The sequence below is a fragment of the Oncorhynchus masou genome, chromosome 9 (assembly GCF_036934945.1).
Source record: "Oncorhynchus masou masou isolate Uvic2021 chromosome 9, UVic_Omas_1.1, whole genome shotgun sequence".
Taxonomy (NCBI): domain Eukaryota; kingdom Metazoa; phylum Chordata; class Actinopteri; order Salmoniformes; family Salmonidae; genus Oncorhynchus; species Oncorhynchus masou.
Window position 1 is genome coordinate 78,209,858 of NC_088220.1, and position 72,089 is coordinate 78,281,946.

Sequence of the window (72,089 nt, forward strand, 5' to 3'; positions counted from 1 at the left end):
CAGGACACTATTCTGGTGGTCAACACACACGCTACTCTCCTGAACAAAACTATCCTGTCTGTAGGAAAGCTAGCAGAGGTCATGAACCATGACTATGCCCATGTCCAATTGGTTCGATTGTTACTGGAGGATTTTCTCCGTGAAGTTAGCTCTTCTATGGACCACTTAGCCATTAGCCATATCTCGTGCCCCTCTCAATGGTGCACAACATATTGACCTCAGCTACTTCAACCTGGATAAGGCCATTACAGTCACATTTGGCCTATAGTTTGGGGTCGGCCATTCCAATACACATTGATGTTGATCGTAATAAAGGGAGATTTCTACTGACGCTGCCGGTTGTTGAACTGGAGAATATCTATGGATTGAAAACAGTTCTCAATGTAGGATTTTGGCGCGACAGTGCCCACCTAAAGATTGCCACGCCCCCAGTTGTAGCTTACCAGGAAAACAACCCAGATTTCTATCTCAGTCCTAACCTGTTAATGTGTACTCTAACCAAAGATGTCCACTACCTCTGTACTAGCAAACCATTTGTCAGGGTTAACACTGAGCGTCTTTGTGGTATTAAATCAATATTCTGATATTCTTTGATTTCATTTGGGAATAGAAACTCAATAAAACTAATTTTCCCATGGTGCCCCAGGTTAATGAGTTAATAATTGCTTGATTCAGTTAATCACACAATTAGAAGCCTTTAATCATTCGATGAGCAACAGTTGTCACATTAACTAATACAACGCCACGACACCCGTGTGTTGTCTTAAGGGTCAAAAATGACCCACCACTATGACTAAAAGCAGAGAAAACCCCCTAAATGATATTTTCTCAACTTGAAATTTGTTGACTTTTCCTAGAGTGACCTCAACATTAGAAAAAGGGAAACATCACCTTCGTTCATATTTCCATGAAAACTGTACACCACCAGGGTTCAAAGATATTCTTAGGGTCATTTCTGACCCGGCAATTATTTTGAAAATTACACACCACAAAAACCACAAAGACAAACACACAATGAGAAATTGAGATTGTGTGCTACTGATTGAACTCAGACAAAACTAAAACTGTATTGTGCACGTGCAGCATCTCCCCTCCACAACCCCACACATGACTCAAGTTCACAGAAAAAATTAAATCAATTTCAGAGAAAATAAACATTTCTTGATAGCACTGTTTGCTAATGAGGAATGCAGTCAGAGGCTATAAAGGTGCTCCAGATGACAGTCCACCCAGTTCTCTCTCTGCTGAAGCCATGAATGCACGTTTCAGTGACGAACGGGTCGTAGATCTAATTTTTTCAGATGTCCAGGAGGAACAAGAAAACAATGATTTAGAAGAGGAGGAGGTATCTGAAGAATAATATGGGGGAAGAATACAATGCAGAGCACGTGCATCATCTTCAGATGAAGAAATCCCCCAAGCTGAAAGAGAGACATTTTTGTCAAAGAACAGCAAAATAACATGGTTCTTGTCACCATATGACAGCCAGGGTAGGATGGCAGCACAAAAGGTCATGACCCCAGGGAACACAAGACATGCAGTTGCACATGTCCAGGACATCGCCTCAACATTCTACATGTTCATCACACCAGCCATCGAAAAAAGCATCCTGGAGATGACAAATTTGGAGGGTTTCCGTAAATACGGAGACAACTGGAAAAGGATGGATGAGATTGACCTGTATGCTTACATAGGGCTGCTAATCTTAGAGGGTGTGTTTAGGTCCAGAGGCGAGGCTACATGTAGTCTCTGGGATGCAGAGAGTGTGTTTAGGTCCAGAGGCGATGCTACATGTAGTCTCTGGGATGCAGAGAGTGTGTTTAGGTCCAGAGGCGATGCTACATGTAGTCTCTAGGATGCAGAGAGTGTGTTTAGGTCCAGAGGCGATGCTACATGTAGTCTCTGGGATGCAGAGAGTGTGTTTAGGTCCAGAGGCGATGCTACATGTAGTCCCTGGGATGCAGAGAGTCTTTTTAGGTCCCGATGCGAGGCTACATGTGGTCTCTGGGATGCAGAGAGTGTGTATAGGTCCCGAGGCGAGGCTACATGTAGTCTCTGGGATGCAGAGAGTGTGTATAGGTCCAGAGGCGAGGCTACATGTAGTCTCTGGGATGCAGAGAGTGTGTTTAGGTCCAGAGGCGATGCTACATGTAGTCTCTGGGATGCAGAGAGTGGAAAGGAGATGTTCTGTGCCATGATGCCACTGAAAGTCTTTCACAATTTCTCAAGAATGCTACGATTTGATAACCGTGAATCAAGACCTGCAAAACGTGTGAGAGAAACTGTCGGCCACAAGAGAGGTCTGGGAGAAGTGGGTGGAGGGTCTGGCTTGCCCAGTATGGCATCAAGATATGGGTGGCCTGTGATGCACAATCCAGCTACGCTTGGAAGATGCAAGTCTACACAGGGAAGCTGACCAGCGGAGGCCCGGAGAAGAACCAGGGGATGTGGGTTGTGCTTGATGTGACCGATGGACTGAGGGGGCACAATGTCACGTGTGACAATTTCTTCACCTCTTATGAACTCAGTCAGCAGCTTCTCAAGAGGAATGTGCCAACCATGGTGATGTTAGAAAGTTAGAAAGAACAAGCCTGAGCTCCCCACTGCACTCCATGCAAAACAAGGGGGAGAGAGGCCTTCTCATCAAAGTCTCTTCATCCCCACCACCACTCTAGTTTCTTACCTCCCAAAGAGGAACAAGACTGTGGTCCTCCTGAGCACACTGCAGAAAACAGGTGAGATCAGTGATTATGAGAACAGGAAGCCAGCCATCATCCTGGACTACAACCACAACAAAGGTGATTGGAACTTACAGCTGCAGGAGGATGACTGCCCGCTGGCCGTTGGTCGTCTTCCAAAACATCATTGATGTGTCCTCATACAATGCCTTCGTGACATGGAACAAGATCAACCCTACCTGGATGCCTGATAAGTGGAACAAGAGGAGGGTGTTGCTGGAGCAGCTGGGAAAGGCACTTGTAACTCCACACATTCAAAGAAGGGAGCGCCTCCCCCACACAGCAGCCTCTGCAGCGCTTGTGAAAGCTGTTCAGTGGGGCTGAATCTTGTCCTGATCCACCGGAGGCTGCAGCTGGGGCAGGAAAGAGGAGATGCCAATTCTGCCCCCCAAACAAAGGCTGTAAAACAAATACTATGTTCTGCACATGTGAGAAATACATCTGCAAAGTCCATGCACACACACACTTACCTACTGTCCTACATGTGCTAATTAGAGTTGATTGATTTATGTTCTTTACGTTTTTGTTTTGTATCTATTATCTTATTTTCATATTTATTTGTTGTTTATACACCTTGTGGGTGGGGGATATGGTTAAAACATTTGAGAAGACTAGTATTTTCTTGAATTTCTCATTGTACAATATATACGGATATATCACTATGTTGCCAAAAAGTTCGAGACTGTTATTGTTTCCCTTCAATAAAATTAATTCAAAACTACTTTCTGCACATTTTTTGATACTCTCTTAGGCTATACAAGTGCTATCTCTTACTAAAAAATGTATGTTTACACCTATGCAGTACCTTTAGCAATAATAAATAACAATAATAAACCTACTTTAGTAAAGAGTGGTGTCCACTGATTAAACACAGTCTTTCTGCATTGTGAAGAGGGAAAACACAGATATTCACAACGTTTGTGATGAATGACAGGTTGTTTCTTCGTGTAAAATAGATTTGGAGTTTCAAAGTCAATGAAGCTATTTTATTTTAGGGGTTTAGTGAATGCGGGTCATTTTCCACCCTTCGGACAAGGGGAGTATACAGAATGTTAAGAGTACACAAGGATTAAATCTACTTTCAAATCTATGGCAAGACTTGAGAATGGCTGTCTAGCAATGGTCAAGAAACAATTTGACAGAGCTTTAAGAATTGTGAAAAGAATGGGCGAATGTTGCACAATCCAATGTTGAACAAACGCACAGCTGTAATTGCTGTCAAATGTATTGACTCAGGGGTGTGAATAGTTATGTAAATAAGATATTGCTGTATTTAATTTGCAATTAATTTGCAAACATTTCTAAAAACATTTTTATTGCTTTGTCATTATGGGGTATTGTGTATAGATGGGGTAGAAAATGTGGAATAAGTTAAGGGGTATGAAAAGTTTCTGAAGGCACTGTACTTTGTTGCTACACTGGTTTAATGTATCTGATGCATATTTCAGCCTCTGAAATATACGTTTTAGTTGTCAACTGGTCCCTGACAAGTGAAATGCAACTTGCTGAATAGCACACCGGGAAATATGTTATAGAGAACATATGTATTTTAACTGGTTGTTTGATCAGCTCAGCCATTTGTATTGCAAGTTCACATAACATAATTTTTTAATACATTTTACATTGCTCAAACTCACTTCCAACGGTCAGGGATAACGTTTGGGTTTAGAAGACATGTCGAGATAAGCCAGGGATTTTTAAATGATCTTACAGGGAGTCCAGAACAAGAGTTAGAAAAGGCAAATGGGAAGACCAAAAGGTGCAGGTTGGTGTTTATTGTCATGAACCTTTCCCTGGAGGCAGAACTGAGCGGTTTAAACTAGATTATCCTTAACTGTTGTTGTCAATATTAAAACAGAGAACCTAATGAGTGTAAACGTTATAGTCAAAAGAGATCATTAGTCCCTGATATGATAAAATAAGATGGTGATAATTAGGTCCTCATCTATTAACATTGGCTTTAATGAGTTGTTAATATATAAATATGTACTTGTTTTCTCACTCTAATTAAACCCAAATGACGATTGCATTCTTTATCACAACTCTTTATAATGGTGTATTTGTCTAATTGTCCTTCAGTTCACACAAAGACTGCCTCCAAAACGTTGTTAAAAGCAGAGGTACAGTGGGTGTTCAGTACTATTGATGTTGGTACAGTGGGTGTTCAGTATTATGGGTGTTGGTACAGTGGGTGTTCAGTACTATTGATGTTGGTACAGTGGGTGTTCAGTACTATTGATGTTGGTACAGTGGGTGTTCAGTATTATGGGTGTTGGTACAGTGTGTGAGAGGTATAAAATGAACAGGAAGGCTGTTTAGTTTGAGATGGTCTTGCCTTAGTCACTTCATTATGTATCATCAGATAACTTAGGGATTTTGATTGATTGTCCATTTCAGTAATCTGTATTTCTCTTCCAGACACACAGTGTCCCCTCAAATGGGTTTTTCTGTGCTTTACAATGGAACGGGATCATCAGATGATGGATTCTACATCACAGCCTTCCACACACTGGGCAATAAGAACTACCTCATCCTAGCTCTCTCTATAATATACATCATCACTCTAATGGTTAACTTCGTTCTGTTAGCAGTCTTCATTATGAACCCAAGCCTTCAAAATCCAAAATATGTTGCAGTATGCAATTTAGCTGTGGTGGACATCTCTTTGAACAGTGTTATCATCCCCCAGATGGTGCCTGTATTTGTGTTCAATCTGAACTACGTCTCCTTTGGGACGTGTTTTTCTCAGATGTTCTTCATGCATTTATTTGGTGATATGGAGTCCTTCTCCCTGGCTCTCCTAGCGTACGACCGTGTGATAGCCATTTGTTTCCCTCTGCGTTACCTCACCATCAACACCAACCTGAGGATGCTGCTCATCCTGCTAGGGATCTGGACCCTGGCCTTCCTCTTGGAGGTCTACCCTGTCGCCCTGGCCTCTAGCCTGCCTTACTGTGCCTCTAGGGTGGTGCAGAGCTGCTGCTGTGAGCACGGCCCTGTATACAGACTGGCCTGCTCTGACATCTCTTTCAACAGGAAACTAGCAACAGCTAAAACTCTGGCTGTCCTGTTAGGCCCCCTGTCCTTCATCATCTTCACCTATGCTGTGGTGGTGGTTGCGGTGCTGAAGTTTGCCTCGACTACCCAGCGGTGGAAAGCCTTCCACACCTGTCTCACTCACCTGCTGCTGGTACTGGTGTACTACCTCCCTGTCATTCTGGCCTACGTCCTAGGTAAACACAGGGATGACTGTTGACTTCAGAATCAAATCAAATATAACCATCACATTCACAGTTTCCCACAGGTATGAAAGGTTCAGCGAAATGTTTATGTGCTCTTCGCCACAACTTGTATACCTGCTGTAAACTGTATTCTCCCTAAGTGTAGGTCAGGAATAAAGGAGGACTCTGACTAATTTGCCCCCAAGTGTGTGTTTATTGTACTGTATAAGTTGTCATTCAAAAGAGCACTAGCACATTGCATTTTAGTAGATGCTAAGTGCCTTACTCAAGGGCACATTGACAGATTTTTCACATAGTCAGCTTTGGATTCAAACCAGCAACCTTTCCGTTACTGGTCCAAACCTCTTAACCACTAGGCTACCTGCCGCACATCTGAGTTGTCTGGTTGCTAGGCTTTGACAAGTGGGAGCGTACATCATGTCTCAGTGCAGAAGTTCCTTCTTATCTTAGCTGAATATCCTTATTAACTGTTAATACTATCAATCAACATGTCAAAGTCACTGGATGTGTGTCTGTTTGTCCCTTCCCTCCTAGGTAACCTGCGCTTGGTGCAGTCCCCAGACCTCCTGACTGCCATCCTCACTGTGACTGTCACCCTGCCACCCATGCTCAATCCTATCATCTACAGCCTAAAGACAGAGGAGCTGCGGGAGAAAATCAGCAAACTGTTTGTAAAGACAAAAGTTACTTCTCACAAATGAGACTTTGCGTGGAGTTGTTGATCATATTTTCAAATATGCAGCAAAAACTCAAGAACTGTAGATATAAGAAGAGTTTCCAAGTAAGGTGATATTCCCCTTGCATTTTGTATCTATTTCATTTCAGCAGTTTTCTGTTATTACTGTTTTATGAACACTCTAATTATTTAGATAATTGCAATAAAACAATGTTGGACTATTCTTCTGTTGAACACTTAATATTTGCATATAATAGATTTAACATATTTTATTGTGATAAATTAATTCAATTCAATTCAAACTTCTAATTTCAAATTATTTTTTTAATGCTTTTCAGATACAAGTTTTTATGCCACAGCTGTAATCATGGAGTGTTTATATATTATAATAACATTAATTACTGGACGAATTCATTTTGCATCCACCATAAAGAATGTGTTCTTAACTGACTTGCCTAGTTAAAGACTACAAAATATATATATATATATATATATATATATATATATATATATATATATATATATATATATATATATATATATATATATATATATATTAACAGAAAGGCACAGCATATCCAGGTAAAATCATTATGAATACAGACAGTACAGGGCATGATGAGTGAGGACAGGTATTTGTCACATATAGTGATCATCACATACAATTATGGCATGGGGGTAAAGTTTTGCAAAGTATCTAGATATACAGTATTTACGTTGAAAGAGTTCAACTCTAATCAAATAACATACATTCATTAGTTCCACTAGATAGCACTAAAACATATTCACTGGCAGAGACACACTGTAGGGCTCTGTTCAAAGGTAAAATGAGTAACACTAAGACATTTCATGAATAAGGATTAATAAGTTAATAAGTTACCTTTAATAAATACATATTTGTAAATATTTGTAAGCATTAATAAGCATGTATAAGCTTTATAATCACTACAATTTTTTTTTTAAATGTGAACAATTATTTATTTGTTTTTAATATATTCAGTATAAGGTAACATATAAACAGTTCATACAATCAGTATGCAGTGGGAGAAATGAGGAACAAAAGTATTGATTTATTGTTAATATATTCAGTATAAGCTAACGTACAAGCAGTTCATACAATCAGTATGCAGTGGGAGAAACGAGGAACAAAAGTATTGATTTATTTGGACTATATTCAGTATAAGGTAACATACAAGCAGTATGCAGTGGGAGAAACGAGGAACAAAAATATTGATTTATTTTTAATATATTCAGTATAAGGTAACATACAAGCAGTATTCAGTGGGAGAAACGAGGTACAAAAGTATTGATTTATTTTGACTATATTCAGTATAAGGTAACATACAAGCAGTATGCAGTGGGAGAAACGAGGAATAAAAGTATAAATGTATTTTTAATATATTCAGTATAAGGTAACATACAAGCAGTATTCAGTGGGAGAAACGAGGAATACAAGTATTGATATATTGTTAATATATTCAGTATAAGGTAACATATAAACAGTTCATACAATCAGTATTCAGTGGGAGAAACGAGGAACAAAAGTATTGATTTATTTTGACTATATTCAGTATAAGGTAACATACAAGCAGTATGCAGTGGGAGAAACGAGGAATAAAAGTATAAATGTATTTTTAATATATTCAGTATAAGGTAACATATAAACAGTTCATACAAGCAGTATTCAGTGGGAGAAACGAGGTACAAAAGTATTGATTTATTTTGACTATATTCAGTATAAGGTAACATACAAGCAGTATGCAGTGGGAGAAACGAGGAATAAAAGTATAAATGTATTTTTAATATATTCAGTATAAGGTAACATATAAACAGTTCATACAATCAGTATTCAGTGGGAGAAACGAGGAACAAAAGTATTGATTTATTTGGACTATATTCAGTATAAGGTAACATACAAGCAGTATGCAGTGGGAGAAACGAGGAATAAAAGAGAGATAAAACAAGGAATAAATCAATTAAAGGATATACACGAAAAAGAAAAATACATAGTGTTACAGTTCTTGTATTCTGTGGTGAATATACATAACTATTAAGGAGCAGTGTAGTTACGGGTTTGGGACACAGCATAAGAACAGAACATAACGGAAATGTCTTACTTTGAATTTTACCTAAAAACGTGTTTCCAACAAGAGCATTTGTAATGTTGAACAAGAGCATTTGTAATGTTGATCATTATCTACAAGCTGTAGTTTAAGTCTACTGTCAGGAGTGAAATAAGTCCAGCTGATGGGAATGGTTTCTAGATGAAGAACAAATGTTGTTCCATACCATGAGCCAGTCCCATTTGAGCACAAGGTTCTCTTGGTCTCATTCTCATTTCTTTGTGAAAGGTAAGGTACTGTAGGGTGTTGGCATTTTGTGAAGATCATTTCTCATGAATTAAGGATACAAGTCGAGCTATTCTGTTAGAGGAGATGAACTTTGCAGGTTGGAGCCTGGGAAGGAATCCCATGGTACACCATACATTTTCAGAGCTGTACGTAGTTTAAGCTGAACAAAGATTATGAACCAGTGATATAATAGGAGTCCTTGAAATCTATTTAGAAGCATTTGTAACATTTACCATAATCTAAATATTTCTAATAGATTATTCATGAAATGTATTATAAAGTGTACCGTGAAATGTACAAGAATTCAAAAGTCAAGAAACAGTCTTAGCGAAACATACAGTACAATATCATACATCCAAAACATACATTGTCATACATTCAAAACATACAATATCATGCATACCAAACACACATTATACATCCAAAAACATGCATTATCATATATTATTGTTCATCCCAAACATACATGATCATACATCCAAAACATACATGATCAAACATTATCATACAGTACCAGACACAAGTTTGGAAACACACACCCACTCCAAGGTTTTTCCTTATTTTGACTATTTTCTACATTGTAGAATAATAGTGAAGACATCAAAACTATGATATAACACATATGGAATCATGTAGTAACCATAAGAGTGTTAAACAAATCAAAATATATGTTTTATTTGAGATTCTTCAAAGCAGCTCCCCTTTGCCTTGATGACAGCTTTGCACAGTCTTGGCATTCTCTCAACCAGATCACATAGAATGCTTTTCCAAACATCTTGAAGGTCCTTCACTCTGCAGTCCAACTCATCACAAACCATCTCAATTGGGTTGAGGTCGGGTGATGGAGAATCAATGTCAATGAGTAACACTCATTTTATATTGATAACTAATATACAACTATGTGAGTGTGAAACCCGGCACAAAAATTGGTGCTGCAGTCAGCTTTTGCAACATTATAATTACAACATTTTCTGATAAAAAGTGACATTTGACTTCAGGTAACCAAATTACAACCAGATTAAGATGTCTTTGTCATGACCACCACAATGTATTGAAGTCTGAAGTATGTCCAGCATGTCATGTGGGGGTTAGAATCATGACCATTAAGTTGTTCGCAGGTCAGAAAAAACAGTCGTGCTTTGTTTTTAAATGTGTCTCAATAGACATCATGCTGAAAACTACACGCATCAACACATCCCAAAATAAACCATTAGACTGACTAATGCTGCCAATGGTGTCCTGATATTTCAATTACACATGAGATAATGGAGTATTAACTGACTATTGACTCCTTGAATCAGTCCAGGGGCAGGGACTAGGCCTAGACAGGGAGGATTTACATCTTAGCCAGTCATTCAGGATGGTGTGTCTGCTAAATGACTTTACAGATGCAATGTGATGTATAAAAACAAAAACAAACTGGTCATTTACTGTAAGACAAATAACACCATTCCTCTGTAGCTCAGTCGGAGCAGCATAGAACGCTGCAACGCCTGGATAGTGGGTTCAATCCTTTCTGCAACGGCTTTCATGCGGTGAAGGAGAGTCGGACCAAAATGCAGCGTGTAGATTGCGATCCATGTTTAATCAAAAAAACGTAACACAAATCTAAATACAAACACTACAAAACAAAGAACGTAACGAAAACCGAAACAGCCTATAGTAGTGTAAACTAACACAGATACAGGAACAAGGACAATCACCCACGAAACACACAAAGAATATGGCTGCCTAAATATGGTTCCCAATCAGAGACAACGATAATCACCTGACTCTGATTGAGAACCACCTCAGGCAGCCATAGACTAACGCTAGACATCCCACAAAACCCCAAGACAAAAACACACCACAATAACCCATGTCACACCCTGGCCTGACCGAATAAATGAAGAATAAACATAATATATTGCGACCAGGGCGTGACACTTTCACTAACCGTACTGAACGTATACATACATGACTGAAAGTCGCTTTAGATAAAACTGTTTGCTAAATGGCATATGATATTGCAATGTAATTGTTTTTCTCAGGAAAAATCAAAAACATCGATGTGTATAGTCTCGGTTGAATAAACTAAATCTTATGTGCAATTTATTTATTCTTTATGAAGTACACTACAAAATGGCTAGCACCGTAGCACTGCTCAGGTGTTCCAGAGCTAATTGAGCTACTGTAGGTTGATGACGTGTTGACGATTTAGAAGGAAAGCTGAAGAGACACTTGACCCAATAACATTCATCAGAGTTAGGCCACCTGACAGAAGACTGACGCAAACATGAAAGCAGGTTTTATATCAGATTTGTATTGATTTATACCTCATGTCTGCTATTGCCAATAGAGAACACAGTAAATAACGAAATGAAAACGTAGGCTAGCATGCATCTGATTTACACATTTACTCATACAGTAAGCTACACAACAAAGAGACCTTTTTTTATTCAGTGGGCTTAACTTTGTTAAACATCTTCAACATTTAGTTTGGTTCTTATAACAGTATACAAAGGGATTTACAAGAGAGGGTCCGAGAATAGCCCTGATCATCAAGCCATGACGCTCTTCCAAGGTCAGCACCACACCCACCCTGGTCAAGACTACACGTACAAATAAAGGAACGTGATGGCACACTACCACTATCAGGTGACTGAAGTAAGTGCTGTACATCTTCCTCTTGTTGTTCTTGGAGGACATTATAACCATAGCAAATATGATCCATACGTAGGACAGGCAAATAAAACAGAATGTGCCAAACAGGAGAAAGAAGGTGACAATGATTATTATATTGAAATAGGAGCCGGGATTGACACAAGTGGCTCTCCCTAAAGCAGCATAATCACAGAAGGTGTATTTGAGGGTTGAGTGGAAGTAAGAGAGAGGAATAACAGCCACAAAGGCAAAGGCAACCCCCAACAGAGCATCTGGACAGGGGAAACAAAACAACATTAATACTGACATGGGATCAAACTGAGGAACAGACAGATATAGAGAGGAAAATCAACAAAGTCAAGGAGTCCAGGTGAGTCCAATGAAGCGCTGATGCGCTTAATGATGGTGACAGCAAGGCAGACCAGAGACGGGTTGCGGGAGCAGTCATGACAATGGATGTGGGTACGTAGACCCGCAAGCCACTGTGGCCCCTTATTGAGGGGTTTACAGTTTTTGTGGCCCCCACCCCATCAAAGTTACCCATCCCTGGTATAGAATGAGCATTATGAGCATTTACATGACACTTGAAAATTCTATGGCAGCTATGATAGCGCCTCATTAACATGACATATACTGTATGCTGTTAATATTGAAACAATGCTACGTAAATTAATGTCTAGAACAATATTCAGAATTCTAACAGTTGGCCACATTAAGTGGTAATGCCCGAGAAACTAATATTTGGAGGGTATATTGGCACGGGTGTTGTTAGGCCCGAGACGAAGTATATCAATATATCCTCCAATCACCGGCTTCGATGCCTTTATCACTTAAATACCACACCCCCTCCGGCCTTATTGCTTACTCATAAACCTGCTAGTTCAAGCCCTGAACTTTGATTGGCTGAAAGGCGTAATATATCAGACGGTAAATACTATGGGTATCACAAAAAAATAACTTTACTGGTCTAATTATGTGGGAACCCATTGATAATATCAAATAAAATAAAATGTATTTGTCACATACACATGGTTAGCAGATGTTAATGCGAGTGTAGCGAAATGCTTGTGCTTCTAGTTCCGACAATGCAGTAATAACCAACAAGTAATCTAGCTAACAATTCCAAAACTACTACCTTATACACACAAGTGTTAATGGGATAAGGCATATGTACATAAAGATATATGAATGAGTGATGGTACAGAGCGGCATAGGCAAGATGCAGTAGATGGTATCGAGTACAGTATATACATATGAGATGAGTATGTAAACAAAGTGGCATAGTTTAAAGTGGCTAGTGATACATGTATTACATAAAGATGCAGTAGATGATATAGAGTACAGTATATACGTATACATATGAGATAAATAATGTAGGGTATGTAAACATTATATTAAGTAGCATTGTTTAAAGTGGCTAGTGATATATTTTACATCAATTCCCATCAATTCCTATTATTAAAGTGGCTGGAGTTGAGTCAGTGTGTTGGCAGCAGCCACTCAATGTTAGTGGTGGCTGTTTAACAGTCTGATGGCCTTGAGATAGAAGCTGTTTTTCAGTCTCTCGGTCCCAGCTTTGATGCACCTGTACTGACCTCGCCTTCTGGATGATAGTGGGGTGAACAGGCAGTGGCTCGGGTGGTTGTTGTCCTTGATGATCTTTATGGCCTTCCTGTGACTTCGGGTAGTGTAGGTGTCCTGGAGGGCAGGTAGTTTGCCCCCGGTGATGCGTTGTGCAGACCTCACTACCCTCTGGAGAGCCATACGGTTGTGGGCGGAGCAGTTTCCGTACCAGGCGGTGATACAGCCCGACAGGATGCTCTCGATTGTGCATCTGTAGAGGTTTGTGAGTGCTTTTGGTGACAAGCCGAATTTCTTAAGCCTCCTGAGGTTGAAGAGGCGCTGCTGCGCCTTCTTCACGATGCTGTCTGTGTGGGTGGACCAATTCAGTTTGTCTGTGATGTGTACGCTGAGGAACTTAAAACTTACAACCCTCTCCACTACTGTTCCATCGATGTGGATAGGGGGGTGTTCCCTCTGCTGTTTCCTGAAGTCCACAATCATCTCCTTAGTTTTGTTGACGTTGAGTGTGATGTTATTTTCCTGACACCACACTTGATGATTGAGTTGGATGTGTGCGTGGCCACGCAGTCGTGGGTGAACTGGGAGTACAGGAGAGGGCTCAGAACACACCCTTGTGGGGCCCCAGTGTTGAGGATCAGCAGGGTGGAGATGTTGTTACTTACCCTCACCACCTGGGGGCGGCCCGTCAGGAAGTCCAGTACCCAGTTGAACAGGGCGGGGTCGAGACCCAGGGTCTCGAGCTTGATGACGAGTTTGGAGGGTACTATGGTGTTAAATGCTGAGCTGTAGTTGATGAACAGCATTCTCACATAGGTATTCCTCTTGTCCAGATGGGTTAGGGTAGTGTGCAGTGTGGTTGAGATTGCATCGTCTGTGGACCTATTTGGGCGGTAAGCAAATTGGAGTGGGTCTAGGGTGTCAGGTAGGGTGGAGGTGATATGGTCCTTGACTAGTCTCTCAAAGCACTTCATGATGACGGAAGTGAATGCTCCGGGGCGGTAGTCGTTTAGCTCAGTTACCTTAGCTTTCTTGGGAACCGGAACAATGGTGGCCCTCTTGAAGCATGTGGAAACAGCAGACTGGGATAATGATTGATTGAATATGTCCGTAAACACACCAGCCAGCTGGTCTGCGCATGCTCTGAGGGCGCGGCTGGGGATGCCGTCTGGGCCTGCAGCCTTGCGAGGGTTAACACGTTTAAATGTTTTACTCACCTCGGCTGCAGTGAAGGAGAGTCCGCATGTTTTGGTTGCGGGCCGTGTCAGTGGCACTGTATTGTCCTCAAAGCGGGCAAAAAAGTTATTTAGTCTGCCTATCAATAAGGCACCTCGGGGGTTTGGGGTATATAGCCAATATACCACGGCTGAGGGCTGTATCCAGGCACTCTGCATTGCATCATGTGTAAGAACAGCCCTTAGCCGTGGTATATTGGCCATATACCACACCTGCTCAGGCCTTATTGCTTAATTGTATTGCTCGGCATGTAGCTGAATGGAGTGACCAGATGCAGTCCTTCTGGAGGCAGGCAGTTGAGCCAGTCAGTACTCTGTCACTCATTGTCCCATTTCATGACTTTTGCGTGGACACTAGGTTGATCATGTGAAATAAAATATACCTGTATGCCATTTATCCATTAATAAGCAACTTGTTGTCACGTGCGCATTTATGTCACATTTGGTTGGTCACGGGAATCGATCCCACTGCCCTAGCGTTACGAACGCCATGACCTACCAACGGAGGTACAAAGGACCACATTGTGGATAACCTGTCATCTTACCTACAACTCTGAGATGTCGGTCTACCACTCATACGATGCTAATGCTTTCATGATCGTCAGGTACCTATGATGCCTACTGGTTGAAAAGTAGTCATTTAAGTTTCTAATTCCCATAAAACTTCCTCCAAACTAAAATACATTTCAAGCGAAAATACTGAATATACAACACAAGTAGCTATTGTGTATTAGGGTACATGTGTTGTGCCATGTCCTTGCAAGACAGAGAAGTTTGTTTGTACTGTATATGATCCTCAGAGGCAACCCCTGTCTTCCAACAACATACAACAAATTAAGTCTTTAAGGATTGCTGTCCAATTAGTGTCTCTCTCATACACTATGTCCCCTTGTGTGTGATTAGTGAGGAGTGTGTGTGTGTGTGTGTGTGTGTGTGTGTGTGTGTGTGTGTGTGTGTGTGTGTGTGTGTGTGTGTGTGTGTGTGTGTGTGTGTGTGTGTGTGTGTGTGTGTGTGTGTGTGTGTGTGTGTGTGTGTGTTCCTGTTTTGCTGTTCTGATTTCACTATGTATGTGCAAACAATGGTCTTTGACCTTCTCTCAACAAACTATATTCATACTGTATACATACTATATCATAATAACTAAGCAATTGTGTGTCTACATTTTGTGCCTTTTTGTTTAGCTGAAGTGTATTTCTTCTCAAGGTGGATCTTTATTACAATCACACCATAGACTTTGAACCACTTTTACCAGGCCCAAGCAGGGATTCCCAAATACAAAATGATTTGGGCAAACAAAACATTATACATTATACTGTATACTATAAAGTCAAAATAATAATTACATTCTCTTTTTAATAGAATTTCCTCCTTTCCTTATTTGACCATTATCTGACTTTTCATGTTGAAAGATAAGGTAACCAAGTCATGGTGTTAGTCTTTTTCTACAGTAGCCCATTATAGTTGCTGCTATTATGGTTATGAATGGGCTATGTACGCTGCCTGTGAAAGCTCATACACACTCTCTTGTCTTGGTCTGTTTACATTTCGGAACATCACATCTCAGAACAGTCGCTGGGGATGTAAACGACTGTATCAATTTATTAATACTGAAACCCCTCGTCGTTTAACAGGCTGCTGCTTCCTTTTCTTCCTAGGGGATTTATAATGGTTTACTAATATCATTAGACAAGCTGGGCTTAGGGATTGCATAATATATTTTCCCATTGACCCTTAGCAATCCCCTGGCACTGCATTGTCTGTGAAAGGGTGACTACACTAATGAATGACCTCAACTTGTCCAAACCTACTCACAGAGTATGAACGGTTGAGAGAGAAAGGAGATCAAGGGAATGCAATATTAAAAAGGTTGCAGCCAAAGACATAATCAATTAACAACCTAAATTAATGACACCCTTGATAAAGATCAGCAAAACGTACTTTGTGTACTCAGCCTTTTACTATAATGTTTCATGACATTGAAGAACACATTGGGAGGTTTCCTTTCCTCCTTACAGAATCTTTCCGGATCCTTGACATCCTTTGAAAAGGCGGGCCGAACAGGCCCCCATTAACATCGACGGGACTGTAGTGGAGCAGGTCGAGAGTTTCAGGTTCCTTGGTGTCCACACCACCAACAAACTATCATGGTCCAAACATACCAAGACAGTCGTGAAGAGGGCACATCAATATTTTTTCCCTCTCGGGAGACTGAATTTTTTTTGCAAATTGTCCCCAGATCCTCAAAAGGTTCTACAGCTGCACCATTGAGAGCATCCTGAACCGCCTGGTATGGCAACTACTCGGGATCTGACCATAAGGCACTACAGAGGGTACTGCGTACGGCCCAGTACATCGCGGGGGCCAAGCTTCCTGACATCCAGGACCTATATAGTAGGCAGTGTCAGAAGAAGGCCCAAAGAATTGTCGAAGACTCCAGTCACCCAAGTCATAGACTGTTCTCTCTGCTACCTTATGGTAAGCAGTACCGGAGCGCCAAGTCTAGGACCAAAAGGCTCCTTAGCAGCTTCTATCACCAAGCCATAAAACTGCTGAACAATGAATCCATGGCCACCCAGACTATTTACATTGAAATGCCTCCCACTCAATTTGTTTTAGCACTGCTGCTACGCTCTGTCTATTATTTATGCATAGTCACTTTACCCATACCTACATGTACAAATGACCTTGACTAACCTGTACCCACGCATATGACTCGGTACCGGTACCCCCTGTATATAGCCTCGTTATTGTTATTTTATTGTGTTACTTTTTATTATTTTTTTACTTTAGATTATTTTGTAAATATTTTCTTAATTCTTTCTTGAACTGCATTATTGGTTAAGGGCTTGTAAGTAAGCATTTCATGGTAAGGTCTACACCTGTGTAGTCGGCGCATGTGACAAATACAATTTCATTTAATCTACGGTGATGGAGTGCCTTCTTTAATTCAAACCACAGGTTTCAAGAGACTGAGATATTGCAAAATGTTGATTTGTGGTACAATTAACTATTAATTTCTGGATTTTGATATGTGCTTGGGGTTATTGTCTTGCTGGAAGATCCCCCTGAGGCCAAGTTTCAGCTTCCTGGCAGAGGCCAAAGAGCTCTATTTTCATCTAATATGACCATAGCACTCGGTTCCAATCCAAGTGGCAATATTGTAACTCATTGACATTTGTTGTTTGCTGTCAGTAAAGGCTTTTTGAATCCTTCCGAAGAGCCTATTGGCATGGAGGTGGCTTCTAATTGAAGATTTGGAGACTCGGTGACCCGACGATGCAACCAAATTCTGTTATTCTCCAACTGTGGCACTTGGACTCTTCTGTGCCTCCCGGTCGATCTTCCTCACTGTGCGTGAGGACATGATACACTTGGGTCCTTTTCCAGGCAAGTTTACCGCTGTTCCAGTGGTCTTAAACTTCTTAATTGTTGCCCTAATAGTGTTAAGCGGTATATTTTGCTTTTCAGGTGTTGTTTTTGTATCCTTTGCCTGATTTATGAAAGTCAACAACCATTTGTCTCTTTTTGTTTGTGAGTTTGTTGCTTTTCCCAGTGGTGATGGATGACAGATGGATTTTACATGCTTTATCTCGTTTTTATACCCCAGTGAAACAGCAATCCCTGAAATGCCAAAATACAGTTACTTCAAACTGAGATTTACAGTAGAACAGACTGTTTGATTTGATTTAAAAGAATGGTTAGGGTTGCCAGTCATTTTGACACCAATCAGATTTGTTTTATTACTTGTTAAAGAAACAACTGTGTTAGTATAAAATAATACATGTTTGCATACAATGTAGCTTAGTATTTGTATTATTTATTTTACAGATAATTTTTTGCTCATATTTAACAAGGGTGCCAATCATTTTGGTGGTGACTGTATAAAGTGGAGGAGGAAGGAATGTCCCCTCAGGACTAGGTCCTATCTTGAGATCTGCGCATGGAATTCACCATTGTCATCAATGCAATACTTACAGTATGAGAGAGATTGGGTTATCAAATTAGGGATTTGGCCCTCAATGATGGAAGTTTACCTATGAAAGGACACAGGGTCTAATTCAAGCAATTACAGACCAATGAAAACTACAGGGCTGGTCACTCAAAATGTCAGTCTTTATGTGCCTTATAGGCCTTTGAGCCAATCAGCATGTATGCATGTTTTCGTGTGCAGTTTTTACACCTATTTTTGGATACCAATAGGCAGTAGTTGTCTAATTAGAATCATGACGTGTCATGACATGACGTATATATATATATATATATATATATATATATATATATATATATATATATGTATATATATTTGTGATAAAAAAGGGATTTGGGCACATGTTATAAAACTGTACTATGAGTTTATATATGAAATTATTATCATATACAGGTCAGTGGTCACAGGACTAATATATGCAAATAACAGGGTTGGGTGTGTAGCGTATAGCTGGATGTAGGTTATGGTTGGTGACTTGGGGAATACGGGCCTAAGTGGGTAAAAGGGCTGAGATAGGCAATAACAGGGATGAAGTGTATTGGCAAAGGAACTGGGGTCTATGAGTAACCAATAGGGTATTTAGGTCTAGGATATGGGTGAATTGGTACAGTGTCTTGCGAAAGTATTCGGCCCCCTTGAACACAGCTCATCACAATGAACACACCATCCCCACTGTCAAACATGGTGGTGGCAGCATCATGGTTTGGGCCTGCTTTTATTCAGCAGGGACAGGGAAGATGGTTAAAATTGATGGGAAGATGGATGGAGCCAAATACAGGACCGTTCTGGAAGAAAACCTGATGGAGTCTGCAAAAGACCTGAGACTGGGACGGAGATTTGTCTTCCAACAAGACAATGATCCAAAACATAAAGCAAAATCTACAATGGAATGGTTCAAAAATAAACATATCCAGGTGTTAGAATGGCCAAGTCAAAGTCCAGACCAGAATCCAATCGAGAATCTGTGGAAAGAACTGAAAACTGCTGTTCACAAATGCTCTCCATCCAACCTCACTGAGCTCGAGCTGTTTTGCAAGGAGGAATGGGAAAAAATTTCAGTCTCTCGATGTGCAAAACTGATAGAGACATACCCCAAGTGACTTACAGCTGTAATCGCAGCAAAAGGTGGCGCTACAAAGTATTAACTTAAGGGGGCTGAATAATTTTGCACGCCCAATTTTTCAGTTTTTGATTTGTTAAAAAAGTTTGAAATATCCAATAAATGTCGTTCCACTTCATGATTGTGTCCCACTTGTTGTTGATTCTTCACAAAAAAATACAGTTTTATATCTTTATGTTTGAAGCCTGAAATGTGGCAAAAGGTCGCAAAGTTCAAGGGGGCCGAATACTTTCGCAAGGCACTGTATGTGTACGTAACTACCTTGCTTTTTAAATGAATAAGTATGATGAAATAAAAATGTGTCTTTGAATAGTCTGTGTTTGTGTAGATATTTTGCATCAATCCATCATGATTTAAATAATAAACTCAGCAAAAAAGAAACATTCTTTCACAATCAACTGCGTTTATTTTCAGCAAACTTAACATGTATGAATATTTGTATGAACATAAGATTCAACAACTGAGACATAAACTAAAGAAGTTCCACAGACATGTGACTAACAGAAATTGAATAATGTGTCCCTGAATAAAGAGGGGGTCAAAATCAAAAGTAACAGTCAGTACCTGGTGGGGCCACCAGCTGCATTAAGTACTGCAGTGCATCTCCTCATTATGGACTGCACCAGATTTGCCAGTTCTTGCTGTCAGATGTTACCCCAATCTTCCACCAAGACACCTGCAAGTTCCCGATCCAACAGGTCCCAGGGGTGCTCAATGGGATTGAAATCCGGGATCTTCGCTGGCCATGGCAGAACACTGACACTCCTGTCTTGCAGGAAATCAGGCACAGAACGAGCTGTATGGCTAGTGACATTGTCATGCTGGAGGGTCATGTCAGGATGAGCCTGCAGGAAGGATAACACAAGAGGGAGGACGATGTCTTCCCTGTAACGCACAGCGTTGAGATTGCCTGCAATGACAGTCCGATGATGCTGTGACACACCGCCCCAGACCATGACGGACCCTCCACCCTACAATGAAGATCTGTTGAGTTATTTGGATTTTTACAAATTATCTTCGAAAGACAGGGTCCTGAAAAAGTTTATTTTTTGCTGAGTTTACATGACAAAGAAAAAGAGAAAAACACTCAGAAACACCTTGAGGGAAATGACCTTAGGGAGTAAGGTCAGGTGCAGAATTATGTCACGGGGTGTCAACAGTTGTTATAAATTGGACACGGCAAGTGTCCGTGTCAGACATCAGACTTGGGTAAGCCCTGATTTACTACTATGCAGATCTGGAGTGACGTGGCATGTCTTGATAACTCACTTCATGCATCTTCTTAATGTGTTTTCTGAATTTATGAATGAGATGGAATATGTTCTCTAATCTTTAGATGAAAGGCTTATTGAAGGGCTTGTTGTGAGATGCAGCTTTTGTATTGACATGCCACAAATTGGGCGATGCAGTCGAAAGTATTGAAAAAATAATTATGCAAAACTCATTACTTTTGTAATATTCTTTACAAGGCCTAATATCTTGATAGTCATATGTAGTGGGAAATGTAATGTGATCAATAATTGTATATCACTTTTAATATCAATAAGATGCTAATTAAAGATCGGACCCTTTTTTTAAAAATTTCCTCCAAAACTGCCTGTGGCTCAGGACCTGAAGCAAGGATACACATTTTCTTGATAGCATTTGAAAGGAAACACTTTGAAGTTTGTGAAGATGGGGATTTAATAATGAATGAATCCTTTATTTCCGCAGGTTGTCTAAGAGACCATCATCATGTCAGCTGGGAATCACAGCTTTGTGACAGAGTTTGTCATCGTTGGGTTCCCTGGACTTCAGCCAGAGTTCTACGGTCTTGCCTCAACTGTATTATTCTTGGTGTATGTTTGCACTGCAGTAGGAAATGTTGTTATTCTTGTATTGTTCGCAACAGACCGGGATCTCCACAAACCCATGTATTTTGTTATTTTACATCTGGTTGTTTCTGATATTCTCTTTAGCACCACCACATTACCAAAGATCATTGCCAGGTATTGGTTTCAAGCAGGGGCCATTTCATTCACAGGTTGCTTTGTCCAGATGTACTTAGTGCACTATTTTGGAACTGTAAATTCATACATTCTATTTATAATGGCTTTAGACCGATATGTTTCAATCTGTTTTCCGCTCAGATATCCAATGATTATCAAAAACTCCACTATTCATATTCTCAGTACCACTGCTTGGATTGTTGCGAAAGCCGGCCCATTGATGATGGTAATTAGGGCCTATCCTCTTCCTTACTGTGACTCAAACAAAATCATGCAGTGTTACTGTGATCATATCGCTATAACAACGCTTGCATGCACTGATAGGTTTCCTTATAGTTTTCCTGCTTTTATTGTTGCCATGCTGGCATTACTGGGACCTCTTGTCTTTATTATATTCTCATATTGCTCTATTATTGTGGCAGTTGTTCAGATTGCGAGCCCCCAAGGCCGCCTCAAAACCCTTTCTACCTGCAGTGGTCAGCTGATCATCATTGCCCTGTATTATCTCCCCAGGTGTTTTATTTATCTGGCCAGTAATATCGGCATTAGATTCAGCACTGATTTACGTATTGTTGTTATCATGTTGTATAGCCTGCTCCCTCCCATGATCAATCCACTGATATACTGTTTCAAAACCAAATATATAAAACAGAGCTTGATGAAAAGATTCAAAAAATCAACTGATCCACAGAAGGAGAGTGTCCCTGTTGTATCTTGATTTATGGGACACAACTACTCAAATTGTTTTGCAATTGTTTGAATTCATCCAATTCCTTATGGTGTACATATGCTTAATTATTGAGTATTCTTTATAAAAACAAAATGTAGTAAAACAAAAATGTATTTCTCTATTTTTACCACATGTATTTTTATTTAGCATTGTTGACTCAACACTGAATTGCTTAGTATAAGTGTTCATTTGAAAGTTGGTTAACACATCAGGTAACATCACTAAACAATGCCAATACAATTTATAACGCTAGAATCTGCTGTTGGTAGATGTTTTGGGACATATAAATGAATAATACATTCTAAACACGTCTCCATTAATGTGGATGCTACCATGGTTACGGATAGTCCTGAGTGAGTCGTGACGAGTGAAAGCGTTACAGATGGACAAGTATCATACCCCACCAAAAATACTAACCTCCCCTGTTAAAGGGCACAAAACAAGCAGAAACACAACCAAAACAAACAACAAATGCATCCAACAAGTTTGTAGATTCACACGCTCGATGTAATCATTGCATGCTAGGAATGAATATGAGAACAAATACTAAAACTTTTGACGACTTGAATAAACATATTTGTGAATTTGTCCCAATACTTTTGGTCCCCTCGAATGGGGAGACAATGTACAACAAGTGCTTTCATTTCTAAATGGTTCCCCCCATATGGATGAAAATACCCTCAAGTTAAAGTTGACAGTCTGCACTTTAACCTCATAGTCATTGTATTGTTTCAAATACAAAAGTGCTGGAGTTAAGAGCCAAAGCAACAACAAAATTGTCACTCTCCGAATAAATTTGGGGCTCACTGTAAAGTGGATTAAACAACATGAGCTGGAGAACACCCAGAAAAATATGTTTGTGTGGAAGTGCCGACTAATGGTGAATAAACTATAAACTATCAAAATAAAGAAAGTCGCACACTCCATGTATAAACTCCCAGCAATTGAATGGGTATTTAGCAACGTTGCAGCATCACTGTGCCTTCCTCAGGGTGTTGAATACTTTTGGCGCTCACTGTAACGTATACATTCCTCATGCGTGTCACGTTCTGACCATTGTTCTGTTATTTTATTATTTGTTTTAGTATGGTCAGGGCGTGAGTTGGGGTGGGCAGTCTATGTTTGTTTTTCTATGTTGGTTTTTGTGTTCGGCCTAGTATGGTTCTCAATCAGAGGCAGATGTCGCTAGTTGTCTCTGATTGAGAATCATACTTAGGTAGCCTGGGTTTCACTTTTGGTTGGTGGGTGTTTGTTTCCGTGTGAGTCTTTAGGCCAAACGGTACTGTTTCGGTTTTCGTTTTGGTCACATTGTTTATTGTTTTGTAATTCAGTGTTCAGTTCGTTTTGAATAAATCATCATGAACACTTACCACGCTGCGCTTTGGTCCGATCCTTCTTCCACCTCTGAATGCGGTTACAATGAGCTTAGTTCAGCTGTTTGACCCATTTAGAACACAAAATAAGATTGTTTACAAACGTTGGAGTAAAACAATGTAAATGTAAGCAAACACTGTAAGCCTTAAAACATAGTTACAACTAAAATGTTGAACGCATTAAAAAAGTCACAACTCGGCTGAATTAAACAGGATATGTGGCAACAATTGTATAAATACCAGCAGACAATTTGTTTGTTTGATATGGTGGGATCTTTTTGTTGGTAAAATGAACTAGGTAACACATTGCAGTGGAAACGCCTTTTTGTACAAATAGTGATATAATAATATCGAAGTAAACTTGGAGTCACATGATGATATGTTGTGTGGTCCTCCCACTATGACTCGGGAAACCATGCCATTTATTAGACTACAGATTAAATAATTTGTGATGAACTTCACAGGGTGGTGAAAGTGCACCTGATGATCTTGATGTTCCATTCCAATAAATATCAAGGGTCGTTTTCTTGTGACATCATGATGGATGGTTGGCTGCCATTGGACACATAAAAACAATGACGCTCATAACCATGATAATCGAATGTAGGTAGCCTATACACGCTGTATCTGCAGGCTTTTGGCTACAGCACACATGCCAAGACTAGAGTGGACACATTTGCTATAGTATATAACGCAACAGCTTCTGTGACAAAACCATCAGAAGAGTTGAAAATGCGAAGGAAACTCATTTAACTTGTGTTTTTCATTGGGAGCATGGGAATTTAACCACAAACCTTATTTTATATGCACTACTTCATCACGCACAGACTTGTATCCACAATAAGTGAGTTTGATGGAAACATCTCTGGTGGATATCTCTCTCATATTGGATTGAAACCTAGTATTCCTTGCATCCATGGCTATGTCTATGAATTTGAAAGTGGTTACATTTCTACAGGCCTATCCCTCAGCTTTTTACCAAAACAGAGGCGGTGTGGTCTCTTTGATATTGTTTCTACAAAGGATTCTAGCTATAAGGTAATTTCTAATAAGGATACTAGAATAGCACAACATCAACATTACTCTTTATTGTTGTTGCAGTGCCGTAATGTGCCATAATTGTATCTGAAGCGAAGGTTGTATGTACACTATGATTGAATTCCGGCCTTGCAAGTAAAACATGCACACAACATTAGGCCAATTCCATTTCTCCCTCTAGCTCCTTGCCTAAGTGTGCACTTGTTCACTCCCTCATGGACCGTCAAAGAAAGGACAAGTTTGGGTAATATGGTAGAGGATCTCCTTTCGTAGAGACATAAGGGACTGTAACATACTCTCTTTTATGGAAGCATGGCTCTCTCCAGATATATTGTCCCCATCCATATAGCCAGCGGGGTTCTCCATTCTGTGCGATAACAGGAAGAAATAACTCTCCGGGAAAAACCGATGTGGATGGGTATGTCCCATGATTAACAACTCACTGTGTGGTTGTGGTAACGTACAGAAACTCAAATAATTTTGTTCTCTAGAATATCTTAGCAAATATCGACTGCATTACCTCCAGAGAGAATTTTCTTGATTATTGTCACTGCGGTGTATATTCCCCCCCAAGACGACACCACAACAGTACTAAAGGAACGACACCGGACTTGGTGCAAAAACATCTCCTGTGCTAAAGCCTGAGAGAACACGCTTGACTATTGCTCCTCTCCCTTTGGGGACAGCTACAAGAACCTAATTTCGGGAAATCAGATCATGCCTCCATCATGCACCTCTCCACCTATAGGCAGAAACTTAATCAGGAAACTCCTGTGGTAAGGAGTGTTCAACATTGGTGTGACCAATCGGAATTTTTCTTCAAGACTGTTTTGATCACGCAGACAGGGAAATGTTCTGGGTCGCCTCTATGAAGAGTATCGACGTGTACACTAACTCAGTGACTGGGCTGATTAGGAAGTGCAAAGAAGATGTTTATTGATTAGATTAGATCTTATCCAAACCAAAAACAGTGGATAGATGGCAGATTTCACACAAAACTAAAAGGGCAAACCACCGCATTTAATGACAGCCAGGCCATGGCAAGGTCATGAACTTGTACAAACAGACCAGCTTTGACCTCCGTGAGGCAATAGAAGAGACAAAACAACAAGTGGACTCGCAATTCAATGGCTCAATCAAGAGACGCATGTGGCAGGGACTCCAGACAATCCCGGTTTATAAAGGGACAAACTAAACACCTTCGCCGCTCATGGAAAACAACATCCAGCCACTGACGTGGGCCCCCGTCACTCATGAGGACTGTGTCCTCCCAATCTCTGTGGCCAATGTGAGTAAGTCATTCAAGCGTGTTAACCTTCACAAGGTGTCATGGTTCCACCTGTCACCAGAGGGCGGCAGAGACAGTCCTAGAGACGATAATGACACTCAGGTGTGTCCAATTTAATCATTATGATTTTCCTGTTAAGAGAGGTGTGTTTTCTGTTGTTCTTTGCAGAAGCTTGAACTGTTTACTGTGTGTTCGTTTCCTGAGTGAGTTTTCGAGGGTACTGTGATCCTGCAGCTAATGTGTCTCAGTAAAGTATTATGTTTATCCTTAAACACTGATTCCTCATCTGGTCTCTTCTCTGCACCTGGGTCCATCCTCAGCACGTCACAGAAAACTTCTGCCTCAACATGGACCCATCAGAGATCAGCCAGATTCAGAATGCTATAACCCAAGAAGGAGCACTGCAGGGGCGGCAGCAAGAACAACTTCCCAAATATTAGAGACCTTCCGGGCACTTACCGATTCCCTCCAACCACGGCCAAACCCTAACTCAGGAGGAGCCAATGCCCAAGTCTCATCGCCCAGTGCAACAGGCATCGCCTTAGTTCCTCCAGGGAACCTGAAACGGTAACCCAAGATCCCAGCCCTCGAACGTTGTGGTAGCCACACAGGAGGGGGCAAGGGGTTCCTAACTCAGTGTTCTCTGGTGCAACGGCGGTGTTGGAACAGCGTCATGCAACTCTATATTATCCTTCACTGCCGAGCTGCGAAGTCTTCAACCACCACCTTCAACCACCCAGTCTCCACCGAGAAGCAGCTAGCCGACTGTTCTACCTCCCCCAAGAGGATAGACCAGTGGCTGACTTCACTATTGAGTTCCGAACCCTCGCCGCCAAAGGTGGGTGGAAAACTGAGGCACTGGTCATCGCTTTCCACCTAACTCCAAGGATGAACTGGCCGCTCGGGACCTGAGAGAGGACCTCGAGTCCCTGATAACGCTGGCCATCAGGATGACAACCGCATCCAAAACGTGTGAGACAGCGCCTTTTTGACACCACTCCCGTATTCCAGTTTCCGGAGCACCCCAAGCCCCCTGAGCCCAACTTTGAGGAGCCTAGGCAGCTGGAACACACACGTCTGTGCCCACAGGAACGTGACAGGTGCATGCGTGGCGGCTGCTGCCTCTACTGCGCCGGTCTCGGCCATCTCCGTTCTACATGCCCAGAGTTGACAGGAAATGCAGGGGCTCACCAGGACCCTGACCAGCTGTGCTGTTACACCCCAGCTACCCAGTCACCGTCTGACACTACCCGCAAACCTCCATTGGGACAACCATCAGCACCACATTTAAACCTTCGTGGACTCCAGGGCCGCGGTTAATTTCATTGACCAAGACTTCACCAGAGAATTAAAAATCCCCTGTGTGAAATGTCCCATCCCTCTGCAGATTCAAGCTCTCGATGCACGCACCATCGGCTCTGGCCAGGTGGAATATCAGACCCAGCCCATTCTACTACAGGTTGGGGTGAACCACTCAGAGACCCTTAGTTTTCTTTTGATCACTGCTCCCGAGAACCACCACGCAGGAGGTGTCTCAAGTCCTGAGACGCCTCCTGCAGAGTCAACTATATGTCAAGAAGCGTACCACATATCCCAAGTGTGAGTTCCGCGTATCATAAGTTTCCTTCCTGAATCACATTATTTCTACCGCAGGCGTCCAGGTGGACCCTGTAAAGGTTGAGGTGGTCGCCGACTGGCCCCGTCCCACGTTACAGATGTTTTATACACAACTTTGGTGCGGTGGCAGCACCTCTCATGGTACTAATGTGAATGTGAATATCTCTCCAAGCAGTTCACGCCAGCAGAACGCAACTATGGTATAGGCAACCAAGAACTCTTGGCAGTTAAGTGGTACCTTGAGGGGTGGAGACAGTGTTTGGAGGGGGCACCTCATCCTTTCGTGATCTGGACGGACCATAAGAACTTGGTCTCCATTCGAGAAGCCAAGAGCTTAAACGCTTGCCATGCGAGGTGTGCTCTATTTTTTAACAGGTTCGTCTTCACACTAGCCTATCGCCCGGGATCCAAGAATCAGAAATCAGACGCCCTGTCCCGCCAACACGATGTCTCTAACGAGGAGAGGGTTCTCTGATCCCATCATCCTCAGCTCCCGCATTGTGGCCCCTGTGATATGGAGTATTGAGGCCATGGTTCGACAAGCCCCGACCTGAGAACCTGACCCCAGCGGGAGACCCACTAATAGACTTTATGTTCTGCGATCAGCCTGTTCCCAAGTACTACAATGTGGACACTCCTCTAAATTGTCTGGGCACCCAGAGGTTAATCAGACACTGGAATTCCTGAGGAGGAAATTCTGGTGGCCCAATATGTTTGAGGATGTGAGATCCTTTGTTGCGGCCAGTTCCACCTGTGCCCAAAGCACATCCTCACAACAACGACTGTCTGGGTTGCTCCAACCTCTGCCTATCCCCAGCCGAACCTGGTCCCACCTGTCTGTAGACTTTAATTATTGTTCTCCTGTCTTATATGATGTCCTGTGTGATAAGTATACCTCTCTCTCTCTCTCTCTCTCTCTCTCTCTCTCTCTCTCTCTCTCTCTCTCTCTCTCTCTCTCTCTCTCTCTCTCTCCCCCTTCTCAGAGGACCTTGAGCCCTAGGGCCATGTGTCAGGACTACCTGGCCTGACAACGTATGGTTGTCCCTGTCCCCAGTCCACCTGATTGGATCAGCAGCATAGTTTCCTCTCTAGATTTCTTCCTAGGTTCCTGTCTTTCTATGTAGTTTTTCCTAGCCACCGTGCTTCTACACCTGCATAGCTTGCTCTTTGGGGTGTTATGTTCCCCAGCAAGAAAACCCAAAATGTTGGTCAAAAAGCAGGGGAAATTAACAAATGGGGTGGGGTTTTAGGAAGGGTTATGCAGGACACTCATGGGGGTGTCCACTGGACCCTAAAAGACAACCCACTACATTTTCCCACTAAGAACTAAGAGGCAAACAAAAGAAAAACCCAACTTAGGAAGGAAGCAAAACAAAGTCAGATAAAGGATTGTTTGTCTATACCCACCATTCACATAAACATATATTCATTTTCCCGACTCTGGTCCGGAAGCTAGGTTCCTGCAATTCTATCCATTTTGTCATGGGATTTTGTACTGTGTATTTAAATACTGTATTCTCGACATAACACATTCCAATACTTCTAGTACTGGACATTGCATTTCAGTTTCACTGTTTATACACACCCCATATTCTGTTATATGCTGGATTCTTGACATAGCTCACTCAAATATATGCACTGCTGTACATATCATTCTTAGTATATCTACTGCAGCACAGATCATTCTTAGTAAACTCAGCAAAAAAAGAAACGTCCTCTCACTGTCAACCGCGTTTATTTTCAGCAACCGAGACATAACAACTTATAACAACTTACAACTTAACATGTGTAAATAGTTGTATGAACATAACAAAATTCAGCAACCGAGACATAAACTGAACAAGTTCCACAGACATGTGACTAACAAAAATGTAATAATGTGTCCTTGAACAAATGGGGGGAGGTAATCAAAGTAGCAGTCAGTATCTGGTGTGGCCACCAGCTGCATTAATTACTGCAGCGCATCTCCTCCTCATGGACTGCACCAGATTTGCCAGTTCTTGCTGTCAGATGTTAACCCACTCTTCCACCAAGGCACCTGCAAGTTCCCGGACATTTCTGGGGGGAATGGCCCTATCCCTCACCTTCCAATCCAACAGGTCCCAGATGTGCTCAATGGGTTTGAGATCCGGGCTATTCACTGGCCATGGCAGAACACGGGCATTCCTGTCTTGCAGTAAATCATGCACAGAACGAGCAGTATGACTGGTGGCATTGTCATGCTGGAGGGTCATGTCAGGATGAGCCTGCAAGAAGGGTACCACATGAGGGAGGAGGTTGTCTTCCCAGTAACGCACAGCGTTGAGATTCCCTGCAATGACAACAAGCTCAGTCCGATGATGCTGTGACACACCGCCCCATACCATGACGGACCCTCCACCTCCAAATCGATCCCGCTCCAGAGTACAGGCCTCAGTTTATCGTTGAAGATCTTCCTTCGACGATAAACTCGAATCCGACCATCACCCCTGGTGAGACAAAACCACGACGTGTCAGTGAAGAGCACTTTTTGCCAGTCCTGTCTGGTCCAGCGACTGTGGGTTTGTGGCCATTGGAGACGTTGTTGCCGGTGATGTCTGGTGAGGACCTGCTTTACAAAAGGCCAACAAGCCCTCAGTCCAGCCTCTCTCAGCCTGTTGCGGACAGTCTGAGCACTGATGGAGGGATTGTGCATTCCTGGTGTAACTCAGGCAGTTGTTGTTGCCATCCTGTACCTGTCCCGCAGGTGTGATGTTCGGATGTACCGATCCTGTGCAGGTGTTGTTACACGTGTTCTGCCGCTGCGAGGACGATCAGCTGTCCCTCCTGTCTCCCTGTAGCGCTGTCTTAGGTGTCTCACAGTACGGATATTGCAATGTATTTCCCTGGCCACATCTGCAGTCCTTATGCCTCCTTGCAGCATGCCTAAGGCACGTTCATGCAGATGAGCAGAGACCCTTGGCATCTTTCTTTTGGTGTTTTTCAGAGTCAGTACAAAGGCCTCTTTAGTATCCTAAGTTTTCATAACTGTGACCTTAATTGCCTACCGTCTGTAAGCTGTTAGTGTCTCAACGACCGTTCCACAGGTGCATGTTCATTATTGTTTATGGTTCATTGAACAAGCATGGGAAACTGTTTTTAAAACCTTTACACAATGAAGATCTGTTATTTGGATTTTTACGATTTATCTTTGAAAGACATTGTCCTGAAAAAGGGATTTTTCCTTTTTTGCTGAGTTTCATATCATATCATTCTTAGTATATCTTGTGTATATTCATCCGGTGTATAAACTGTATGTATAAATTGTATTTGGGTTACGGTTACAGTGCTGTTTGGGTTGTTAATTGGATTACTGTTAGAGCTATTTGGGTTGTTAATTGGATTACTGTTTCAATGCTATATAGCTTATCAATTTGATTACTGTTAGAGCTATTTGGGTTGTTAATTGCATTACTGTTACAGTGCTATATAGGTTGTTAACCAGAAACCGTGGATGGATGGCGGCATTCGCACAAAACTGAAAGCACGATCCACCGCATTTAACCATGGAAAGAGGACTGGAAATATGGCAGAATATAAACAATGTAGTTATTCCCTCCGCAAGGCAATCAAACAAGCGAAATGTTGGTATAGGGACAAAGTGGAGTTGCAATTCAACGGCTCAGACATGAGACGTATGTGGCAGGGTCTACAGGAAATCACGGACTACAAAAAGAAAACCAGCCACGTCACGGACACCAACTTAACACATTTTCCCGCTTTGAGTGTAGTACAGTGCCACTGTTGCCACCCGCTAACAAGGACTGCAGCCCCCCCCTCTCCTTCTCCGTAGCCAACATGAGTAAGACATTTAAACATGTTAACCCTCGTCCTCAGAGCATGTGCAGACCAGCTGGCTGGTGTGTTTACGGACATATTCAATCGCTCCCTATCCAAGTCTGTTGTCCCCACATGCTTCAAGATGGCCACCATTAAACCCAAAGAGCTCATCACCATGTTGGTCTCCCATAGCAGCTAGCTAGCTTTATGAGACAGATTAAGATATTAAGATAGCCAACTAACTAGCTTTTATCATTAAGTATGATGAAATAAAAACATGTCTTATTTTGCATCATTACACCACGTTTGAAATCAATAACAACAAACAAGAGAAAACCCCTCATAAACACTTTGAGGAAAATGACCTAAGGGAGTAAGGTCAGGTGCAGAATTATGTCACGGGGTGTCAACAGTTGTTATAAATTGGACACGGCAAGTGTCCGTGTCAGACATCAGACTTGGGTAAGCCCTGATTTTCTACTATACAGATCTGGAGTGACATGGCATGTCTTGATAACTCACTTTATGCATCTTCTTAATGTGTTTTCTGAATTTATGAATGAGATGGAATATGTTCTCTAATCTTTAGATGATAACATTGGATAACTTCACTTCATGACAAAAGACTCCATTGAAAGATTTATTGTGAGATGCAGCTTTTGTATTGACATGCCACACATTGGGCAAAAATAGGTTGCTGAATAATGGTTATTCATTATTTTAGTATTATTCTTTAAATGTCTTCATATCTTGACAGTAATATGTAGTGGGACATACACTGAGTATACCAAACATTAGGAACACCTTCCTGTTACTGAGTTGCACCCCTCTTTGCCCTCAGAACATCCTAAATTTGTCGGGGCATGGACTCTACAAGGTCTCGAAAGTGTTCCACAGGGATGCTGGCCCATGTTGACTGCAATGCTTCCTACAGATGCGTCAAGGTGGCTGGATGTTCTTTGGGTGGTGGACCATTCTTCATACACACGGGAAACTGCTGAGTGTGAAAAACCCAGCAGCGTTGCAGTTCTTGACACAAACCGCTGCACCTGGCACCTTCTGCCATATCCCGTTCAAAGGCACTTAAATATTTTGTCTTGCCCATTCACCCTCTGAATGGCACACACACACAATACATTTCCCAATTGTCTCAAGGCTTACAATCCTTCTTTAACCTGTCTCCTTCCCCTCATTTACACTGATTGAAGAGGATTTAACAAGTGTCATCAATAAGGGATCATAGCCTCCACCTGGATTCACCTGGTCAGTCTGTCCTGGAAAGAGCAAGTGTTCTTAGTATTTTGTATACTCAGTGTATAACATGATGAAAAAAGTCATATCACTTGTAATATCAATACAATAATGCAACGTTAAAACATACCGGTATGCTAGAAGAGATATGTACATTAACCTATAATGATACATATTGCATTAACATCCTATTAATGTACTTTTCACTGTAAAACGTTTAGTGTCAACAACAAATAGATTTTACTCCGTTGACATAAAATGTATGAAAATGTATGAACTTATAATGTAATACACCCAATTGTGCTACCTAGTTTTTGCCTAGTTTTGTTAATTCAACTTGATTTCCTGAGTTGACATACTGTACATTAAAGATGAAAGGCAGCCTGGTAACTTAAGTTAGGTAAAATCAAATTGAGTTGCCAAAACTAGGCCAAATAAAATGAGTTACAACTTCATACAATATAACATTTTAAGTCATATACTTTACGATGAAATAGATAACATTTCCATTTAGATTTCAATGAAGGATTTAATAATGAATGAATCCTTTATTTCCGCAGGTTGTCTAAGAGACCATCATCATGTCAGCTGGGAATCACAGCTTTGTGACAGAGTTTGTCATCGTTGGGTTCCCTGGACTTCAGCCAGAGTTCTACGGTCTTGCCTCAACTGTATTATTCTTGGTGTATGTTTGCACTGCAGTAGGAAATGTTGTTATTCTTGTATTGTTCGCAACAGACCGGGATCTCCACAAACCCATGTATTTTGTTATTTTACATCTGGTTGTTTCTGATATTCTCTTTAGCACCACCACATTACCAAAGATCATTGCCAGGTATTGGTTTCAAGCAGGGGCCATTTCATTCACAGGTTGCTTTGTCCAGATGTACTTAGTGCACTATTTTGGAACTGTAAATTCATACATTCTATTTATAATGGCTTTAGACCGATATGTTTCAATCTGTTTTCCGCTCAGATATCCAATGATTATCAAAAACTCCACTATTCATATTCTCAGTGCCACTGCTTGGATTGTTGCGAAAGCCTGCCCATTGATGATGGTAATTAGGGCCTATCCTCTTCCTTACTGTGACTCAAACAAAATCATGCAGTGCTACTGTGATCATATCGCTATAACAACGCTTGCATGCACTGATAGGTTTCCTTATAGTTTTCCTGCTTTTATCTTTGCCATGCTGGCATTACTGGGACCTCTTGTCTTTATTATATTCTCATATTGCTCTATTATTGTGGCAGTTGTTCAGATTGCGAGCCCCCAAGGCCGCCTCAAAACCCTTTCTACCTGCAGTGGTCAGCTGATCATCATTGCCCTGTATTATCTCCCCAGGTGTTTTATTTATCTGGCCAGTAATATCGGCATTAGATTCAGCACTGATTTACGTATTGTTATTATCATGTTGTATAGCCTGCTCCCTCCCATGATCAATCCACTGATATACTGTTTCAAGACAAAACATATAAAAACAAGCCTTATGAAAAGATTCAAGAAGTCAATTGCTCCACAGAAAGATAATGTATTTGCTGTCAGCCAATGATTAAAGTTGATTTTTAATCAGAGATTGAGTTCTGTTATTATGTTTAGAAACACTATTCCCTACAACAATATTAACTGAGTACCAAATCCTGACCTCAATGCCAAAATGGACATAACGCTGTGTAACAGTAGCGAACACCTTGTTAGATTGACACAGATATTGCATTTAGTGTTTATTGTTGTACGAAGAACATTATGTATTTTGTTATTTTAAATCGGGTTGTTTCTGATATTCTCTTTAGTACCACCACATTACCAAAGATTATTGCCAGGTATCGCCGACGATTACGTTTGTTTTGAATCAGAGGATGTTTTATTATGTTCAGAATTCCCTACAACAATAGACACTGAGTACCAAATCCTACCTTTAAATCCAAAACGTACATACAAGGAAGGCCTTGATTCTGTTTAACCTGCTCAGTAGGGAACACATTTCATTAGATTGACACAGACACAGCATGTTGGGTTTCTTGTTGTAGAAAGAGTATTGCGTTAGCTCACTGGGTAGTTTTTCCCCTTGTGGCTTTGCCATCTCCAGAACTTGTCAACGTCATCATAAATTATTCGGTCACTTAGTAGATAAATTGTGAGCATAAAGATCTTTGGTGAAGAGCTTCTCAGGAAGTGTCTTCGTCTTCACTTTACTGTAATGGAGGTAAGGACATTTTTCTAACACAATGTATTTGATTTTTGGTGTATCAAACTGAGAACATGGATGATGAGTGATAAAGGTACTTGGTTTCTCATTTGATTTGCCAACACCTTATTTGAATGTCTGCTTTTAAACTTCTTACACATATTATTGCTTTGTTTGTTTCCTCCTACATTTAGTAAATCCATGCATAAGGCCTGTTGTTCATGATTAGTATAGCTTTAAAGGTCCTGGTTAAACATTATGTAAGTCAATACATTCACATGTAATTAATCATACCAATGAACAAATTATACATTATCATTTTCAAAGGTTTACTGATGGTTATTTACAAACTAAAAATTATACATATATATTATGATTGTTGGCATTGTAAAACATTTCTGTCTGTGAGCTGAAATAATTATTGGTAAATGTACAATGGGCCAAATCCCAACATGAAATCTGCAATCATAACATTTCTTTGTTAAAATCTTCTTCTGACAATATGCATGATTTACATGAAAGTCACATATGCAAATGTCAATTTAGGATTTGACACTGCAGTATCATGAGCAATGTTACATTTGATTTGACAAAAACCTGATAAAAACTTTTAGGCTGCTCTAGGTTGCAATGATGGATAATTTACTATAACATAAATGTTAATTATTTTCCAGTGTTGGTTCTAAGAGAACACATCACCATGTCAGTGAGGAATCACAGCTTTGTGACAGCGTTTGTCATCGTTGGGTTCCCTGGACTTCAGCCAGAGTTCTACGGTCTTGCCTCAACTGTATTATTCCTCGTTTATTGCTGCATTTTAATAGGAAATGTTGTTGTTATTTTCTTGTTTGCAACTCATAACGTTCTCCATAAACCCATGTATTTTATCATTTTGAATCTGGTTGTGTCTGACGTGCTATTCAGCACCACCACTTTACCAAAGATTATTGCCAGATATTGGTTTCAGACAGGAGCAATTTCTTTCTTTGGTTGTTTTTTGCAAATGTACTTAGTTCACTATTTTGGATCCGTAACTAGCCTTCTCCTATTGATAATGGCTTTAGACCGATACGTGTCAATCTGTTTCCCGCTCAGATATCCAATGATTATCAACAACTCCACTATTCATATACTCAATGTCACTGCGTGGGTGCTTGCACACTTTCCCTCTCTTTCAATGGTAATTAGGGCCTATCCTCTTCCTTACTGTGACTCAAACAAAATCATGCAGTGCTACTGTGATCATATCGCTATAACAACGCTTGCATGCACTGATAGGGTTCCTTATAGTTTTCCTGCTTTTGTTGTAGCAATGGTGGTATTACTGGGACCTCTTGCTTTCATTATATTCTCATATTGCTCTATTATTGTGGCAGTTGTTCAGATTGCGAGCCCCCAAGGCCGCCTCAAAACCCTTTCTACCTGCAGTGGTCAGCTGATCATCATTGCCCTGTATTATCTCCCCAGGTGTTTTATTTATCTGGCCAGTAATATCGGCATTAGATTCAGCACTGATTTACGTATTGTTATTATCATGTTGTATAGCCTGCTCCCTCCCATGATCAATCCACTGATATACTGTCTAAGAACTAATGAAATAAAACAGATAATTATCAAGCGATTTAGACTAATACAAGTGCACGCTCAATAAGAGCGCATAGGACTAATAAATTATTTTTTGTTCAATCAAATAAAAATACTATACTGTATATTTGTACATGTGTGCTTTATAAGTGTTTTAATGCTGATTTCCATGGCCTAACTGAGTATAAAGACAAGGGGTTTAGCTTCCAAAACAAACAGCTTGTTTGTTATTGTTTCATCATCACACAATCAACAGGTAGTCCAGGTGAAGTTCTCTACACTCTTAGAAAAAAGGTGATGTCTAGAATCTAAAATAATTATTTGACTATTCCCATAGGATTATTCTTTGAAGAACCTTTGAGTTATTTGAGTTCCATGTAGGACCCTTTCCACAGAGGGTTCTAAATGGACTCCAAAATGGTTCTACGTGGAACCCAAAAGAGTTCTATCTGGAACCAAAAAGGGGTTCTCCTACATTTTCAAAGAATGTAGGTAGGGTGTGTGCTCTGCAAACTTTCATGATTTGGGTGCACATGTATTATTTAAAACATAATGTTGGATGCATCAAACAAGAGAAAACATTTTGGGTACAATAACAGTTATTTTTATTGTAGAGCGTGTAAACAGCATGCTTGCCAACTCATCTCTAAAACAACAGTCCCTCTAAGAGGCAGGAGTGAGGAACTGCATGTCTTTCTTAGCAGACAGCTGAAGCAGTGAAGCTATATCTATACCTTTCAATTTCTTGTATTCACTTCATTTCTCAGGGACCATGTGCAACTGCTATGTTTCAGAGTTAAGATAATATAAGATGTATTGTATTTTATTGTCCGTTCGCTATATTGTCCATTTGCTATGTTGCCCGTTAATGGAAATGTGTCTTCATGCTCACACCCCAAACCCCTGAGACAAACACACACGAGGGACTGGAAGCAATAGGTCAGATGCATGGATCAGCCACAGAGAAATTGTAGGGGGTCAAGTGCATCGCTCAAAGACACAGCAGCAGGCAATGGCATCTAGGATGATGCCAGCAACCCGGGCTGCTGGCCCACTTCTCTAACCACTAGGCTACCTGTTGCCCAATAAGCTTTCAAGATGGTTTGCAACTGCAGTAACTGTATTGAAATGTACCACCCAGTTCCCCCCATTTCTCAGCCCTTCATCTCTCTCCCCCTGTATCTGTCCCCTGGTGGTTCAGGCCTGGTAGGTCTTGACTAGGATCCACATGAGCAGCACAGTGATCAAGACTACTGTGAAGTTCAGAAACAGCTCCTGCACAGACCGGTCCATTCTGCCCTGAGAGGTGCGGCAGCAGAGGAGAAGAAGAATGGGAATGTGTGGAGACAGGAAGGATGAGGGTCCTCACACCTTGCTTGGGAGGGCAGGTCACTCTGTCAGGGAGGCAAAAGTCTCTGAAGGTGTAATCTGAAAGGGGGGGGAAGATGTTGACCTTGAATTTTCTGGTGACAAATTAAAACTGTATCCCAAAACAACACCTTACTCCAGGGACAGACTGGAACCAGATAAAAGACCTGGGCATTTACGCCCATTCTATCTCGAGGCCCCCATTATTAGCTGAATAATGATAATTTTGTGCCAAACTTAGAGTTTAGACAAGCCCACTAGGCTTAAGGTGAACTAACCCATTTGACATTTTTGCCAGAATTGCCCTATGACCAGTCTGTCCCTGCCTTGCTCCGTCCTCTAGCTCCTACCCTTTCTGTAGTAGGTTGGCATTTATTGTCAGGAATCTTGCCCCGAAGGCAGCTCTGCAGAATGGTCACTAGCTGGCATAGGCACAAAGTCATAACAACTCATTTTAAACCTAACCCGAACCTTACAGCCAGGTCATCCGTGATACTCGTCTGTATTCTACATCCATCCATGTTGTCTGAGGACAACGGGAGATGTCATCCACTAGGGGCAACAGTGAGCGCTGTTACCTTCTGGTACGTTTCGGTTTTGCTCTGGCGTTGTAGATGGGGGATGGCAAATGGGTGTAAGGATCTGCCTATAATTCCAAAGGTTGCAAGTTTGAATCCTGCAATAGAAAGTTGTTTTTGATGTAAAAAAAAAAATGTAAGCCTATCCCAAACCTTAATAATTTGGAGTTAATGCCTAAATTTAACCCTAACTGAAAACACTTGGAGTTAATGTCCAAACTTAACCTTTATCACTTTGAAATGTGAAATTTGGAACAACTTCGAAATGTGATGTTTGAGAAACATGGATGAACATCTAATTCTGACATGAGACTGTGAGAGCTAGATGAACAATAACACTAACCTTAACAACACAGCTAACCCTAATGTAGTGGAAATCATTCAGTTCTGCCTCCAGGGCAAAGCTTCAAGATTCCTTTCTGTATTTGCAGATGCAGAGAAGAGTAAGTAATTTGACAAACACTTCCATATCTACAGTGTGTCTATCTAGACAGTATAAAATGTCAGCCATTGGGCATTTACCTGGCTGGGTCTGGTGGTGGGTGTGACAGGCAACGGTCCTCTGTCGTCCTGTGGTCGGTGTTTCAGAGCTGTCCGTCTGTCTTCTACAGTCCTGAGGGCCAGGGTCCACCCCTAAAGTAACCTCCTGCCAATCGACAGCCCACGGTTCAGATATAGTTTCTGGATGTTTGGGCCGTGGGGTGGAGCCGAACCCTCTGGAGCCTGACAATGGAACCTGACATGCAACCACATGCGGGCCCTCACACACACCTCCTCTGCTGATGAGGGTAGGACCCAGGGGATCGGGGACACAAGTGTTATTTTTAAAGCCCATTGTCTGGGCTGGATTACAGTAGTTCTAAATACAATACTCATTCTTTGAATTATAAGAATTAGAGATGAGGCATGCTAGGAAAATATGCATGTTGTGTTTTGGCTGGGTTATGGATTCAACTCACACAATAACCAATGGCTGGGTTATGGATTCAACTCACACAATAACCAATGGCTTGGATTCTACTCTTACAATAACCAATGGCTGGAGTATAGATTCACCTCACACAATAACCAATGGCTTGGTTATGGATTCAACTCACACAATAACCATTGGCTTGGTTATGGATTCTACTCACACAATAACTTTAATATAAGACAGTAGTTTTGGAATTGTTAGTTAGATTACTTGTTGGTTATTACTGCATTGTCGGAACTAGAAGCACAAGCATTTCGCTACACTCGCATTAACATCTGCTAACCATGTGTATGTGACAAATAAAATTTGATTTTGAATCCGTGACTGAGCTGGTTTTCTTTTTGTAGTCCGTGATTGACTGTAGACCCTGCCACATACCTCTTGTGTCTGCGCCGTTGAATTTAGATTCTACTTTGTCTCTATACTGACGCTTAGCTTGTTTGATAGCCTTGCGGAGGGAATAGCTGCAGTGTTTGTATTCGGTCATGTTTCCAGTCGCCTTGCCCTGATTAAAAGCAGTGGTTCGCGCTTTCAGTTTCACGCGAATGCTGCCATCAATCCACGGTTTCTGGTTTGGGAATGTTTTAATCGTTGCTATGGGAACGACATCTTCAACGCACGTTCTAATGAACTCGCACACCGAATCAGCGTATTCGTCAATGTTGTTGTCTGACGAAACATATCCCAGTCCACATGATGGAAGCAGTCTTGGAGTGTGGAATCAGCTTGGTCGGACCAGCGTTGGACAGACCTCAGCGTGGGAGCTTCTTGTTTTAGTTTCTGTCTGTAGGCAGGGATCAGCAAAATGGAGTCGTGGTCAGCTTTTCCGAAAGGAGGGCGGGGTAGGGCCTTATATGCGTCGCGGAAGTTAGAATAACAATGATCCAAGGTTTTGCCAGCCCTGGTTGCGCAATCGATATGCTGATACAATTTAGTGAGTCTTGTTTTCAGATTAGCCTTGTTAAAATCCCCAGCTACAATGAATGCAGCCTCAGGATGTATGGATTCCAGTTTGCGAAGAGTCAAATAAAGTTTGTTCAGAGCCATCGATGTGTCTGCTTGGGGGGGAATATATACGGCTGTGATTATAATCGAAGAGAATTATCTTGGTAGATAATGCAGTCGACATTTGATTGTGAGGAATTCTAAATCAGGTGAACAGAAGGATTTGAGTTCCTGTATGTTTCTGTGATCACACCACGTCTCGTTAGCCATAAGGCATATGCTCCCGCCCCACTTCTTACCAGAAAGATGTTTGTTTCTGTCGGCGCGATGCGGGAGAAACCCGCTGGCCGCACCGACTCCGATAGCATCTCTCCAGTGAGCCATGTTTCCGTGAAGCAAAGAACGTTACAGTCTCTGATGTCCCTCTGGAATGCTACCCTTGCTCGGATTTCATCAACCTTGTTGTCAAGAGACTGGACATTGGCGAGAAGAATGCTAGGGAGTGGTGCACGATGTGCCCGTCTCCGGAGTCTGACCAGAAGACCCCTCGTTTCCCTCTTGAGTCGTTTTTTTGGGTCGCCGGCTGGGATCCATTCCGTTGTCCTGGGTGAAAGCAGAACACAGGATCCGCTTCGCGAAAGTCATATTCTTGGTTGCACTGATGGTGAGTTGACACTGATCTTATATTCAGTAGTTCTTCTCGACTGTATGTAATGAAACCTAAGATGACCTGGGGTACTAATGTAAGAAATAACACGTAAAAAAAACAAAAAACTGCATAGTTTCCTAGGAACTCGAAGTGAGGCGGCCATCTCTGTCGGCGCCATCCCCAATGGCAGGGTTATGGATTCAACTCACACAATAACCAATGGCAGGGTTATGATTCACCTCACACAATAACCAATGGCTTGGTTATGGATTCAACTCACACAATAACCAATGGCTGGAGTATAGATTCAACTCACACAATAACCAATGGTTGGTTATGGATTCAACTCATACAATAACCAATGGCTTGGTTATGGATTCACCTCACACAAAACCAATGGCTTGGTTATGGATTCAACTCACACAATAACCAATGGCTGGAGTATAGATTCACCTCAAACAATAAACAATGGCTGGAGTATAGATTCACCTCACACAATAACCAATGGCTGGAGTATAGATTCACCTCACACAATAACCAATAGCTGGAGTATAGATTCACCTCACACAATAACCAATGGCTGGAGTATAGATTCACCTCACACAATAAACAATGGCTGGAGTATAGATTTACCTCACACAATAACCAATGGCTGGAGTATAGATTCACCTCACACAATAACCAATGGCTGGAGTATAGATTCACTTCACACAATAAACAATGGCTGGAGTATAGATTCAACTCACACAATAACCAATGGCTGGGTTATGGATTCAACTCACACAATAACCAATAGCAGGGTTATGAATTCACCTCACACAATAACCAATGGCTTGGTTATGGATTCAACTCATACAATAACCAATGGCAGGGTTATGGATTCAACTCATACAATAACCAATGGCTTGGTTATGGATTCAACTCACACAATAACCAATGGCTTGGTTATGGATTCAACTCATACAATAACCAATGGCTTGGTTATGGATTCACCTCACACAATAACCAATGGCTGGAGTATAGATTCACCTCACACAATAAACAATGGCTGAAGTATAGATTCAACTCACACAATAACCAATGGCTTGGTTATGGATTCAACTCACACAATAACCAATGGCTTGGTTATGGATTCAACTCATACAATAACCAATGGCTTGGTTATGGATTCAACTCACACAATAACCAATGGCTGGGTTATGGATTCAACTCACACAATAACCAATAGCAGGGTTATGAATTCACCTCACACAATAACCAATGGCTTGGTTATGGATTCAACTCATACAATAACCAATGGCAGGGTTATGGATTCACCTCATGCATTAACCAATGGCTGGGTTATGGATTCAACTCATACAATAATCAATGGCAGGGTTATGGATTCAACTCACACAATAACCAATGGCTGGGTTATGGATTCAACTCATACAATAACCAATGGCTTGGTTATGGATTCAACTCACACAATAACCAATGGCTGGGTTATGGATTCAACTCATACAATAATCAATGGCTGGGTTATGGATTCAACTCACACAATAACCAATGGCTGGGTTATGAATTCACCTCACACAATAACCAATGGCTGGGTTATGGATTCAACTCATACAATAACCAATGGCTGGGTTATGGATTCAACTCACACAATAACCAATAGCAGGGTTATGAATTCACCTCACACAATAACCAATGGCTTGGTTATGGAATTCCTCACACAATAACCAATGGCTGGAGTATAGATTCATCTCACACAATAAACAATGGCTGGAGTATAGATTCAAATCACACAATAACCAATGGCTGGAGTATAGATTCACCTCAAACAATAAACAATGGCTGGAGTATAGATTCAACTCACACAATAACCAATGGCTTGGTTATGGATTCACCTCACACAATAACCAATGGCTGGAGTATAGATTCACCTCACACAATTCACCTCTATGACTCCCTGTATCCTTTTAGTGGGCCACATGGGCACTAAAAGGAAATATAGCATTTTACAAGCCTGTTATATTAAATTAAGCAGCCTTTAAAATAGACCACATTGAATTTCAATAAATCTGATTTTTAATATGAATGATGAATGAATTATTTAATGTTATTAGTGATTCCAATCCTATCCCGAATTTTAACGTCAACCCTGTTAAATAAACTAAACTCTCATTTTAACATGGTGAAATTATTCCTTAAAAATACAAATCAAAAGACACATTGAACATCTGATAGTCAAATCGCAGTTTAAAAGCAGGTGAACTGGTTTTACTCTTTATGGACATTTTATGGTGTTTTGTGGTGGGAAACTGAGCAGGTGGTGTATAATATGTCAACCCTGTTACCCATAGATAAACAGGCTAGAGATGTATTAACATGTTTTATTTATTGTGAAGCTTGTATTCAATTGTCCCTTCCTGTTGCACACAACCAGCTTCCATTCCCCCTGTCACAGGGGGATTTCGGGCTGATTTAAGATAAAGTTTTCAACCCTGTTACGGTCCACCCTGTTACTTTTGGGGGCATTTAATAGGCACTTACGATAGAAAATATGTTTTATCAACTGCTAGAGATGGGAACAACTGTTTTTATTGAGTTGAACATTTGCTCTTTAGTTCAACTTCAAGTTTTATTGTCACATGCACAATAAAACTTGAAATGTATAACTTGCAAGCTCTTTATGACAGAATGTTAGAATTAGGTTAAGTAAACTATTTAAAATTCATTACTCAAAAGGCACTTAATTGGTGGAACGACCCAGTTGGATGTTTAGTAGTGCTGCGATTGAGCAATATTTGCACACTGACTTTGATAGTGACTTGTTATCATGTTGTGCTTTGGTGATCGGCGGTGTATTGGCGTGCCTTCTAAGTGTTACAGGACATTAGTTAATATTGAAAGAACATTAGTTTGTCACACACTGTCATGGGGTATACATTTCAGAAACAACAACAGTTGTTGTAATAACTGACAGGCTAACTTGTTACAGATCACAACAGCTAACTTCACAACTAGCTATACATTCGACAGCTGCTTAAGGAGAATATTGTTAACACAAATCTGCTGCTAAACCTGCCCTCTGGTCAATCCATAAATACACGCAACACGCCTGCATGCACACACTGCACACATGTACACACACACACACACGCCTGCATGCACACACTGCACACATGTACACACACACACACACGCCTGCATGCACACACTGCACACATGTACACACACACACACACGCCTGCATGCACACACTGCACACATGTACACACACACACACACGCCTGCATGCACACACTGCACACATGTACACACACACACACGCCTGCACACATGCACACACTGCACACATGCACACATGTACACACACACACACACGCCTGCATGCACACACTGCACACATGTACACACACACACACACGCCTGCATGCACACACTGCACACATGTACACGCACACACACACGCCTGCATGCACACACGCACATGTACACACACACACACACTGCACACATGCACACATGTACACACACACACACACACACACGCCTGCATGCACACACTGCACACATGTGCACACACTGCACACACACACACGCCTACATGCACACACTGCACACATGTACACACACACACACACACGCCTGCACGCACACACTGCACACATGTACACACACACACACGCCTGCATGCACACACTGCACACATGTACACACACACACACACACACACGCCTGCATGCACACACTGCACACATGTACACACACACACACACACACCTGCATGCACACACTGCACACATGTACACACACACACACACACGCCTGCATGCACACACTGCACACATGTACACACACACACACACACTGCATGCACACACTGCACACATGTACACACACACACACACGCCTGCATGCACACACTGCACACATGTACACACACGCACGCACGCACGCACACACACAAACACAAACACACACACACACACAGGGGTCACAGCAGGACTGCTGAGAGAGTTTTCCGAGCCGCTCTCATTCCAGGATTCCATAGGCATTCCAAGAGGATTAATATAATCCAGGGGACTGTCTCTTACTGGAATTATGGAGGGCTTGCATCTGTGTCCCGCTGCCGCCACAGACAGCACTGATGGAGTGTTCTGGGAAATATCAACATGGAGTGATGCCATTGGACAGGTGGAAAACATACATAATTACACTAGCGTATGTACACATTCTTATTGATTGTGTACAGTGTACTTTGACCAGGTGTTGGTTCCCAGGTGACAAACCTGAATACACTACAGTTCCAGCACTCAAATAAGCCCCTCAAAACCATGAGTACAGAATCCCCTTCTGCCTGCTGTCTTATTGATTGTGTACAGTGTACTGTGACCAGGTGTTGGTTCCCAGGTGACAAACCTGTGTTCCAGCACTCAAATGTGAGTACAGAATCCCCTTCTGCCTGCTGTGTGTGTGTGTGTGTGTGTGTGTGTGTGTGTGTGTGTGTGTGTGTGTGTGTGTGTGTGTGTGTGTGTGTGTGTGTGTGTGTGTTGGTTCGTCTATCCTTGTGGGGACCTACCATTTGTCTGCATGTCGAACGAGTGGATTACTGAAATCGCTGGCGCCAACTAAACTGACTTTTTGGGAAATAAAGACGTTTTTTTTTCTAACAAAACGACCATGCTTGTTGTACCCTAAAATTTAAAATAAACTATAATATTTCATACAGAAAGAAGTATGTTATAGAAAAGTAGAAGAAAAGTCAAATTAGCAAGTGCACGTCCTCTTCGTCGCACGCCCACAGACTGATTTCCAACTGTGACTGTACCAAAACTCAAAATTCTTACTCGTTTTGGAAGAAACAAGCCTGAAACCTTGAACAAACACTGTTGACATCTAGTGGAAGCTATAGGAATTGCAATCTGGGAGCTGGAATTGCATAGGTCCCATAGCTTTCCATTGAACAAGTATGGGATCTCAAAAAATAACAGTTCTGGTTGGTTTTTCTTTGGATTTTTTTCCAACCATATCAATTGTGTTATAGTCTCATTCATTATTTTAATATTTCTACAAACATCAAAGTGTTGAAGAAATTAACCAACAAAAGGATCTCAAAACCATAATGTATCATGGGGAAATTGAGACAGAATGACTGATCTACAAATAATAATGAGTAAGTTATTTAAGACGCAAGGATCGTTGAAGATCAGTCAATCGGCAGTCGCCTGCAAACCCAACATTAAGCCTTAGGTAAGACTGATTCACCATGCCCAGTTCACTATCCTTCACAAATCAAACACATGCAAGTAGCTGTAGTCCAATTTGAGTCAGTAGACCTGGTACCAATAATAACTTTAATGTAAGTGCATCAATTTAAATTAAACAAATAAATAATTTGAATAATGTGAAGGGAACAATGGCATTATCACGCTCTTCGAGGTGAATGAATTGAGGAGCAAACTGAAGTGAAAATTCAGCAACTCTTTGAGGACAGTGGAAGATGATAAAAGTAACACCAAAGCGTTTCAGCCCTTTTGCGTTCTTACAGATTAGAAAATGGAAGTCTTTACATTTCAAAATCAACTCCTATGGGCTCAGGGACCAATCACGCTGGGAATACAAAACAAAAACCAATGGTTCCGTGTGACGTCATCAACTGGGCAGTCTGGCGTCATATTCCTATGATTGGTTCCCTTGCTCAGGCGTTGCATGCATCAACCAATGATTGTGTGCAATGTCATCAACTGTGTAGTCTAGCAACAGATTATACCCTGGTTGACAGGCTACCCACATGACTATACACAAATCAAGAATTTAGAGTGAGACTGGTGTTAGCAAAACTAGCACCAGCTCGCTGTAGCATGTGATGTGATTACCTGAACCGCAAAATACCTATCCAGGGGTTGTAAGATCTGGCATGCATTCGCAAAGTCTGATTAGGGGAACACGACTGTATGAGGCGCATTCCTCTTGCCTAGGTTTTGCTGACGCATTCCAGATATTACAACAACGCCTGGATATGTATTTTACGTAATTCCGGAAGCATTTCTCAGGTCTGTGTAGCAGTGGGGACGTATTTAGTTGTTACACCATGGAGTCCTGCTCTGAAAACGTGAAAGCTGTCAGGAGAAGTAAAGAGGAGAAGAAACTTCTCCGAAAGCAAATCAAAGCCAGTCATACTTTACTGAAACATGAGGGTATAAGCACAGTATCACAGCCCACCAAGGTAATAACGGCAGTCTTTGTTTTGCGGGGAGAGTAAGCTAGTTTACGTGTTAGCTACTGAAGCTAGCACCTGTAGCTAGCTGCTTGACAGCAAGAACACATCTGTACGTTTATAAAGTAGACTGAACACGAATACAATAGCTATATACTGTGCAATGTGACTATGTAGCTATTTGGGAAAATAACAGACACGGTCTAGGACTTTAATGCTAGCTACATTGATGTTTCTCTGCAGAGCCTGGTGGTGGCTAATGGTGGGCTAGGGAACGGTGTGAGCCGTGAGCAGCTCCAGGACGTGCTGGGAGAGGTCGGCGAGGTGGAAATCCTGGTTATGCCCCCACACAAACCCTACGCCCTAGTGACCTACAGGTCAGAGATCAGCGCCCAGAGAGGACACGCCCTCAACGGACGACAGCTGCAGTGTGGGGACCAGATTGTCACACTGTACCTGAGCTATGTCAACACAGGTAAATAGGTGTGTGTGGGGGTCACCATAGTTGACTCAGTCAGATCTGAAGAATAAAAAAATAGTGTGTGTGGTATGCTCTCTGTTGTAACTTGTGTTTGTGTCTGTCTCCTTGCAGTGGACAGTGAGTTGTGGGGGTGTGTGGACCTCCCCCCAGGGTTGGTGCTGGTTGAGGAGTTTGTGTCTCCAGAGGAAGAGGCTCTCCTGCTGGATGCTATAGACTGGACGTCCCACGATGAGGATGTCACTGGTGAGCAGTCGGATTTAAACCACTCCTTCACAGACACAACACATGGGCCCTGTTCAGATATTTTAAATATGTGTTATTCCTTCTGATCAATCAGTCAACCAATCAACTAGTGACAGAATGTGGCGACGTCTACAAGTTATGTGGAAACGCACACACATTTATATAGAACGATCCTAAACGTCCCTTATCTGTCACTAATGTTGAAAAATATATTTAAACTTACTCTGCTATTTGTCTGTGGTGTTGGTCCCTCAGCTGGTTGAAATTTGAGACAAAATATCCACAGGAAAGTATTATTCAACCAACTTCAAAACACGGGTCTATGTGTGTGGCAATTAAAACAGATGTTTGCTCATGACTGGAGGCACCTGGACAAGACAGAGATACACAGATGCGAACCATGCATACTAACCAAAGTCTTCTGGGTGTTTACATGGTTTTGCGCCTCTGCCAGGGAATAGAAACGTCAACTTCAGTACCGGTGCTCTGAAAAGTCAGGCAAACAATACTTTCCAGTAGATATTTTGTCTCAAATTTAGAGCAGCTGAAGGACTAATACCATGGACAATTGGCATAGTAAGTTCAAATATACATTTTATTCAACATTTGGCTTGTATAGGACTTGAGGACCATTTCCAGAATCAAGCACTGTCACACAGCAGGTAGCCTAGCAGTTAAGTGTTGGGCCTGTAACCAAAAGGTCGCTGGTTTGAGTCGACATGGTGAAAAATCTGTCTGTGCCCTTGAGCAAGGCACTTAACCCTAATTGATCATATAAGTCTCTTTGGATAACCTTATCTGCTAAATGACAATAAAAACATCCAGACTGTATGTTACATATTCACCATGTAGGTCCCCAAACAACCAATCAACCAACTGTCAGTGCCTGTGCAGGTTTCAGTCACGGGCTAATAATTGTTGTCTTCCAGTGCAGAAAGTCCTGAAGCACAGGAGAGTGAAGCATTTTGGTTACGAGTTTCGCTATGACAACAACAACGTGGACAAAGACAAACCGTTACCTGGAGGTATGTGTGACTTGTCAGTCCCTATGACCATCATAATATTGTATGGTGTTTGTGTATGGAATATATTCAGTGGTTCCCATGCTATAAATTGATGTTTGTGGTCTTGTTCCCAGGTCTTCCCCAGGTGTGTGTCCCTGTGCTGGAGAGGTGTGTGAGGGACAGACACACAGAAGTCATGCCAGACCAGCTGACTGTGAACCAGTACCAGTCTGGACAAGGTGAGTCTCATCTCATCCAGCAGCTGTAGTACCCTCCTTGACCACACAGGGGCAGCGTGCTCTGCTGTCAGAAGGCAGAGGACAATGAAGGTAGAATCAATGCTGCTGTAGAATCCGACTGAAGTGTGTGGAACTGGAAATGAACACAATCCTTATGTCAGTTATTCAGAGGGAATTTATAGACCTTTGTACTGGTTGATGTTTGGATAACTCATGCTAATAGTGCTGGTGTTTAAAGGCATACCATTGAGCTTATGGTTTATTTGTGTTGCTGTTAGGTATTCCTCCTCATGTGGACACTCACTCTGCCTTTGAAGACCTCATCCTCTCCCTAAGCCTGGGGGCTAAGGTACATCTTCAATCTGTTTTAATGTCCTCACAGAACATTAAGTCTATACTCTGTCCCCCACCCTTTCTCTCCGTCTCTCTCTCAAGGCAGTGGAAAAAGCTTTTCAGAGTTTTTGTGAGCGTGTTACTGTAGCAGTCTAATTAAAGGATTGAGGATGGGGAAGTGTGAGTTTGCACGTGTGTGTGTAAAGGTTTTGCAGTCTAATGGAGGGTTAGTTATGTTTAAGACCTTTCTTTTCACAATGCTACTTAGGATCCCGCAAGACACACACACACACACACAACACACACACAAACTACAGTGGCGAGTTCCGTCTCATAGACTGAGTTAATGATGCGTGTCTTTGAAGACTGCTACTTTTTGGTGAATTAATGAAAGAAATGCAAAGACAGATGTTGGAAGGAGGAAGAGATTCCATATGCCTGTGAAGTTGTTCCCTGTCACAGCTACAAGGCAGACACGGTCAGTAAATGACTGGTTGACAGGAGGGGGCAGACAGGGAGGCTGCTTTAGATACGACAGGGTTAGAGGATGCGACACTTCATCTGTTTGGGGTGGCAGGTAGCCTAGTGGTTAGAGCGTTGGGGCAGGTACCGAAAGGTTGCTAGATCGAATCCCCGAGCTGAGAAGGTAAACATCTGTCATTCTGCCCATGAACAAGGCAGTTAACCCACTGTTCCTAGGCCATCATTTAAAATAATAATTTGTTCTTAACTGACTTGCCTGGTTAAATAAATCAAAACCTCAGTTCCTCTGCTCCTGCAGTGGTACCATTAGCAACGGCCTCTCTTACAACACAAGATCAATTACAGACAGAGTACCGAGCTGCGTGTCTGACAGAATGATAAGGAACTTCTCCATGTGAAAGGAAGTTTTATGCCCAGACTGATAGGAGAGAAGTTGACTTGACTGATAGTTAATTTGGTATAATATAAAACATATCCTTGTCTCTGAAGCTGTGGTAGGCAGTGTTGAGTGAGCGTTTGTGATGGAGGGACGTCTCTGTTTTGTTAGTTGTAATGTACTAGTTGACAGTTTTGAGTGGTTGGCAATGTTCAGTAGAAATGAATAGTAAGCGATAGTTAGGCTTCTACTCAAATCAAATTTTATTAGTCATATTAGTGAAATGCTTACATACGAGCCCCTAACCAACAGTGCAGTTTAAAAAAATATGGATACAAGTAATTAAAGAGGAGCAGTGAAAAAGAACAGTATAAACAGGGGGGTGCTGGTACAGAGGTAGTATGTACATGTAGGTATGTGTTAATATTTCTGACGTTGTAGTGCAGTAGGTTATCTGGACTGACAGGTTAGACCTACTGGAGGATATCTTTGTTTCCTCTGCAGTAATCATTCAACAGGAAGTTGTCAGGAAAAGGTAATGAATCAGTAAACATTGTGTGTGTTTGTGTGTGTGAATAATTGCTGGGGGTTGTAGCATAGAGAAGCTGTCTGGTTCTGGATTGATTTGGTCACAGCTGAGTGGTTCTGTTGATGGGGTGATACTCCCCAGATGACCTGAGAGGAGGAAGAGAGCCCAGATCGTGTGTGTATGAGCATGTAGATATCAGTAAGGCCTGTGATTTCATGGAGCAGAATGTTGTGATCTGTTCCTGGTTTGTAACACACTGGTTCAGCAGTGTCTGAAATTCCATTATATCCTGTCACTCTCTCTCTCTCGCCATCTCTCTGTCTCCCTCTCGTTCCATTTATCTCTCATTGCAGACGGTGATGGATTTTCGTCATCCTGAAGGCCGCTCGGTTGCCGTAGTGTTGCCACGGCGCAGTCTCCTGGTGATGAAGGGAGAGAGCAGATACCTATGGACACACGGGTAAGAGAGAGATGGGGAGGGAGGGAGCTGATACCTATGGACCCACTGGTAAGAGAGAGATGGGGAGGGAGAGAGCTGAGACCTGTGGACCCATGGGTAAGAGAGAGATGGGGAGGGAGAGAGAGCTGAGACCTGTGGACACACTGGTAAGAGAGAGATGGGGACGGAGGGAGCTGAGACCTGTGGACACACAGGTAAGAGAGAGATGGGGAGGGAGAGAGCTGAGACCTGTGGACACACTGGTAAGAGAGAGATGGGGACGGAGGGAGCTGAGACCTGTGGACACACGGGTAAGAGAGAGATGGGGAGGGAGAGAGCTGAGACCTGTGGACCCACTGGTAAGAGAGAGATGGGGAGGGAGAGAGCTGATACCTATGGACCCACTGGTAAGAGAGAGATGGAGAGAGAGAGAGTGGGGGTAAAGGAAGCGGGTGAGACCAGTGGGTGTAGGGACAGTTCAACCAAATTACAAAATGACATTGGTTTCCTTCCACCATTAACAGTCTAGGGACAGGTATGACAGCAATCCACGCTTCGGGTTCAAAACATCCAGAGTATCTCAAATCTATTATGAAGCTCAACAGTCACGTATGGAGGATGTGAACATTATGTGTGAAAAATGCTAACAATAAACACATTTCTTGAGTAGGATTTGTGCCACAAATGCTAAAATGTTAGTATGTGTAAACAGTACCATGGACACTAAACCAAAAGCATGGATTGATGTCGTTACCTTGATTATTGACTGCTGATAGAGTAAGGAAACCAACATTTGGGGAAACTTTCCAGTTAAATGAGTGTTTTCTGTGGTTTTCCAGGATAACCCCCAGGAAGTTTGATGTGGTGCCAGCCTGTGACCCAAAATCCCCTGCTGCAGTGACCTCTGACCTCAGTAACCATAGTAACCTCACCCTAAGTAGGAGGGGCACCAGGACCTCTCTCACCTTCCGCAAGGTGCGCCGCACACCATGTGACTGTGGTGAGCTCTTTGATTTGTTCAAAGCAGATGGGAATGATGTGTCTCTGTGTGTACCTTTACCTGTGCTGACCCGTTTGTCCCGGTCTTTCTTCTGTGCAGGTCACCCCTCGGCCTGTGACAGCCAGCAGCCTCCTGCCCCTCCCTCGCCCCCCTTCCTCCCTCGCAGCCAGACTGACGCCTGCCGTCTGGAGGCGGAGTTTGTGCACCACGTGTACGAGGAGATCGCTTGTCACTTCAGCAGCACTCGACACTCTCCCTGGCCACGCGTGTGTCACTTCCTGTCTTCCCTAGAACCAGGAAGCATTCTCGCTGATGTGGGCTGTGGGAATGGAAAGTACCTGGGCGTCAACCCGGATGTGATTGCGGTAAGGGGGATCTGTGAGGGTAATTCATAAATACTTCCATCTTTTAACACTATCTATAGAAGAGAGTGTTCTGTTTATTGACCCTACTGTTCTGTTCTCGCTCTTCCATTATCTATCATGTATGTGTTCTGACTTTTCTACACGTCTCAGCTGGGTGAAGCCTGATGAAGAAAATAGACAGTTATAAACGCTACACTATTTTTGTAAACATTTATTATTTGTATAAAACAAAACTTTTTCCTTTATCTTGGTACTCAGACTATGCTTTAGATATACCATATAGGCTTTCAAAGACTCCAAAACAGTCTCTACACGATGTTCCCGGCATAGCGAAGCCTTGTGAATGCTACTCTACTTTTGTGAAAATGGATTAGGATACCTGCAGTCTCCCCCCTCAGCCGTTCTAATAGTGATAACGTCACTACTTTGAATTGAATGCAAATGTTGACCTTTGTGTGTCTGTCTCTGTGTGTGAGCAAGAGTGAGTGTGTATTTCGTGGCGTGTGCGCGCACGATAAAACAGAATATCTGAAATTCTCCTCCAGCCTTCCCCCAGTCCCTTCCTTATAGGCTGGAGCAAATGACTCATGAAGCTTAATTACATTTCTCCCCTGAACAAGAGTTTTATTCAAAAGATTATTACTGCTATCAATTTCCCTCGCTCTCTCATCACCTGCTCTGCTGTGACTTGTTGCGGATGACTAGTCTGGCTATAGTTTTCATTATGCGGTAGAAGTTGGGTGACTTTGATGAGGATGTGAAAGTTAATGATTCTCTCGATAAGGCAGGCCAGTAATGGGGTTTGCTGGGGTCATATAGGAGGTTTATAATCAGTAGTTGTGTTCATTCCTCTCACTATTTAATCAGAACACTGTGGAAAAGGAGTAATTACTAATCAGGAAGTTTAGATTAAAATGCAAGTGTTGCATGTGTGTTATTTTTAATTTTATTTAACTAGGGAAGTCAGTTAAGAACATTCTTATTTACAATGACGGCCTAGGAACAGTGGGTTAACTGCCTTGTTCAGGTGCAGTACGACAGATTTTTACCTTGGAATTCGATCTAGCAACCTTTTGGTTACTAGCCCAATGCTCTAAACAGTAGGCTACCTTCTGCGGCGTATGGGCTATATGGATTAATAAAGTTGTGTGTGTTTGTATGTTCTTCCTGTGTGTAGGTGGGCTGTGACCGTAGCAGTGCTCTGGTCCAGATCTGCTCTGAAAGAGGCTTCCGGGTCTTTGTGTCAGATGCCCTCAATGTACCTCTACGCAGTGACACCTGTGATGCCTGCATCTCCATTGCGGTCATACACCACCTCTCCACACAGGTCACACACACACCTGTGATGCCTGCATCTCTATTGCAGTCATACACCACCTCTCCACACAGGTCACACACACACCTGTGATGCCTGCATCTCTATTGCAGTCATACACCACCTCTCCACACAGGTCACACACACACCTGTGATGCCTGCATCTCGCAGTCATACACCACCTCTCCACACAGGACACCTGTGATGCCTGCATCTCTATTGCAGTCATCCACCTCTCCACACAGGTCACACACACACCTGTGATGCCTGCATCTCTATTGCAGTCATACACCACCTCCACACAGGTCACACACACACCTGTGATGCCTGCATCTCTATTGCAGTCATACACCACCTCTCCACACAGGTCACACACACACCTGTGATGCCTGCATCTCTATTGCAGTCATACACCACCTCTCCACACAGGTCACACACACCGACACAGATGCTTTCCTTTCAGTCATTTAATTCAACTTGATTTAATGATTTCTGTATTTCACATTGAGATTATTTCATTATCAAGCTGTCAGTGGTCATGAACTAAAACATATCTTATTTCATGTTTAGTCGAGTGTAGTAGTTTGAGTTATTTATGTGTTTGTGTGTGTAGAAGCGGAGGCAGGCTGTGGTTGAGGAACTTGTTCGCCTGCTGAGGCCTGGAGGACAGGCGCTGATCTATGTGTGGGCTGTGGAACAGGAATATAACAAGCAGAAGTCCAAATATCTCAAAGAGACCAGACAACAGGGTCCTACAGGCGACTCCACGGACCACAACAACCAGGAGTCAAAGAGTTTTACAGGCAATACCACAGACGCCCACAACACAGCACAGGATTTTTCAGGCATAGCCACGGACTGCACCAAGGTCCACCGTGAGACAGAGAGTCCAGCAAAACTGAGCGTTCACACCAACCGCACTGCCTTCAACTCCCAGGACCTCTTGGTGCCCTGGCACCTCAAGGGTGGAGGGAGAGGAGGGTGTAACCAGGGGAGAGGAGGGGATGAGCAGGGGGAACAAGGCTCCAAAAATACTTTAGACCCCGCCACTGAAGCCCAGGCCCCTGCTCCCAGCCCAGTGTTTCACCGCTACTACCATGTGTTCCAGAAGGGGGAGCTAGAGGAGCTGTGTGTCAGGGTTAGAGGGGTGGCCATACAGAGAAGCTACCACGACCAGGGGAACTGGTGTGTCATACTGAAGAAGACTGGAGACCGATAAACCACACTTTCACATTTAGGTAAATGTGCTCCTGAACTGATAAACATTGAATTTGGAAATAAATGAGCTTTTCGCCTCATCAGATAAAGATGAGACAATTATACAAACCAATTAACTGTTTTATCTCTGATTTATTGTAAATAATAAAGATTGAAAAACAAAATGTCCTTCAAATTAATGAGGAAAATGCCTGCTTGATTTTCTTCACTCCAACTTCATGTACTTAGTTTTAAGCCCCAGAGTGTTGAATGGTAACCTTGAAAGATTTGTGTCGTAACATCTGAATGGTTCACTTTAAAATCTTCAGTTTTCATACCTCCGTTAGATTCAAGACCACTTTGGTGGCCTGGAGACTTTAGTTTTGGGTTAAACTATTCCTTTAAGTCCCCTTCATTGCCAGGCTGAGTCACTGTAAGGTCTGCTATAGTTACTACAGTGTGTTGGTCTGTTGCTGCCACCATTGCTTCCCAATGCCAGACTAATTCATCTCAATGAGGGGCGTACCAGACAATCAGAGAGAGGGGCCCAAAATGTCCAGCTCGTAAACTGACTGCTCCTCTCTCTTTCCATCGGTCTCTGTCTCTCCATTCTGCTGTAAACTGGGATCATTGTGGTCACTACACTTCCTCTCATTGTTCTCCCTCTTTGTCTCCTTCCTTTCCCATCCTGTCTTGCTGCTTCTCTCCTCCACCACCACTATCCCTCCCTATCTGCTGAATAGCAGCCGGAGTATCAGTATTCAGGACTACGCGCTATAAGGGAGTCTGGCTCTCCAGACCACACCTGAGATGGACACACACACACACATGTTAAGGAGATAAGGTCCAACAGAGGAGTTAAATAGCTGAGTGGATCACTGGGTAATGGGCTCTTGTTCGTGGCAGTGGCGGTATCTCAAAGCAGCCGTGTGATAATTCAGAAATGGCTCCCGGTAAATTATCTCAGCTGTCTGAGTCCACCGGGACAGAACTGCCAGTTATGGAGGAGGCTGGAGTCTACTGTGCCTGGTGTTTTATCTGGCTATCGATTGTTGTGCTGCAGATAGACACTTGACATTTTCAGAAAATTAAAGGTGGCAAGATGTCTGTCTGCGCCCAGTGTATTGATCAGATGGATAGGTCTAATGCATTTCAAATCTATTTACTGAGGAGGTAACATCAAGACAACATCATTGCAAAACATTCCTATTCATTATAGGCCATTTTTCATTCTCTGTTATGGTTATGGTCAACATCCTGGCCTTAGACAGGCCTATCTCTTATCCTTCAGCCTACTCAGCAGAACACACTGGGGCTACCACAGAACTACACCGAATAAACATATAAATTCAACATGTTGGTTTCATGAGCTGAAATAAAAGATCCCAGAAATGTTCCATGTGCACCAAAATCATATTTCTCTAATATTTTAGGCACACATTTGATTGCATTCCTGTTAGTGAGCATTTCTCCATTGCCAAGGTAATCCATCCACCTGACTGGTGTGGCATATCAAGAAGCTGATTAAACAGCATGACCATTACACAGGTGCACCTTGTGTTGGGGACAGTTTTGTCACACAACACAATTCCATAGATGCCAGTGTGCAATTAGCATGCTGACTGCAGGAATGTCCACCTGAGCTGTTGCCAGATAATTTAATGTTAATTTCTCCAACATAAGCCAATGTCATTTTTGAGAATTTGGCAGTACGTCCAACCAGCCTCACAACCGCAGACCACGTGTAACCACGCCAGCCCAGGACCTACACATCCGGCTACTTAACCTGCGGGATCGTCTGAGACCAGCCACCCGGACAGGTGATGAAACTGTGGGTTTGCACAACTGAAGAATCTCTGCACAAACTGCCAGAACCCATCTCAGGGAAGCTCATCTGCATGGTTGTCCTCACCAGGGTCTTGACTTGACTGCAGTTGTCATATGCTCACCTTCGATGGCGACTGGCACACTGGGGAAGTGTGCTCTTCACGGATTAATCCCGGTTTCAACTTTACCGGCCAGATGGCAGACAGCGTATATGGCGTTGTGTGGGCGAGCGGTTTGCTGATGTCAGCATTGTGAACGGAGTGCCCAATGGGGTGGTTACTACGGACACAGTTGTATTTTGTTGATGGCAATACAGAGATACCGTGACGAGATCCTGAGGCAGCCGCCTTCACCTCATGTTTCAGCATGATAATTCACAGCTACATGTCGCAAGGATCTGTAAAGAATTCCTGGGAGCTGAAAATGTCCCTGTTCTTCATGGCCTGCATACTCACCGTACATGTCACCCATTGAGCATGTTTTGGATGCTCGGGATCAATGTGTATGACAGCGTGTTCCAGTTCCCCCTAATATCCAGCAACTTCGCACATCCGTTGAGTGGCACAACAGGCCACAATCAACCGCCTGATCAACTCCAGCGAAGGAGTTGTGTCGGGCTGCATGAGGTAAATGGTGGTCACACCAGATACTGACTGGTTTTCTGATCCACACCCCTACCTTTTTTTTTAAGGTATCTGTGACCAAAAGATGCATATCTGTATTCCCAGTCATGTGAAATCCAGGGATTAGGGCCTAGTGTGTTTATTTCAATTGACTGAAATTGTTGCACATTGTTTATATTTTTGTTCAGTGTAGGATGGGATTTTAGCTTTATGGGAGCTACACTATTTCCCTTCTCTCAAGTAGTGTCCTGCAGACACACAGTGAGATTGAGAAAGGATAACTTTCAATGAAGGCCTAAAGGAGGGGGGCTTGAACCTTGTGGTTATGGGATGAGTGCACTACCCTACCGCCTGTACAATCATATTTCATGTAAACCAGGTTAGTTTGATATCGCACATCCATTGAGGACCTGGATTAGCTAACACAATGTGTCATTGGAACACAGGAGTGATGGTTGCTGATAATGGGCCTAGCTGCGATCAGGTCAGTGTAGAGAGATAAGCTAGCTGCAATCAGGTCAGTGCAGAGAGACAAGCTAGCTGAAATCAGGTCAGTGCAGAGAGACAAGCTAGCTGAAATCAGGTCAGTGCAGAGAGACAAGCTAGCTGTGATCAGGTCAGTGCAGAGAGACAAGCTAGCTGCGATCAGGTCAGTGCAGAGAGACAAGCTAGCTGCTATCAGGTCAGTGTAGAAAGACAAGCTAGCTGCCATCAGGTCAGTGCAGAGAGACAAGCTAGCTGCGATCAGGTCAGTGCAGAGAGACAAGCTAGCTGCTATCAGGTCAGTGCAGAGAGACAAGCTAGCTGCTATCAGGTCAGTGCAGAGAGACAAGCTAGCTGCGATCAGGTCAGTGCAGAGAGACAAGCTAGCTGCTATCAGGTCAGTGTAGAAAGACAAGCTAGCTGCCATCAGGTCAGTGCAGAGAGACAAGCTAGCTGCAATCAGGTCAGTGCAGAGAGACAAGCTAGCTGCTATCAGGTCAGTGCAGAGAGACAAGCTAGCTACAATCAGGTCAGTGCAGAAAGACAAGCTAGCTGCTATCAGGTCAGTGTGGAACAAGTGGGTGGTCCGCCTTCTCCTGTTTTACAACCCTGGGCCCAACGTTACTGTAGATGAGCAGCTTATGCCATTTTGGGTCTGCTACCCCTTCAGGCAGTACATACCGTCTAAACCCGTAAAATATAGAATAAAGATCTTGGTTGCCCGTGATGCTGCTTCATCATATGCGTGGAACTTGAAAGTGTATACAGGGAGAAGAACCAAGCGATGCGGGTTGTCCTGAACATGACACAAGAACTAAGTGGCCACAACATCACATGCAATAACTTTTTGACTTTGCACACGCTGAGACAGGAGCTTCCTCTAAGTTTGTGTTCACGGCCGACACGTCCCTAGTTTCCTACGTGCCAAAGAAAGGCAGAAATGTGGTACTCATGAGTACGCTGCATCAGGATGGGAGAATCTGTGGCCAGGAACATCAAAAACAGATGTTCTTACTGTATTACAAAGCCACAAAAGGACTGGTGGACAATTTAGACAAACTGGTGACTGGCTACAACTGCAAAAGAAGAACCATACGCTGGCCACTTGTGATATTCTTCAACATCTCGGCGGACAACGAGTTTGTCATCTGGATGCTTTGAACCCAGATTGGAACAGAGGGAAGCTCCAGAGGAGACGGCTCTTTCAACATATCCCAGGACCCCAGCTACTGCAGCCATCGTGAGGAGGATTCAGGAGGGGGATTCAGGAGGAGGATTCAGGAGGAGGATTCAGGAGGAGGATTCAGGAGGAGGATTCAGGAGGAGGATGCTGGTGCCCCATCCGCCCGACCCACAGAACCAACAACTCCAGGACCGGATGTAAGTGTGAGTGATGTTGTTGCATGTGTGTGTGTATGACTCTTCTATCCTGGCCAGCTGTAACTATATATGTGAGTGAGTGAGATGTTAGTAAAATTTGTGAACTAAGTGCTTTCATCATTCTAGATTGCAGCCGGTAGCAACAAGAAGAAGCGTTGCGATGTGTGTGGACCCAAGATGGACAGGAAGACACAGTACACATGGATCAAGTGCAAGAAATACATTTGCAACACACTCAATAAAACTCTGTCCCTCATGTGGTGTGTAGACCGGCCTTAATTTGTGTTCAATGGGGCTCATTTATCCTTTCTATAAAATACTGTATGTAAAATGTGCCCTTCCAATTTGTTAATTTCAAAGCAATTAACACCAATAGTAATGAAAACCACATTCATTTATATTTGTTCAAGACTAGACTTGATTTTTTTCCACCCATGTCTTGATTATAATAGATTTTTGTTTGTAAAAAATCTAATTTTATCCCAAAAAACGAGCAGCGCTTTTATTGATAAATGTGATCTAGCAGAGGTAAATGGCAAATATTAACCATGTATGCTGTCTATAATGCTTGTAATTGATATGTCAACAACTAAGTATTAAGTATTTTAATGTAAATTGTTATAGCTGTATTGTGTCCCCGGTGATGCATTGGGCAGACCCCACCACCCATTGGATAGCCCTACGGTAGCGGGCAGTGCAGGTATCGTAACAGGCGGTGATACAGCCCAACAGGATGCTCTCAATTGGGCATCTGTAAAAGTTTGTGAGGGTCTTAGGGGCCAAGCCAAATTTCTTCAGCCTCCTGAGGTTGAAGAGGTGCTGTTGCGCTTTCTTCACCACACTCTGTGTGAGTGGACCATTTCAGATCGTCAGTGATGTGTATGAGGAACTTGAAGCTTTCCACCTTCTCCACTGCTGTCCCGTCAATGTGGATAGGGGAGGTGCTCCCTCTGCTTTTTCCTGAAGTCCATGGTCAGCTCCCTCGTTTTGTTGACGTTGTGGGGAGAGGTTATTTTCCTGGCACCACTCTGCCAGGCCCCTCACCTCCTCTCTGTAAGCTGTCTCGTCATTGTTGGTAATCAAACCTACTATGGTTGTGTTGTCTGGCCACGCAGTCATGGGTGAACACAGGAGTACAGGAGGGGGCTGAGCACACACCCTTGTGGAGCCCCAGTGTTGAGGAGGTGTTGTTTCCTACCTTCACCACCTGGGGGTGGCCCGTCAGGAAGTCAGGACCCAGTTGCACAGGGCGGGGTACAGACCCAGGGCCCGAGCTTGATGAGTTTGGAGGGTACTATGGTGTTGAAGGCCGAGCTATTGTCAATGAACAGCATTCTTACATAGATTTTCCTCTTGTCCAGATGGGATAGGGCAGTGTGCAGTGTGATGGTGATTGCATCGTCTGTGGATCTATTGGGGCGGTAATCAAATTAAATTGTGTTTAGGGTGTCAGGTAAGGTAGAGGTAATATGATCCTTAACTAGCCTCTCAAAGCACTATATGGTTACAAAAGTGAGTGCTACGGGAAGATAGTCATTCAGTTCAGGTATCTTTGTGACTTTCTGAATGCACTTTATCAAATCGAATGTCATGGGTCACCTTCACATATTTAGCAGATGTTATTGCGGTTTTAGCTAAATGCTACACCTGTCAGGTGGATGGATTATCTTGGCAAAGGAGAAATGCTCACTAACAGGAATGTAAACTAATTGTGTGTGTGGAACATTTCTGGGAACTTTGGGGACCAGTGCTTTACATGTTGCATTTTATAGTTTTGTTCAGTCTCTTGCATTCCTTTTCAATTCCTTCCAAAGTACCCAAGTACATGAACCTGTTTACCTGCCCCCCCTCGTTGCTGCTGCTACAGGACTATGCTCTTCTTCTCTCTGGTTGTCAGTCAGTTGTGATATGGGTATGGTAGACACTAGGTGGCGGTGTTCTACACAGTGTAGGTGGTGCCGATCTCTAGTCCTCTGTGAATGCACTGTCTGCTGAATGTCTACCCACCTTGCCTCAGGTGATCAATATATTACCATGGAGAAATAAAGAGCAACAGATGCTGTGCCCTCTGAGGAAAGGAAGGAAATGACAAGGCAGATAGACACTTGAATCAATGGAAGCAGATTGATTGTGTTTACAGTGGTGTGATTGATTAAGGCGCACCATAGTGTGTGTGTGTGTGTGTGTGTGTGTGTGTGTGTGTGTGTGTGTGTGTGTGTGTGTGTGTATGTTTGTAAATATGAGGTGTCGTCAGGGAATGGCAGAACAAACACTGCTGCAGGAGATAAGACCTGTGACGTAACCACTCTGGATAGAGTTTAACACGGTTAAATTCCTGCCTGCAGAACACACATATACTCACTTACGTTACACCATACATATGCCATGCACACAAAAAGATGAGTAGTGGGATCCATGTTATCTCCTGAGCAGCAGTGTTGACTTCATACAGTGTGAGTTCTGTGTAATGGTAACAGATAAGCTTCCTGGAGGAAATCATCTGTGTTGACTTCATACAGTGTGAGTTGTGTGTAATGGTAACGGATAAGCTTCCTGGAGGAAATCATCTCAACTCTCTCTAAATATATTTCTTTCTCTCTCAGCTTCCCCTCCATGTCTGCTCTCACTCTGTCTCATCTCTGTTCTCCTCCCTCCCTCCCTCTCTCTCACCTCATCTCCCCCTCATTACCGCTCTCCTCCCTCCCTCTCTCTCACCTCATCTCCCCCTCACTCGCCGCTCTCCTCCCCCCCTCTCTCTCACCTCATCTCCCCCCTCTCTCGCCGCTCTCCTCCCTCTCTCTCTCACCTCATCTCCCCCTCATTTACTGCTCTTCTCCCTCCCTCCCTCTCACCTCATCTCGCCCTCATTACCGCTCTCCTCCCTCCCTCTCTCTCACCTCATCTCCCCCTCCATCACCGCTCTACCTCCCTCTCTCTTACCTCATCTCCCCCTCATCACCGCTCTCCCTCCCTCCCTCTCTCTCACCTCATCTATCCATCGCCGCTCTCTCTTACCTCATCTCCCCTCCACCAGCGCTCTCCTTCCTCCCTCTCTCTCGCCTCATCTATCCATCGCCGCTCTCTCTTACCTCATCTCCCCTCCATCGCTGCTCTCCTTCCTCCCTCTCTGTCACCTCATCTTACCTAGTTTTGCATATTTTAATCAGGCCTACTAATTTCTGTCACCTTCAGGAGGTTTCAGGCAAGGGCAAGGACAAGACAGAGTGGGCTAAGTAGAAAGGTGCAACAAGGTCATTGATGGCTACAAGAAGCATTTGTTATCTTGGCAATGGCTGTGTAATCAAATACTAGGGCGGTCTAAGGCACCGCATCACTACAGTCACCGGTTTGAATCCAGGCTGTATCACATCCGGCTATGATTGGGAGTCCCATAGGGCGGTGCACAATTGGCCCAGCGTCGTCTAAGTTTGGCCGGGGTTGTCATGTCTTGTTATGTCTGTTCCTGTCCTTTCTCTTCACTCTGTCTCTCTCTGCTGGTCTTTTTAGGTTACCTTCTCTGTCTCTCATTCTTCAGCTGTTCTACATCTCCCCTAACTAGCTCATTCACTCCTTCCCACCTGTTCTCTCTTCCCCCTCTGATTAGGTCTCTATTTCTCTCTCTGTTCCTGCTACTTTCAGTGTCTGATTCTTGTTTGTGTTTTTGATGCCAGAAGCAAGCTGTCGTCCCGTTTGCTTCCACCTTGTCCTATCCTGTCGGAGTCCGCCTGGCAGGTGCATCCTGCATTATACTAACGTTCTTTTTGTTCCATTGACTACGTTGGAAGAGGATTTATGCCATTCCTGTTTTTCATTAAAGAACTCTGTTTTCTGTTAAAACCGCTTTTGGGTCTTCACTCAAGTACATAACAGAAGAATCAGACCAAGAATGGACCCAGCGGCTCCGGACCCTTTTCACTCCGCCGTCGAGATCCAGGGAGCGATGCTAGGCAGACACGAGGAGGAATTGTCTGCTGCTCGACATGCCGTTGAAACCCTGGCCGTCCAAGTCTCCGACCTCACAAGACAGGTTCACCAACTCCACCTCGATCCACCGCCCACTTCCAGGGTTTCCGAGTCTCCGGAGCCCAGGATCAACAACCCGCCGTGTTACTCTGGGGGAGCCCACAGAGTGCCGCTCATTCCTCACTCAGTGTGATGTGGTGTTCTCTCTCCAGCCCAACACTTACTCCAGGAGCGCAGCCCGCATCGCCTACGTCATTTCTCTCCTTACCGGACGGGCGCGTGAGTGGGGCACGGCAATCTGGGAGGCGAGGGCTGAGTGTATTAACCAGTATCAGGACTTTAAGGAGGAGATGATACGGGTTTTTGACCGTTCTGTTTTTTGGGGAGGAGGCTTCCAGGGCCCTGTCTTCCCTATGTCAGGGGAATCGATCCATAACGGATTATTCCATTGAGTTTCGCACTCTCGCTGCCTCTAGTGACTGGAGCAGGCCGGCTTTGCTCGCTCGTTTTCTGGAGGGTCTCCTCGTCGAGGTTAAGGATGAGATCCTCTCCCGGGAGGTTCCTTCCAGTCTGGACTCCTTAATAGCTCTCGCTATTCGCATAGAGCGACGGTTTGATCTTCGTCGCCGAGCTCGTGGAAAGGAGCTCGCGTTCTCCGTTGCTCCCCTCTCCACATCACTGCCACCTGCCGCATCACTGCCACCCTCCTCCGCCGGCTCGGATGCTGAGCCTATGCAGCTGGGGGTATCCGCATCTCGGCCAAGGAGAAGGAACGGAGAATCACCAATCGCCTCTGTCTCTACTGCGGCTCCGCTGGTCATTTTGTCACCTCATGTCCAGTAAAAGCCAGAGCTCATCAGTAAGAGGAGGGCTACTGGTGAGCGCAACTACTCAGGCCTCTCCTTCTGGATCACGCACTACCTTTCCGGTCCATCTCCGCTGGCCCGGTTCATCTGCTTCCTGCAGTGCCTTGATAGACTCTGGGGCGGAGGGCTGTTTTATGGACGAGACCTGGGCTCGGGAACATGACATTCCTCTCAGACAGTTAGGGAGCCCACGGCCTTGTTCGCTTTAGATGGTAGTTCTCTCCCCAAGATTCAGCGTGAGACGCTGCCTTTAACCCTCACTGTCTCTGGTAATCATAGCGAAACCATTTCTTTTTTAATTTTTCGTTCACCTTTTACACCTGTTGTTTTGGGTCATCCCTGGCTAGTGCGCCATAACCCTTCTATTAATTGGTCTAGTAATACTATCCTATCCTGGAATGTTTCTTGTCATGTGACCTGTTTAATGTCTGCTATCCCTCCTGTTTCCTCTGTCTCTTCTTCACAGGAGGAGCCTGGCGATTTGACAGGGGTGCCGGAGGAGTATCACGATCTGCGCACGGTGTTCAGTCGTTCCAAGGCCACTTCTCTCCCTCCACACCGGTCGTATGACTGTAGTATTGATCTCCTTCCGGGAACTACTCCTCCCGGGGTAGATTATACTCTCTGTCGGCTCCCGAACGTAAGGCTCTCGAGGATTATTTGTCGGTTTCGCTCGACGCCGGTACCATAGTCTCCTCCTCCTCTCCCGCCGGAGCGGGGTTTTTTTTTGTTCAGAAGAAGGACGGGTCCCTGCGCCCATGCGTGGATTATCGAGGGCTGAATGACATAACAGTTAAGAATCGTTATCCGCTTCCTCTTATGTCTTCAGCCTTCGAGATCCTGCAGGGAGCCAGGTTTTTCACCAAATTGGACCTTCGTAACGCCTACCATCTCGTGCGCATCAGGGAGGGGGACGAGTGGAAGACGGCGTTTAACACTCCGTTAGGGCACTTTGAATACCGGGTTCTTCCTTTCGGCCTCGTTAACGCTCCAGCTGTCTTTCAGGCACTAGTTAACGACGTCCTGAGAGACATGCTGAACATTTTTGTTTTCGTTTACATGGACGATATCCTGATTTTTTCACCGTCTCTCTCGATTCATGTTCAGCACGTGCGACGCGTCCTCCAGCGCCTTTTGGAGAACTGTCTTTATGTGAAGGCTGAGAAGTGCACTTTTCATGCCGCCTCTGTCCCTTTTCTCGGTTCCGTTATTTCCGCTGAGGGCATTAAGATGGATCCCGCTAAGGTCCAGGCTGTCATTGATTGGCCCGTTCCTAAGTCACGCGTCGAGCTACAGCGCTTTCTGGGCTTCGCTAATTTCTATCGTCGTTTCATCCGTAATTTCGGTCAGGTGGCAGCTCCCCTCACAGCCCTTACTTCTGTTAAGACGTGCTTTAAGTGGTCCGTTTCCGCCCAGGGGGAGCTTTTGATCTTCTTAAGAATCGTTTTACATCCGCACCTATTCTTGTTACACCTGACATCTCTAGTCAGTTTGTTGTTGAGGTTGACGCGTCAGAGGTGGGCGTGGGAGCCATTCTTTCTCAGCGCTCTCTCTCTGACGGCAAGGTCCATCCTTGCGCGTTTTTCTCTCATCGCTTATCGCCGTCAGAACGTAACTATGATGTTGGTAATCGCGAACTGCTCGCCATCCGCTTAGCCCTAGGCGAATGGCGACAGTGGTTGGAGGGGCGACCGTTCCTTTGTCGTTTGGACTGACCATAGGAACCTTGAGTACATCCGTTCAGCCAAACGACTTAATGCGCGTCAGGCTCGTTGGGCTCTGTTTTTCGCTCGTTTCGAGTTTGTTATTTCTTATCGTCCGGGCTCAAAGAACACCAAGCCTGATGCTTTATCTCGTCTCTTCAGTTCTTCTGAGGTCTCCACCGACCCCGAGGGGATTCTCCCTGAGGGGCGTGTTGTCGGGTTGACTGTCTGGGGAATTGAGAGGCAGGTAAAGCAAGCACTCGCTCACACTCCGTCGCCGCGAGCTTGTCCTAGGAACCTTCTGTTCGTTCCCGTTCCTACTCGTCCGGCCGTTCTTCAGTGGGCCCACTCTGCCAAGTTAGCCGGCCACCCCGGCGTTCGGGGTACGCTCGCTTCCATTCGCCAGCGTTTCTGGTGGCCCACTCGGGAACGTGACGCGCGTCGATTTGTCGCCGCTTGTTCGGTCTGCGCGCAGACTAAATCTGGGAACTCTCCTCCTGCCGGCCGTCTCAGACCGCTTCCCATTCCCTCTCGACCGTGGTCTCACATCGCTTTAGATTTTATCACCGGACTGCCTTCATCAGCGGGGAAGACAGTTATTCTTACGGTTGTCGATAGATTCTCTAAGGCGGCTCATTTCATTCCTCTCGATAAGCTCCCTTCTGCTAAGGAGACGGCTCAGATCATTATCGAGAATGTTTTCCGAATTCATGGCCTTCCGTCTGACGTCGTTTCCGACAGAGGCCCGCAGTTCACGTCTCAATTTTGGAGGAGTTTTGCCGTTTGATTGGGGCTTCCGTCAGTCTCTCGTCCGGCTTTCATCCCCAGTCTAACGGTCAAGCCGAACGGGCCAATCAGACTGTTGGTCGCATTTTACGCAGTCTTTCTTTTCGTAACCCTGCGTCTTGGTCAGAACAGCTCCCCTGGGCAGAGTACGCCCACAACTCGCTTCCCTCGTCTGCTACCGGTCTATCCCCTTTTCAGAGTAGCCTCGGGTACCAGCCTCCGCTGTTCTCATCTCAGCTCGCCGAGTCCTGCGTCCCCTCCGCTCAGGCTTTTGTCCAGCGTTGCGAGCGCACCTGGAAGGGGTCAGGTCGGCACTTTGCCGTAAGGGCGCAGACTGTGAGGGCCGCTAATAAGCGTAGGACCAAGAGTCCTAGATATTGTTGCGGTCAGAGAGTATGGCTCTCCACTCAGAACCTTCCCCTTAAGACAGCTTCTCGCAAGTTGGCCCCGCGGTTCATTGGTCCGTTCCGTATTTCTCAGGTCATTAATCCTGTCGCAGTGCGACTTCTTCTCCCGCTATCTTCGTCGCGTTCACCCGGTCTTCCATGTCTCCTGTGTTAAGCCCGTTCTTCGCGCCCCCGCTCGTCCCTCCCCCCCCATCCTTGTCGAGGGCGCACCCATCTACAGGGTTCGTAAGATTTTGGACATGCGCCCTCGGGGCCGTGGTCATCAGTACCTAGTGGATTGGGAGGGTACGGTCCTGAGGAGAGGAGTTGGGTTCCCTCTCGGGACGTGCTGGACCGTTCGCTGATCGATGATTTCCTCCGTTGCCGCCAGGTTTCCTCCTCGAGTGCGCCAGGAGGCGCTCGGTGAGTGGGGGGGTACTGTCATGTCTTGTTATGTCTGTTCCTGTCCTTTCTCTTCACTCTGTCTCTCTCTGCTGGTCTTTTTAGGTTACCTTCTCTGTCTCTCATTCTTCAGCTGTTCTACATCTCCCCTAACTAGCTCATTCACTCCTTCCCACCTGTTCTCTCTTCCCCCTCTGATTAGGTCTCTATTTCTCTCTCTGTTCCTGCTACTTTCAGTGTCTGATTCTTGTTTGTGTTTTTGATGCCAAACTGAAGTTAAATAAAGTTCTGAAGTTAAATAAAGTTCTGTAGTTAAATAAAGTTTAAATACATTTTCAGACCCCTTGACTTTTTTCACATTTGGTTACGTTACAAACGTATTCTAAAATTGATTAAATACAATACCACATAATGACAAAGTGAAAACCAATTTTTTGGAAATTTTACCAAATAAAAAATAAATAAACACAAATGCCTAACTTACAGTGGCTTGCGAAAGTATTCACCCCCTTGGCATTTTTCCTATTTTGTTGCCTTACAACCAGGAATTAAAATATATTTTTCGGGGGGGGGTTTGTATCATTCGATTTACACAACATGCCATCACTTTGAGATGCAAAATATTTTTTTGTGGTGAAACAAACAAGAAATAAGACAAAAAAACGTGCCTAACTAGCATGCATAACTATTCACCCCCCCAAAGTCAATACTTTGTAGAGCCACCTTTTGCAGTAATTACAGCTGCAAGTCTCTTGGGGTATGTCTCTATGTCTCTATGCTTGGCCCATCTAGCCACTTTGATTTTTGCCCATTCTACAAGGCAAAACTGCTCCAGCTCCTTCAAGAAGTATGGGTTCCGCTGGTGTACAGCAATCTTTAAGTCATACCACAGATTCTCAATTGGATTGAGGTCTGGGCTTTGACTAGGCCATTCCAAGACATTTAAATATTTCCCCTTAAACCACTGAAGTGTCCCTTCGGCAGTATGCTTAGGGTCATTATTCTGCTGGAAGGTGAACCTCCGTTCCAGTCTCAAATCTCTGGAAGACTGCAACAGGTTTCCCTCAAGAATTTCCCTGTATTTAGCTCCATCCGTCATTCCTTCAATTCTGACCAGTTTTCCAGTCCCTGCCAATGAAAAACATCCCCACAGCATGATGCTGCCGCCACCATGCTTCACTGTGGGGATGGTATTCTTGGGGTGATGGGAGATGTTGGGTTTGCACCAGACATAGCATTTTCCTTGATGGCCAAATAGCTCAATTCTAGATTCATCTGACCAGAGTACCTTCTTCCATATGTTTGGGGAGCCTCCCACATGATGCCTCTCTGATTAATGCCCTTATTGCCTGGTCTGTGAGTATTGGTGGCGGCCCTCTCTTGGCAGGTTTGTTGTGGTGCCATATTCTTTCAATTTTTTATAATGGTTTTAATGGGGCTCCGTGGGATTTTCAAAGTTTCTGATATTTTTTTATAACTCAAATCTGTACTTATCCACAACTTTGTCCCTGAACTGTTTGGAGAGCTCCTTGGTTCTTCATGCTGCCGCTTGCTTGGTGGTGCCCCTTGCTTAGTGGTGTTGCAGACTCTGGGGCCTTTCAGAACAGGTGTATATATACTGAGATTATGTGACACTTAGATTGCACACAGGTATACTTTATTATTTAACTAATTATGTAACTTCTGAAGGTAATTGGTTGCACCAGATCTTATTTAGGGGCTCCACAGCAAAGGGGGTGAATACATAATACATAATCATGCACCACTTTTCAGTTGTTGTTTTTTTTAAACAAGTTATTTCCTTAATTTCACTTCACCAATTTGGAATATTTTTGTATGTCGATTACATGAAATCCAAATAAAAATTGATTTAAAGTACAGTTTGTAATGCAACAAAATAGGAAAAACACTAAGGAGGATGAATACTTTTACAAGGCACTGTTCATAAGTAGTCTCCAAATTCAGCTGAGGTGCATCCTGTTTCCATCGATCATCCCTGAGATGTTTCTACAACTTGATTGGAGTCCACCTGTTGTAGATTCTATTGATTGGACATGATTTGGAAAGGCACACACGTGGCAATGCATGTCAGAGCAAAAACCAAGCCATGAAGTTGAAGGACTTTTCCGTAGAGCTTTGAGACAGGATTGTGTCGAGACACAGATCTAAGGAAGGGTACCAAACTGCAGCATTGAAGGTCCCCAAGTACACAGTGACCTCCATCATTCTTCAATGGAAGATGTTTGGCATCACCAAGATTCTTCCTCGAGCTGGCTGCCTGGCAAAACTGAGCAATCAGGGGAGAAGGGCCTTGGTCAGGGAGGTGACCAAAAACCCGATGGTCGCTCTGACAGAGCTCGAGAGTTCCTCTGTGGAGATGGGAGAACCTTCCAGAAGGACAACCATCTCTGCAGCACTCCAACAATCAGGCCTTAATGGTAAAGTGGCTAGAGGAAGCCACTCCTCAGTAAAATGCACATGGCAGCCTGCTTGGAGTTTGCCACACGGCACCTAAAGACTCAGACATGAAAAACAAGATTCTCTGGTCTGATTAAACCAAGATTGAAAGTCTTGGGAAAAGCTGGCACCGTTCTAATTGTCACGATCGTCGTAGTGAGGAGACCAAGGCTCAGCGTGATATGAATACATGTTCTATATTTAATGAAGAAAGACCACTGAAACAAACTTACACAACAACGTGACGCTATATGATCTAAATGTGCAGACACAGGCAACTAGGCATAGATAATAACCCACGAAATACCCAAAGAAGATGGCTTCCTAAATATGGTTCCCAATCAGAGACAACGATAAACAGCTGCTTCTAATTGAGAACCAATCTAGGCAATCATAGACTTACATAAACACCTAGATTGTAAAAAAAAACATAACCCTACAAAACCCCTAGACAGTACAAAAACACATACATCACCCATGTCACACCCTGACCTAACCAAAATATATAAAGAAAACAAAGAATACTCAGGTCAGGGCGTGACACTTATGGTGAAACATGGCGGTGGCAGCATCATGCTTTGGGGATGTTTTTCAGCAACAGGGACTGGGAGACTAGTCAGGATCGAGAGAAAGATGAACGGCACAAAGGACAGAGAGATCCTTGATGAAAACCTGCTCCAGAGCTCTCATTGCAACATGACAATGACAATAAGCACAAAGCCAAGACAACACAGGAGTGGCTTGGGGACTGAATGTCCTTGAGTGGCCCAGCCAGAGCCCGGACTTGAACCCGATCGAACATATCTGGAGAGACCTGAAAGAGACCTTTGTAGCGACGCTCCCCATGCTTCAAGTGCTTCAACAAAGTACTGATAAAGGGTCTGAATACTTATGTAAATGTGATATTTCGGGGGGGGGTGAAGGTGAAGAAGCCGCATGTGGAGGTTCTGCGCTGGCTTGGTTACGTGTGGTCTGCGGTTTAGAGGCCGGTTTGACGTATAGCCAAATTCTCTAAAACAATGTTGGAGGCGGCTTATGGTAGAAAAATGAACATTAAATTATCTTGCAACAGCTCTGTTGGACACTCCTGCAGTCAGCATGCCAATTGCATGCTCCCTCAAAACTTTTGACATCTGTGGCATTGTGTTGTGTGACATTTTAGAGTGGCCTTTTATTGTCCCTAGCACAAGGTGTACCTGTGTAATGATAATAATGTTTAATCAGCTTCTTGATATGCCACACCTGCCAGGTGGATGGATTATCTTGGCAAAGGAAAAATGTTCACTAACAGGGATTTAATCATATATGTGCACAACATTTGAGATAAATAAGCTTTTTGTGCATATAGAAAAATTCTGGGATACTTTATTTCAGCTCATGAAACATGGGACCAACACTTTATATGTTGCGTTTATATTTTTACTTGTTTGAGAGAGCGAGATAAATCAATATTCAGAACATAATTCCTAATATTGAGTTGCACCCTCCTTTTGCCCGTAGAACAGCCTTTATGTGTCACGACATGGATTCTACAAGGTGTCGAAAGCTTTCCACAGTGTATATACTGTGTTTTACTGGGGGGACAAAATCACCTGTGGGCCAAATGCCCTAAGGGAACAAGCAGCTTTGCAATTTAGTCAAGATGGGTTTGACCGGAAGGGCTTGGTTTATAAAGTGGTGTGTGGTGTTCTTATTGAGCTGTCTCGTCTATGAAAGGTACATTTTTTTTCTCTCCAAATCAAATTGTATTAATCAGGTAGACATTTTCCAGCAGGTATAAAAGGTGACATTATTGTAGTGAGGGTGTGTTTCTAGGACATTGGATCAATAGAGCCCCACTCTTAATCAGGTCTGAACGACGCACAGCCTGTGTCAACATCGCCAAACACGGATCAATAACCAGGCTTTTCAGGTTTCTGTCCAGGATTGCTCTGCCCTCCTTTGGATTTTGGCGTTGAACAACTTACCTGCAATCTAGAGACAAATAAAAATGTTACATAGTGGCACAGTGCCCGTCTTACATTCTCATGCTGTCACACACCTTCCCTTATTAGA

General features: G+C 43.3%; 6 protein-coding genes across 6 annotated transcripts; 5 read left to right on the forward strand and 1 right to left on the reverse strand.

The window, feature by feature from the left end:
- The first annotated feature begins 5,175 nt into the window (after window positions 1–5,175).
- Window positions 5,176–6,681, forward strand: LOC135545316 (olfactory receptor 10A6-like). The gene is made up of 2 exons (XM_064972933.1): window positions 5,176–5,971; window positions 6,515–6,681. The coding sequence occupies exons 1-2, from the start codon at window positions 5,176–5,178 to the stop codon at window positions 6,679–6,681; spliced, it is 963 nt and encodes a 320-aa protein (XP_064829005.1).
- Window positions 6,682–21,308: 14,627 nt separating this feature from the next.
- On the forward strand, window positions 21,309–22,280 carry LOC135545096 (olfactory receptor 2AT4-like). Its single transcript, XM_064972736.1, has one exon. It carries the CDS (start codon window positions 21,309–21,311, stop codon window positions 22,278–22,280), a length of 972 nt encoding a protein of 323 aa, XP_064828808.1.
- A 10,958-nt stretch (window positions 22,281–33,238) lies between these two features.
- On the forward strand, window positions 33,239–34,213 carry LOC135545317 (olfactory receptor 2AT4-like). Its single transcript, XM_064972934.1, has one exon. It carries the CDS (start codon window positions 33,239–33,241, stop codon window positions 34,211–34,213), a length of 975 nt encoding a protein of 324 aa, XP_064829006.1.
- A 1,336-nt stretch (window positions 34,214–35,549) lies between these two features.
- Window positions 35,550–36,500, forward strand: LOC135545097 (olfactory receptor 2AT4-like). Its single transcript, XM_064972738.1, has one exon. The coding sequence runs from the start codon at window positions 35,550–35,552 to the stop codon at window positions 36,498–36,500; it is 951 nt and encodes a 316-aa protein (XP_064828810.1).
- An 821-nt stretch (window positions 36,501–37,321) lies between these two features.
- LOC135545098 (sarcolipin) lies at window positions 37,322–37,726 on the reverse strand. The gene is made up of 2 exons (XM_064972739.1): window positions 37,637–37,726; window positions 37,322–37,336 (listed from the first exon to the last, which is right to left on the reverse strand). Exons 1-2 carry the CDS (start codon window positions 37,724–37,726, stop codon window positions 37,322–37,324), a joined length of 105 nt encoding a protein of 34 aa, XP_064828811.1.
- A 9,122-nt stretch (window positions 37,727–46,848) lies between these two features.
- On the forward strand, window positions 46,849–55,357 carry alkbh8 (alkB homolog 8, tRNA methyltransferase). The gene is made up of 11 exons (XM_064975242.1): window positions 46,849–47,163; window positions 47,398–47,629; window positions 47,747–47,878; window positions 48,808–48,903; window positions 49,017–49,121; window positions 49,400–49,470; window positions 51,196–51,302; window positions 52,121–52,281; window positions 52,381–52,646; window positions 53,824–53,973; window positions 54,575–55,357. The coding sequence occupies exons 1-11, from the start codon at window positions 47,029–47,031 to the stop codon at window positions 55,178–55,180; spliced, it is 2,061 nt and encodes a 686-aa protein (XP_064831314.1). The 5' UTR covers window positions 46,849–47,028; the 3' UTR covers window positions 55,181–55,357.
- The last annotated feature ends 16,732 nt before the right edge of the window (window positions 55,358–72,089 follow it).

Excerpts from the sequence above, each read along its gene's own strand:
- LOC135545096 (XM_064972736.1), top strand. The coding sequence starts at position 21,309 with ATGTCAGCTGGGAATCACAGCTTTGTGACAGAGTTTGTCATCGTTGGG.
- LOC135545097 (XM_064972738.1), top strand. The coding sequence starts at position 35,550 with ATGTCAGTGAGGAATCACAGCTTTGTGACAGCGTTTGTCATCGTTGGG.
- LOC135545098 (XM_064972739.1), bottom strand. The coding sequence starts at position 37,726 with ATGGACCGGTCTGTGCAGGAGCTGTTTCTGAACTTCACAGTAGTCTTG.
- LOC135545317 (XM_064972934.1), top strand. The coding sequence starts at position 33,239 with ATGTCAGCTGGGAATCACAGCTTTGTGACAGAGTTTGTCATCGTTGGG.
- LOC135545316 (XM_064972933.1), top strand. The coding sequence starts at position 5,176 with ATGGGTTTTTCTGTGCTTTACAATGGAACGGGATCATCAGATGATGGA. Across the intron at positions 5,972-6,514 it reads CATTCTGGCCTACGTCCTAG|GTAACCTGCGCTTGGTGCAG; the intron begins GTAAACACAGGG and ends CTTCCCTCCTAG.
- alkbh8 (XM_064975242.1), top strand. The coding sequence starts at position 47,029 with ATGGAGTCCTGCTCTGAAAACGTGAAAGCTGTCAGGAGAAGTAAAGAG. Across the intron at positions 47,630-47,746 it reads CCTGAGCTATGTCAACACAG|TGGACAGTGAGTTGTGGGGG; the intron begins GTAAATAGGTGT and ends GTCTCCTTGCAG. Across the intron at positions 49,122-49,399 it reads CCAGTACCAGTCTGGACAAG|GTATTCCTCCTCATGTGGAC; the intron begins GTGAGTCTCATC and ends TGTTGCTGTTAG.